This window comes from Asterias amurensis, chromosome 1 (assembly GCF_032118995.1).
Source record: "Asterias amurensis chromosome 1, ASM3211899v1".
Lineage (NCBI taxonomy): Eukaryota > Metazoa > Echinodermata > Asteroidea > Forcipulatida > Asteriidae > Asterias > Asterias amurensis.
In genome coordinates, this window is record NC_092648.1 from 15,126,368 (window position 1) to 15,198,150 (window position 71,783).

The 71,783-nt window shown below is 38.8% G+C and overlaps 4 protein-coding genes across 7 annotated transcripts in view; 1 reads left to right on the forward strand and 3 right to left on the reverse strand.

Annotated features, from left to right (window-relative positions):
• Nucleotides 1-3,039: 3,039 nt before the first annotated feature.
• Nucleotides 3,040-5,463, reverse strand: LOC139946994 (sodium/calcium exchanger regulatory protein 1-like). Its single transcript, XM_071944804.1, has one exon. The coding sequence runs from the start codon at nt 4,832-4,834 to the stop codon at nt 4,409-4,411; it is 426 nt and encodes a 141-aa protein (XP_071800905.1). The 5' UTR covers nt 4,835-5,463; the 3' UTR covers nt 3,040-4,408.
• A 1,709-nt stretch (nt 5,464-7,172) lies between these two features.
• Nucleotides 7,173-58,976, forward strand: LOC139947002 (transcription factor IIIB 90 kDa subunit-like). Of its 2 annotated transcripts, none has more exons than XM_071944815.1 (18): nt 7,173-7,292; nt 8,676-8,876; nt 9,732-9,809; nt 14,951-15,124; nt 22,437-22,468; nt 24,087-24,159; nt 31,294-31,443; nt 31,837-31,930; nt 33,873-33,999; nt 37,673-37,775; nt 43,525-44,067; nt 45,285-45,346; nt 49,059-49,140; nt 50,626-50,684; nt 51,845-51,977; nt 53,723-53,853; nt 54,336-54,540; nt 56,935-58,976. In XM_071944815.1, exons 2-18 carry the CDS (start codon nt 8,684-8,686, stop codon nt 56,979-56,981), a joined length of 2,286 nt encoding a protein of 761 aa, XP_071800916.1. In that variant the 5' UTR covers nt 7,173-7,292; nt 8,676-8,683; the 3' UTR covers nt 56,982-58,976. The 2 variants fall into 2 exon arrangements, with proteins under 2 accessions (XP_071800916.1, XP_071800924.1); XM_071944823.1 differs by having other exon boundaries at nt 54,336-54,534.
• On the reverse strand, nt 24,157-30,645 carry LOC139947016 (BTB/POZ domain-containing protein 6-B-like). 3 transcript variants are annotated; one of them, XM_071944835.1, is made up of 3 exons: nt 30,456-30,645; nt 28,732-29,358; nt 24,157-27,707 (listed from the first exon to the last, which is right to left on the reverse strand). In XM_071944835.1, exons 2-3 carry the CDS (start codon nt 29,229-29,231, stop codon nt 26,675-26,677), a joined length of 1,533 nt encoding a protein of 510 aa, XP_071800936.1. In that variant the 5' UTR covers nt 29,232-29,358; nt 30,456-30,645; the 3' UTR covers nt 24,157-26,674. The 3 variants fall into 3 exon arrangements, with proteins under 3 accessions (XP_071800936.1, XP_071800951.1, XP_071800943.1); XM_071944850.1 differs by lacking the exon at nt 30,456-30,645 and adding an exon at nt 30,360-30,445; XM_071944842.1 differs by lacking the exon at nt 30,456-30,645 and adding an exon at nt 30,196-30,345.
• A 6,609-nt stretch (nt 58,977-65,585) lies between the features above and the next one.
• Nucleotides 65,586-71,783, reverse strand: part of LOC139947045 (cap-specific mRNA (nucleoside-2'-O-)-methyltransferase 1-like) — a 26,972-nt gene continuing 20,774 nt past the window's right edge. Inside the window, exons 15-21 of the mRNA XM_071944875.1 lie at nt 71,407-71,541; nt 70,578-70,706; nt 69,945-70,036; nt 69,246-69,362; nt 68,639-68,751; nt 68,142-68,250; nt 65,586-67,802 (exon numbers count right to left, since the gene is read on the reverse strand). Of these exons, the coding sequence (XP_071800976.1) occupies nt 67,664-67,802; nt 68,142-68,250; nt 68,639-68,751; nt 69,246-69,362; nt 69,945-70,036; nt 70,578-70,706; nt 71,407-71,541 (834 nt within the window). The 3' untranslated portion in view covers nt 65,586-67,663. The remainder of the gene's footprint in view (nt 67,803-68,141; nt 68,251-68,638; nt 68,752-69,245; nt 69,363-69,944; nt 70,037-70,577; nt 70,707-71,406; nt 71,542-71,783) is intronic.

Sequence of the window (71,783 nt, forward strand, 5' to 3'; positions counted from 1 at the left end):
TCCAACTCTCAAATGTGTCTATTTTTATCTCAAACTATGGCCAATAATTACCCAGTCCGCACACATAAAATGTCTTCAGTAGTCTTTTCTAAATACATGTACGACGAGTACAGTTTCCTTAATAAGAGGGTTGCGAGTTTGAAAAGTTTTCTTGTTGTTGCTGGACGCTATTCGGTCCGAATGTTAGCACAGCCCAACGATGTGCGTTTTCTGGACTGAAATTGTCTTGGAATAGGAGACATTTCACAACACACATCTCTATGGCCCGGCCCAGAATATTGATACATTCAAAGAGAAGAACTATAAAGTATTTTAAGAACGTCCATACATATTGTAGGCAAAGTAGACAAAACACAATCTGGCTGACCGCATTTCTTAATGTTAGCCTAGTTTCTGAGCCGAAACTTCAACATGGGACAAAACTAATGTATCGTTGTAGGTTATCTAAATAGAACCTTTGAGACCCCATTCTGAGAGCGTTGCATGCATTCACCCATTGCTAGAATTAAATAGCAATTTATAATAGGCATATCAGGTTGTTAGAAAACCCAAATCTGACTCAAAACAACCTAAATGGGGGTCATTTGCTAAAGGCAAAAGTAAGAGGACTTTGTATTGAACAAATCACTGCATGTTTTATGGTTGGAGCAAAATGCACTTTTAATCACCATACATTTCTTTTCTTACCTAAAGCGTGCTACACGCTATCACAAAACTCGTAATAAAAAAGTAATACAAACAATTCCCAACATCAGCCTCTTTGGGTTTGAAATAAATTAAGTCACGACACAGGGAACAACAAAATGATAAATCTGAAGAAAGAAACAGTCATTTCAGTTGATTACACCCTTAAAATTCCCAGGTTTAGATTTGACCCATTTTGGGTCATAGTGGGCCTGACCCGTGTTAAGGGTCAGGCTGACCCGGAAACTGGTTTAAAAAAATGGAATTTAACTTGAATTTTGCGTCAGTTTGACCCATTTATTAGTAATTTTGAATACAGATTCTGGGTGAAACTGACTCTTAAATGGGTCAGGTCCCACCGGACCCTAAAACCCGGGTCAATTCTGATGCGGGAGTCTTTAGAGTGTACAGGTATTCCTGTTCATTTCACAGAATAGACTTGCCAAAGATCAGCTATGATTGACCAATCAATGAGCCTTTTGATATTCCTCTCTTTCTCTGCCCGATGAAGGAAATAGTTCAACGGTCAAATGGCATTAACAACCCCCCGTCTGAAATGTCGTTCATAACGCTGATAGAATTCGCCTTATGCAAGTGGGTGACAATATGTATTTTATCTCTGTTATAGAACACATCGATGCATACCATTTAGATTTAATATCGCATAATAGTATCGAGCATAAAGATAATGTTGATAAAAAGGATGGAGAATCGAACAGACACACTTTTTTGTAACTTGATATCTTGAAGATTAAAAGCAGGTGATATCCACTTGGTGTCTTACTTTACATCATGACTTTTACATGTCAGAATTAATCCGGATCAGGGTCACGTGGTACCTGACCCATTTGTGGGTCAGCATGACCCGTCGGAGCCGATTTTAAACCACTTTCAGGGGCAGCATTTGACCCCAAAATGGGTTAGGCTCCCCAAACTCGGAATCCGGGTCAAATTTGACCCGGGAGTTTTTAGAGTGTGTGTGAGTCAATGATATCATTTTACCCCCGCTGTAGGCCTACTTCTCTCTATTGAGTTAATCTCAATTTCAAGTTCCTTCCCAATTCTATACTGCAAAAACTTGTGTTAAATTGACACCAGGGTGTTGTAACATAGATACAAACAAAGTATCTTGTGTAAAAATAACACCAATGTAAATGGGTTGGCAGAAATAAGTGTTATTTTGGTGTCATTTTATCACCTTATGATGTAGATTTTGAATTCGTTTTTTGTATCTATAACATCTCTCAGCACAATGGTGCAAATTTAACACCCCACTTTTTGCAGTGTATGGTTCGTACAAAATGCATCACATACATTGTAAATATCACTTGAATAAATTAGCATATATTATAGTATTACAACTACACCGATTGAAGGCTTTAATTATTGAGATACATTCATAACGCTCACATTTTGCTTTGTAATACTCTGCGTTTATACACTGCAAAAACCTGGATGTTAAAATCGACACAAAGATACCCAAGAGAGAATCAAAAGCGACATGATATAGGGCGTCAAATTAACACCAATGAAATTGTGCTTGCGTGATAAATTAGTGTTATTTTAACACCCTGATGGTGTTGTGGTTCTCTTTTCGGTATGTAACAACACCTTATGGTATACATTTTAACACCCCAGTTTCTGCAGTGTGAAGTTTATTTAATATTTTTTTTAGCAGGTACATTTGATTAATGAATATTGGTTGATCTGTTTAAAAGAAGCCATATTGTGCATTTTAGAGCAAAAAAAATCTCCTTTTGGTGAGCAATCGTTTGGTTTTATAAACAAAATACACAAACCTATAATTAAGATAATTACTACGTGTTGGGATGAAGTCGACTAATTAATATTTCAATACTATACAACTTTACATAGATTCGCTTTTTATACACACATAATACACGTGTCACTATAATGTTTATACTCAATTATGAGTGTCACATGAAGAACAACACCACCATTCTATATTCTAAAATAATATACAATTTTGCATTTATTTTACTCAATGATCGTTACTTTTTAAAAGATTGAGGCATTGGAATAAAGCTTTAAAGGAACACGTTGCCTTGGATCGGACGAGTTGGTCAAAACAAAAGCGTTTGTAACCGTTTTTTATAAAATGCATATGGTTTGAAAGATGTTATAAAAGTAGAATACAATGATCCACACAAGTTTGCCTCCAAATTGCGTGGTTTTCCTTCTACTGTGCGAACTAACATGGTCGGCCATTTATGGGAGTCAAAATTTTGACCCCCATAAATGGCCGACGTGTTAGTCGACGAGGTAAAAGGAAAACCACGCAATTTCGAGGCATGTTTGTGTGGATCATTGTATTCTACTTTTACAACATCTTTCTACCCATATGCATTTTATAAAAAACGGTTACAAACGCTTTTCAAAGACCAACTCGACCGATCCAAGGCAACGTGTTCCTTTAAAAGGGAACATCGCCACAGGCCTGTTACTTAAAAAAAGAGAGAGAAAAAAAAAAAAAAAAAACATTCCCACGCATTGTTGCTTTGCGTATGTTCCGCGGCATCCAACGACAATGCAAGCCCTGTATATATAAAGCCTGCACTTTTGTACCTGGATTTGACATTGACAAAGAAATTCCCGTTCGTGCCAGTTTAATAATCCAATTTGCAGATTTGTAATTTGAGAATGTTTACCCCTTGAATGTGTGGGGGAAATACTGATCGTGGTCCACTGCTAAAACAAGGATTCAAATCGTCATATTACGGGCAATGCAAACTTTTAAAAAGCAAGCTTTGACCCAATTCCTTTTTTGTTTGGTCAGTGTTGTAAACTAAACAATATCAACCTTCAAATTTAGTCAATGGAAAATGCCAATCAGCAAAAGCAATTTTGTAATTTGTTTCAATGAACACAGAATGTTATTCATGCATGTGAAATTGACATCAGTTTGGTCAGAATAACCCCCATTTTGAATGTTGTTGTTTATATTTTTTAATTGAATCGCCGATTAAAAACTTACATTCTAGTTGACATTTCCACAGAATAGTCCCACACATTTCGTTCGGGAAAAGGGCGAGTAATTTCAATCTCTCGTTGATCATTTTCTTTGGTTATTATTATTGTTTCAGCTGTCTTTTTCACTGCTTTACAGAAACAGGTACTCGAAAAACAAAACAGAACAATTCATGAATAACTTACGAATGTCTTCGTGGTCTTTCATTTTCTTTTTCACAGCGATGGTGCCACCAAAGAAAATTCTGTTTATTATTCTCCTAATAATTATGTAATTGCTAAGCGAAGTGGAAGGAAATGCACTTGCCGAGGTACCGGTAAAATGTCGATAGCTGATGGACCGACCACACAATCCAATATCCGAGGGTGTTGAAGGTCATTGCAGGCGATGCAGTGGCCTTGGGTAGGCATCAGTCGGCAGTGCTGTAAACCTCCGCGAGCGTATAATGTGATTTATTGTGAGTCATAGCTTCTCCTACCACAATTCCCTCGTTTTTGTGTTTTTAAAAAGCTTTTTATTTTAGTGTGTCACGAAGTTAAAGCGCATTTATTTATATATATATTTTTTTATAGACAGAATAGCCCTTTTTACGGATTATATACGAATGGCGAAACTGATAACGAAAACCCTGACGCTATATAAATTTCGTTGCGAATTTTCTCATCCAGGGTGCAGCAGGTTTTTTTTTCTTCTTCGTCTCGAACATCGTTCTTTGTTCTTTCTGACCGATGATGCCTACACCTTTCGGTAGAACCTTTTACAGATGATGTCTCCCTTGGTACACGTCATGGTCATCTCCGTACCGGCATCACTGACCTCTCGAGTGACCACGTGAGGCGGGTCCCCCTTGTCCACTTCCCGTAGGACGATCTTTCCATCCTCCCAGTTGACCTGGGTCAGTTGCTTGGTCCCGTTGGGCAGCAGGTCCTCGAATTGCTGGTTCAGGGTAAACTTCTGCACGTGGAGTGTGATCACCGGTACGTTCATCTTGATCACGAAACTTCCCCCTTGCACGTCGATATCGCACGTGGGCGTCATGACTTTGGCCGCTGCCCGCATCGGCATCATCACCTCCATCTTCTTCAGGTACTCGTCGAAATTCTCGCTCTTTTCAAGTTTCCACTTTCCCGCGAATTTCAACAGCTGAGCTTCGCTCGCCATGACTTTGTTGTAGAGTTAGCCTCTGATTAGGAGTTCAAACGTGTAAATTTCTTAGGGGTGAATACTCTTTGTAGAGTAAATGTTTCTGTCCGGAAACCTTGTGCCTGATGCCTTTTCTATTTCTACCGCAAACGGAAAGGTCGTCTGGTGACCTAGTTCGGTGCACAGACCACACGCAGTTTTCCGCTAAAAGGTAACCGTTGGGTTAGACCCGGTCAAACTGTGAACGGTGTACATCAACCAAAGTGCAGATGTGCCGGAGGTTTATAATAAAGACGACGATAAACCTCAAATCGGCGAGAGTCGAATCCGTTAAAACAATGACACACGTGCTGGAAAATGCGGTCTTTTTATCCGTCCGTTGGCTGTGACGTTCAAAGAGGAGCTACCAACCGCTGGCTCGTTTCATCTAATTTGTTTCCTCCGACTGCAGAAAACCATCCGAACCTTGTCGTGGAGAAGAACATTGATGAATAAGTAATGTTTGGAGGACTATGCTCTCAGCCTCCTTCAAAACTCAGCACCCTCAAACTGCCATACCGGTCCGGCCAAGCTCTCTCTACTCCATGTCCGTAGTTGTGGCGGTGGGCGGTCATAGCACCTTGTCACGCGATGGTTGGGCATTTTAGGTCGGCTTCCAGTGTGTTATGTTTTTTTTTTTTTTTTCAGTCATTGTAAAAGTCACCACCCATGCTGAGCTCAAACACATCTCCACCAGTCATCAATCGCCTCTTGCAGTCATGCGCATTGCGCCGTTGCTAAGGGGGCGGGCACGAGTGTGGCGAGGATGACTATATTGATGATAGCGTTGAGGGTATGTTCAAGGCCGTCGGATGCGGCGGATGCTAATGTTGGGTAATGCGGTGAGTTCACAACATGCTTGAGCAAACAACGAGGCTGGCATGCTATCAGCCTACTGCTAACTACTGGTGGTGGTCGCTGATGAATCCACTGAACTCTTTGAACTGATGGTATCACTGCCTCCGCTCGTTGATGATGATGACAGCTCAAGTGGATGGGAGGGGGCGGGGATTAAAGGGGACATAAACTGCTTTTATTTTTGCTAACAGTAATAGCAGAATAAATTTGACACGATTAGAAGACGTTCTCATCCCTGTAAAGTGCATTGAAGGCGTGGCAGTGAGTGACCTGCCGTGGTAATGGACGCAGTCTCAGACCGGCCCGGCCGGCCGGGTGATGGGTGCGTGCAGAAGGTCGGACCAGCGCTAACATTATCTCAATCCAGACTTGTAAAACATGCAAAATGTATGAGCCTTTCTAAATGTGAACAAGCTCTCCGATCCTCCGTCCGAATAATTTAAACTGACACCAAACGCCCCTGAACCTTCAATACTATCAATATGGGAAACATCGATGGATTGGTATCTCCATGGGGGAAGAAATAGACTTCCTCCTTGGTATTCCTATAGGAGATCTGCTGAGAACTCGCACATAAAGGGACGAGTTCTGGCTACTTATGCTCTCAAGTCTCAAGGCCTGACGAAAAACCAGCGTATGCTCTTGAAATATGAACATCTCATGTAGGTCTGCGCTGATGGCAGTAATGATGTACAATGCTTTTTTTTTGTGGGGGGGGGGGCTAAATAAAATCCGCCATGAACAAGGTGCAAGTACGATTGTTAACGTTAAAAGCAAAGGGCCCATTTGGAAACACCTGCTCACATAAAAAGGTTACTAAGCCCCCCCCCCCCCCCCCCCCAAACGAGATAAGACGATAAATGAAAAAACTTTGGGGCCTAAATCACCAGGCAGCCAAAATACCATATCACACGTATTGCCCTTTGACATTGGCATCATGCTTAGATATAGCTTTGTCAAACAAACATTTCTGCTCTAGGTTTATAGCATGGAGGTAGAATAGCATGGAGGTAGAAGGGGCCAGTTTCATTAGCAGAAAGTACTGCTTAGCATATTTTCTTTGCTAAGCAAAAATTGATGGGGCACCAGTCAAAGCAATGTCAACTTAACGTCATTTTATATGCCTGTTTCTGTGCTTAGCCAGTTATTACGCTCACAAGATTTATGAAATTGGGCCCTCGTGTTTTTTAGTGACGTCCCGGATAGGCTTTTCAATCTTAGGCGGACTTTGCGCTCATATGCAGAAAATGTTCACTAGTTATGAAAGGTTTTCATCCGTAACATCATTTACAAACAAAAGATTGCAGCAGTACACCTTACTATACCCCTTTTCCAAATGAACTTGAAACAGCATTCCCGGTCAAACAACGAACCACCTCTGAAGAAGTGGACGAATCTACTCAGTGGAGAGCTATAGATTCACAACGAACAAACGAACGAATAAAATGTTATGGTTCAACATGGCGCAATCCAGCTGATGTATGAAAACGAAAACCTGCATGTAGAGTTTCTTCTTATTTTACTGGGAGTGCGCGCGAGTTATTGAGGTTTTTCTTACTGAAACGGAGTTGCTGTTCAGGTAACAATTAAAATGCACTTGTTTTCATTAATTTTAACGAAAGCATTGTGCTTCTATATTTTACAACAAATGAAAATGCCGGGTCTGCTGGTCAGCTGGCTGCAAAATAGTGCTTCTTGAACGACCGGCCTATTTTTTTTTTGGAGGGTTATCATTGTTTGGGAATCCATTTTTTGTTGCTTTAGTCTGTGTGTCTGTGTATTGGGCTAAAATTCTGCATCTGGTCACCACTTTATCTCCCTGACCATGCTGACTAACTTACTTAGGCCAAAAATGTCTTGTCTTCAGCACCTTTTGCCCTGCCTGCCTTCACTTTCAGCAGTTTCTTGAGTTTTGTTTTTCTGAATGCACTTTTGTGTCTGATCTACACATAACAATCAAGCACCCATGCATGCTTGGTCTAACGTACTCACTTAATTAAGGATCCTGTCGAGTAATCAATGTAAACTTGAATGCTGATGAGAGATGAACACAATTACAAATCATTCAAGAATCAAGCACTTGAGTTGGGTGAATGTGAACAAAGTGTCAAAAAACAAAAAGAAGACAACATTTTTATTTGGGTCAATGACAATGGAGTCTTAGCAACACTGCATGCTCTCTACCGTGTCACCGTGAACAAGTGGTTTGACTGCAGGACTTGCAATCACAACATTGTGGGTTTGAATCCCCAGCTAACCACTGATTTCACAACGACTAGAATAAATATTGTCTAGTTACTGAATCACAACTTTTTTATTTGTGTAAGTCTGTAATTCATAATCATAGTTGTTAAACCAATGTTTGTACGAGAGAGATTGGCTGTTGCCAGCTTGGTGTTTAAATCCCTTTGTGGGAGTTTATCAAGTTCCTTCGACAAAACAACAAACATGTGCAATACAGGGCATGTTGGAGCGTAAGCAGCAATAGTACTCCTTTCCCCCAATAAAATTGACATCTGCGGTCATACTAAACATACTAACTAGTCCCCAGCGAAAACCGTGTGGTCATGTGACCGTTTATTATGTAACAGTCGTTGATTTCCATATTGACTGAGAACGGAAGTTTCTGTTTTGTATGAAACTTTTGGAAAAGTTTTGGCATCACGCCACCACTTTTTCATTCAATACGATGAGATATTATTTTTTGTAAAAATAAGTGAAAAAGTGGTGGCGTGATTTGGAAATTAAATTCCAAAATTTTAGCTTATAATACACTTTCAGTGGTATTTCATGGTACAATATGTGCTTGACTGGTTGGTAACATTAATTGTCAAAAAAGACTCTTACAAAACTAAAATAAATCTAAAATACTTTAAAACAAAAACTAAACAATATGTAGTAGATGAATTTGTGAACTATATTTTTAAGTCTATTCATATTTCTTTTTTCATATCTTCTCCAGGTATCAAAATGTCGAAAACGAAGAGCATTGTGTGCAAAACATGTGGTGGCAGTGAAATAGACACGGACCAGGCCCGCGGGAGCGCAGTGTGTGTAAACTGTGGATCAGTTATCGAGGACAACTTCATTGTTTCAGAAGTCAACTTTGCGGAGAATAGCCTTGGAGGGACCTCTGTGGTGGGTCAATTTGTTTCCTCGGAAGGTGAGGATTTACTATAGAGATTTTTTACACTTAGATGGGTAGAGGCAGTGTTTGCGCTTAACTTTTATAGTGACTAGTCCAGCAGGACTAGTTAGCTTGTAACAACACTAGTCCAATTGGACTTCACTGGTCATTATTTCATATGAAATATGGATGCTTTTCAACACTAAACTAGACAGCGCTCTAGGAAGACAGTTTTGAACTTGTGGTAGACTTGTGAACAAGTCGTTAATGGTCTGATCACGGTGATAGTGGAGTCGTGGTGGTGGCGTACTGGTTAAGGTCTACGCGATCGTATACTGCTCTCGCCTGAACCTGCTCGCAAGACTATCCCCAGTGTCGTGGGAATGGCGGAGAGAGTCGGAACTCTACATGCACATGTATAACCGTGACAAACATTTAACGACTTGTCCACAAGTCATAGTTGTGTATGCCTTGACTGCAGTGATTGTTTATAATAAAAATTATTTGCAATAAAAAAAAAAATCTGGTTCTTCACAGATTTAATTGCATGGCCATTTTAAATACAGACTACCTGCTGTATGTAGTTAAGACAGGCCTTGAACCTAGACTTGAAGTGGCACTACAACTTTATTCTTGTAAGGGGCACTCCTATTAGGAAACTCTCGTTGGAACTTTGCAAAGGGCAACACACTGAAAGCACTGGTCACGACAGCAATTGCTGCTGTGTGCCGTGGGTTAGTTCAAGACGTGTTAAGACTACTTCAGCAAGAAATGGCATGAAAAGGAAATGTGATTTTCATCCTCTGAATCATTTGAGTGATGTTGTTCCCCCCATTTTACATTTTACTTGTATCAGACCCTTTTAACCAAAGTCTGTTTCGTTTAATAAAGGTGGGAAAAGCCATTCGCTAGGAGGTAATTTCAGACATGGATTTGGGAAGGAGTCGCGAGCCATCACACTTCAGACAGGTAAGAACCTTCAGTCAATTCACCAGAATTATATTACCCCCCCCCCCCCACTCTTGGTAACATTTACCATGTCCCAATCACGTGTATGTGATTGAGGGTGTGTTGCCCCCCCCCCCAAAAAAAAAAAACCCACAGATCCATTATGCTCCGCCCACGGCGCATGTGTGAGCAAGAGCACTTGAGCCTCTCCAATGCCATTCTGCACAACTCTGCCGCGCGTACCAAGCATACGCGCACCCATGTCGGACTTTACAGTGTCAGACTTTTGGTTGTGCAATGGGTTGTGATTGGTCCATACGGAATGGGGCGGAACTTAATTGATCGGTCTTTTCCTCTTTTACAACAACCTAGCTAAAGAAACCATGAGATTCCGCGAAAACAACACGGGGAGGCACACTATGTCATACAAATGTATTAAATCACAAGTATTGTGTATGGTGGCACAATTGTGTACCAAACTGTACGCATGTAACTTCCTGTGCACAGTTGTGCACTTACCACATGATGCATTGTTGGCTGGTGTAGTTCATAAATCAATCAAAACCACAGCGGATGATATTAAATGGTCAGACTGTAGAAGGGTTAACCCTCCTACTGTTTGACCATTTCAGCCTTCTTACATGTAGTCCAAACTTCCAAATTTGGGTCCAGAATGTCCCGTAATTTTTAAGAAAAAAACCTTGGAAGAGAGAATCCTGTTTACACTTTATGGAAGTAATCGCCAAGGTTCAATGGAAACATTTTAATGTGCGCTCCTATGATGTACATGTAGTTGGTTTATGGTGCCAGCTAATTCAAACAGTTTGATTGTTGTTTGTTGGATGAGGCCTAAGTGCCTTAGTCTATGGATGAAGTAGTCAATATTTTACTCATCCTTTATCATCTCATTCATGGCTTTCCATGATATTTAATCAAAACTTTAAATCCAACTTAACAATTCTGTTTAGTGTTAGGGATGCACTGTACAGACCTTCTAAGTAATAAGTAAAAAGTGGCAGTGTACTTGTACACTAATTCAATGGAAACCAGTCAACCCCCCCCCCCCCCCACCCCGAGAAAAGCAACCCACTACATGTACATGTACAAAGTCGCCCACAACAAAGTCACCCCCTGGCAAAGTTGCCCACTCACTTACAAAGCCGCCCCCTCTCATAGATCAATGTCTCCAAACAAATTCACCCACTGACAGAGTCGTCCCTACTTTATTCAGTAATTTATTGGGGTGATAGGAATCAAGATGGTTATAAATATGTTATTTTATTATAGGCCTACTTGTTTTTAAATTTTTAAATGATAATTGTTAAAATGTACTTTATTTGTTCAGGAAATTATATTCAAATTTCAAGCCTTTCTTTAAAAAATAAATTCTTTACTTCATAAGAGGTGTTAGGATGGTTAATTACCTTATTTTGTTTTTAAGTTGTCTTAAATTTCAACCCCACTTTTAATTTTTGTTGTTTACTTCACTTTATTCAGATGATGTGATGGTATATTTACTTGTTTAAAATTGAACTACATTGTTTATCAATTTATTAGTTGGTTTTGGTATATTCACGCTACTACATAATTTATGTGTTCAAATTTTCAGTAATTTTTGTGCACTTACAATCTGTTTGTAAAATGTACTGTTCAAGGTCCTAAATTTCAACCCTAACTTTTAGTATACAAAATCACTCACTCTTCTGAAAACATCAGGCTGCATACAACTCTGTCAGGGGAAAGGGGGAAAGGGGGAAAGATGACCGGCATTCAATTCAATATTGAGGTTGGAGACATTGTTGGTGTTCACGTACTGGTACAAATTTAATGGAAGTGAATTTGGGATATTGATGTTGAATATATTAACAGTGTAAACAATGTCAGAGGGGGGAGGGGGGGGGGTCGTCAGCATTCAAAGGGTCATTCCATTGAACTGAAACCATGCTGATAAGGTAATTATTGAGGGAACATTTTACTTGTAAAGTTTAGCTTTTTAAATATTTTATTTGTTAATTTTATTTTTATGAGGTACAGTACAGTTTGTATGTGGTTTATAAATAATGTAAAAACAGAGATGTACATGTATTGAGTATGTTGCGACAACCTGCAACTAGAGGCCATTTTCAGTCCCCAAAATGCATAGTGCACACACTATCTGATTGATGTTCAGATTTTAATTGGTTTTGTTTTGCTTGTTTTTCGTGATTATAACATTTTCAATTCTTGTCTGTTGTTTTGTTGTATTGTCACACCATTTTTGAGTAAAAGTAATTTAATTCCAATTTGCAATTTTCAATGTGTAAATTTAGGTGAGTGGCTTAACTATTTTACATATTCTTTTATATTTTTTTATTACCAATTTGCCTTCTATTTAATTTCAAATTTTAAATTTATGTAAAATTGTTGTAATTCAGCCTTTGTGCTGCGAGGACAGTTTTTTAATAAACCATTTTATCTATCTATCTATCTATCTATCTATCAGGGTGCAAGACCAGACTGCACATTTGGGTTTCAATTCATTTGGATAAAAAATGTCCAGCAACCACATCCTAAAGTCCTAAACATCGGTTTTGGGGAGTTATAATTCAATTGTTTCCTAGTTTTTTTATGACTGCAGTCAGCACTGAACAATTTTATGAGAGCACTGAACAGTTACTAGTGATTTTTTTTTCTCCATCAGTCCAGTTTACACATTCAGATGATCAAAGTGTGGATTGGGCAATTGAGGTACATGTAACAAAAATTTACTGATTCGGGGGGGGGGGATCTTCAATAGGCTATCTAGACAGAATTTAGATATTTCTGCAGAGGGTTGGTACTGGTAGCCTGGCAAGAGCTTGAGCACCCTCAGTGAGCTTTCGCATTCAAACTAATTAGTTTCTTTAAAAAATAACTACTAGGTCAATATGCATTCACATGTATACCACAAATCACTGATGCATTACAATGTATATTGACAGCCAAAGATGTGTCGTAATACAGAATGCAATGAGCACAAAACAAATGCCAGGGTTGATTTTAATTAATAAACAGTGAGAAGCTTACATAGCACACTGAATTTGCGTACACGTACAATACTGCGTACGATTCACAGTATAATATAGTTTACAGCTGGCGTCTGTCGTGCGTGTGAAATTTACACTTCCGTGAAAGTCACGTAACCCATTAAAGTCACGTACTTGGTACTTCCTCCGTCGTAATTAAATAGTTCTCCTGTCTGATAGTTCCAAGCTAGATTGAGCGATTCATGAGGTTGGACTTTGTTTAATCGTGGTTTGGGACACCCATATAAACTCAGCTGTTGAGCATCCCGTCCCCCCTGCCTCCCCTTAGGCATTACATTGATTGATCTTGGAGATTTTTTTGCGTCCACAGACCATTGCACTTGTCTTTGCCAGATTCGCCCTTTTTTTGCTCATTGATGGTCTTACAGTGTAAGTAGTTTCATAAAAAAAGGCCTGAATATTTTATTCCTGTTGTGCTCAGTTTAGTGAAATTGGTCTTTTTTAAACTGTCACCGGCATCTGATTGCTCACAATTTTATACACAACTTTGCTTTCATTACTTTGTTGCAACTTTGATGACCAATAGAGCCAAATTTTTCACAGGTTTGTGAGTGTATGTTGAGATACACCAGGTGAAAATAGTTGTCTCTGACAATTACTAAAAGTATACACTGCCTTAAATTTCAAGTGTTTACATGAAGCGCATTTTCACAAAGTGACATGTGTTTGGGAACAAATAACTCATAAAACACTGCAAGATTGAGTTGAGAACTTACAGTTCTGACAGTTCTGTACAAATGAAGAAAATCAGCTTTATTTCAATGTTATAAATTTGGAGAAAAAAAAATACCCAAAACATGTAAGCAGTCTCCGAAACAGCAGTTTGAAAAACGGTTTAGCTTCAACCACATTTTTCTTCTTAAAAACACAAAATTTTGGCTCAGGCATGTTAGGAGCACCATGCACTACTTTGAAAAAAAATAACTGGTGGCGACACGACATGCACGGTGAAAATGGACATTTTCTCAAATAAACCTGCTGGAAACACAGTTGGCATAATATGACAAGCCCCCCCCCCATGTGATCATGCACCAGAGCGTTTTTCCAATTAGTGCTTAAGGAAATGCAGAAGGCGTCGTCTGCAGTTTGGCTGTAGGGCAAAGTTTGCTGGTAAAATTAAAGTCACCCATAAGTAGGTCAGTGCATCGGTGGCTGTCAGATGGGTGCACTGTGAAGCGTTGGTAATCGACTTCTTGCATTTGGGATTATTGAATTGGAACTTAATTAGCTCATCAATAATGTTGCACTGCTCTTTTTGTTACTGTAGAAGGGAAGCTAGGCAATTAAAAAACAACACCCAAAGTGTAAACCGTGTTCAAAGCAAATTAATTACTGTTTAAAGGGAAGGTATTATACATTTTGTAATCACTTTTGAAATTACTTTGGGATAATAACTTTGTGATAGAAGCCTACAGTAGCTTTCGATTTGTACATGTATACATGTAGGCCCCCTAAAGCAAGTATTTCTAGTAACATTTCACTTCAAAGAAGTGTGTTTATATGTAAACAAAATCAGGTTTTGTCCCCCCAAAAAATTTAAGTTGAGAAGTGTTACTGTTAGTAACGTTTCTCAGATTGTGTATGGACTCAAAATTTGTTTGCCCTACATGTACATGTACAATGTACATAGAGTATGCACCCCAGTTTTGCAAGAACTACACACTTAACATTTGTTTTGTGCATGGTGAAAACCCTGCAGAGGTCTAAATAATAAATCGTACTGTTATCTTTACCTGTAATGTTACGTAGGGCTTTGTGTAGTAAAAGTTTGGTGAAGCATCATTTGAGTCTAATAATTGGTCAAGGGATAAACTGTACGGATTTCAGAATAATTCTTCTTAGAATGCAGCTTTATTCTTACTCAAAGATTTACCTTTGTACGTGTACAAATTATAAAATAATGTGTAGGGAACAGGTTTTTCTTCAATCTGTGTATACAATTTACCTTCCCGTATTACTGTTATTTCAAAATCACATTGTTTTTCAGTGCCAGCATTATTTCATACATTCATATATCAAAATCCTAGAGCTGCATTAATTCAGTAAGAATTAGTTAATTCAATTTGGTCTATTTAATTTTTTTTGTACACTTTACAGGAAAGGGCAAAATCAATGGCTTAGGTGCCCAGTTGCAATTGAACCAGCACTGTCTAGACACGGCCTATAATTTCTTTAAGATGGCCGTCTCCAAGAAGCTCACAAGAGGGCGAAAGACCAGCCACATCGTAGCCGCCTGTCTGTACCTGGTGTGTAGGACTGAAGGTACTCCCCGTATCCTTTGAAATTTATCCCCATCGCTAACATTGTATGTCACAATTATAGAGGAAACTTTAAAAAAGACTTGAAGATGGTCTGAATCATAAATATTTTACCCCAAAGGAATTTATTACCGGTAAAGTAGGTTTGAAACTTTTCTAATATATCCCTCAGAATTTGAGTGTTTAACGTGTATGAAACAAAGTGTTACTCATAAAGCATTTAAAGGGAAGGTAATCACTCTTAAAATGAATGGCAATGAAAACCTTTAGTCAGAAGCCTACATGTACAGCAGCTTTCGATATAAAAAAACATTTTGAGAAACATTTCACTTCGAAGTACATGTAAATGTGGTTATAAATGTAAAAGATTTATAACAGTTTTTATGCACCCAAAATTTAAATCTGAGAAGCGTTACCGACGCTTCTCAGATTGTGTATTCCAATTAGGAGTTATTCTTCTTGCGTGGACATGGCTTTTTTACCAAAGGCCAATAATGTCTTAAACTCCTGGGAGCAGGTCATCAAAGAGTCAGGAATTCTTTATTTAGCGTTCTTGTTCTAGTTAAGAAGAAACTGTCACTTCCACATACTGGGTTTGCATTAGTCTCGTTACAATGACTATTACATGGTCACGGTAAAGTACTTATTTTTAACAAGCTGTAAATGTCAATTTTCAAGTCATACACAATGTACATACATGTACATTGTGGATAAGCCTGGGTGGATAGGCCTGGGCGACTAGTGAAATTTACTACTCGACTAGTCGTGCCTCAATTATATAGTCGCCACTCTGACACTAGTCGCCCAGGCTTAATGGTGGTCTACATGTAGGTCCTGCTGTTCAAAACCTTAGTTTTACCATGGTTCTCAACCCCACCCCACCCCCCCCCCCATTTTTTGCTGCTAATTCGTTCACTTTTAATAATCTTTAGGCCCAGTTAGTATAGAAGAGTTTTATTGTACACATCAGTGTTTTTTATAATGGCTAATTGATTTGTGCATTTCTTTTAATCTCATTTCTTGGGGTCAGGGGTGGGGCAAGTGTTCAGAGCGGGGATGGGGGTGGTTGGTTTGGGAGGCTCCGCCCAGTTATGGCACTGACAGGACTCGGTTTAGATCTAGAATGTTGTGGACAATGCAAGGCTGCGCCAGGACTTTAAAGTTTAAGCAGTCTTTTCTTGGAAGGGGTATTTAACAAAATCAGACAAAAACAAACTTTGTGAGGATGTGTGCGTGTCATGGTGAGTGAGATCTCAAGGCCAGTTTGTATTGTGTCTGAAGTTCAAAGACCTGAACACAATAACAGCGAGACACAGTAACCCTGCTCGGATGTTTGAAGGTTATTCACCTCTGCAAGTACAGTTGCTGAGTTTTGGGGTTGGTTTTTCCCCAACTGCATTTAACTGCATTTAACTGCATTTAAAAAAAAAAATGTGTATGGATTCTAGGGCCAAGAGCTGCCACTATTAGAAATACTAACTCATAGCTTATGTTTGTTGGATTATACATGTAGCTTATTGTTCATTGTTTATACATTGACTTGGGGTTCTTCGCCTTTCAGGTTTTCGCACTAACAATCCTGGAAATTCATCTTTGAGAGGGCAAGGCCATTTCCTTTTTTGAGATGGCTGGGGCGATTTTCATTTTTCGAGTTTTTCAAAAATCTTAAATTGTGTTGGAAACTTTTGAAGGGGCACAAAGGCCAAGACCAGGTTAGCAGACTACATGTATGCCATAGCCTACTGCACTAAGCCCCTTTTGAGGTTGCCACCCTCTTCTCTTCTGACATTATTCAACATACAGTTAAACTAAATAAGTTTAATTGATCGACAGACTGTCCCCTCCAAATTGACCCTTCCATGACATACAAAGACGCCCCTTCATGTCTGACAGGGCCATTACAATTAAGGTCAAGTCATCACCATTGAATATCCATCAGAAATCTGATCATCTAGCCCCTCTATTATTATCACATTCACATAACATGTAAATTGATTTTCACTACAGATATAGGCCAGTACCTACTGGAGTCACAAATCCCATTTTAGTCTGACACACGAACTGAACCAGTTCGCTGGTCTGCTCTGTGGCTTGCAAAATATTGTCCTTTCAATTCAATTAAAATAAAAAAAGGAAAAGCCTCAATGCCCGAGGGGTTCCACGTACTTCGGAAGTCCAGTCTATGGATGTCCACTTTGCTGTTATTTACTTTGGTTGCAATCAGTTAAACCCTTTGGTGTTATTTGCATAATGTGGTGGCTTAGCCATTGAAGTTAGCTTGAACCCTGTGTAAATTTGCCTCCAGCAAAAAAAAAAAAGAAAAAAGGTAAAAGACCACAGACACAGCTCAGAATTAATGTGGTTTATTTATGCAGAAAAGCAAAAGTACTTGATTAATTTCTTGCGGTTTTGTGGTCCAAATTGGCAAATATTCTCATCAAACAATCCAGTGCACCTAAAGTTACCCCAAAGGAGCAGTAGTCGAATGCGATTGGTTTTGCAGTCTCGCAGTCTTGTCCATTGGTGTCAGTGATAATCAGAGAAACCAAAGTACAAATACAATATTTTTTCCCTCGTTTTTGCCCAGATGTGATGAAGTTGTGGTTGTGACGCTGTCTGGCATTCACTCTCACGTTAATTCCATGCCCTTAAGGAAGGATTAATGTTTGCGTGACTGTTCTAATCGGCCCTTAATGCTGCCCAGGCTCTACTTAATGTATTTTTTTTTTCCTGCAGAGCCTTATTTCAAGGGCCCAGATTTGTTTCTTTCTGTTAAGCAGAAAAAAAACACTGCTCAGGCAATTTCTTTGCTGAGCAAAGAATAGGGACCAGTGGCAACAATGTTAATTTTGTGAAATGTTGGCTGGTAACCTGTTTTAACTAAGCCAGGCTATTCTGTGTTTAGCAAGATATTATGCTTGCAGGCTACATTGGGTCGTGATCATAACATTACATTGTAGGTAGTAAGCACAAACATTATTTGCTAAGCAAGAACAGATAAAAAAGCATAACAGAGCTGGGTGCCAATCAGATTAAATTTCCAGATCACATAATTTGCTTTAAACAAAGGATTATGTGAGCTGATTAATTTAGATGGGCCCTTTTTGTGGAGACTAAAAATACATCAGATCCCATCACAGCAGAGATACAGCAGAGATACTCTGGTACAAATTGAATAACAGAAATGAAAGATTCATATTGTAGCATTGACCGTGGGTTGCATTGTACACAGTTTAATGACACAATTGAATGTACAATTAACTGCCTTTTCTGTCCGTTTCTTTGGCATTTTATTCACACACAGCAAGTCATAAAATTATACGAAACAGAAACCCTTAGCCAGAGAGCGCCCTCTCCGTCAAGCAGACACGATCGGCTTGTCTGGGCCAAAAGCGTTGCTCCGAAGGGGAGTCGATCGATCGGCACCGCCGCTACAATATGTACATAAAACACCCATGAGATTTATCCTGATTTTTCTTCAACTCAGAGTTTTTAGTACCTCAAAAAAAACCACACACTTGCAGCCTGGCGGACAAATATTATCAACATAACACTTATCTGGGTCAGCCGGGTACCAGACTTGTTTCAACTGGAGTCAACCTCTCATTGTGTTACATTTATGAAGCTTGGAATAGGTTGTTGCCATGACGGAAGAGAAGACGTGATGAGATCACTGGATTAAGTAAACCACCTGCCGAGGTGTAAATCCAGCGGATCATTCCCAGATTATCCTAATGAATATCAGGATCTCTGCAGATTGATTCCAGTTGGATGAGCAATCATTTCATAATGTTATTTTACTGATGACAAATTCAATCTGAAGACCTCTAGGGGAGGGGAGGGGGCGGGGACAAAAAAGTGGTAGAGAATATCTGGAGTGGGTGGGTCTTTGGGATGCTGCTGCTCCTGATCCCTTTGGTTCAGACCCAGCATGCCCAGAAGGAAGTTTGTTGCACTTCATTCGGGTTATCGCTGAGGAAATAGGTATTCTAAAAATTAAACCCCTGTAAAGATGGTAAATCTACCCCAATGATCTATAGGCTCTCAGGCCTCAACCTTTGACTTATTTTCCAGTCATTGGTCATTTGCATACATGTAAACTGAAGGAAAGAGAATTTGAAAAAAACAGTTTTGAATTTTTTTTTAAGAGACTGTTATTTATTAGGCTGTCATCCACATCTGAGGCATCCTCCACAGAAAACATCCCCTGTCACTTACATGTACACTGCAAAACGAAAGAAGGAAAAAAAGCATGATAAGCCGCCCTCCCCCTCCTGCCTGGGGCCAAAACATTTAACAAAAGAGCACAAGTTCACTCACATCTCGGTGAAGCAACTTTGCATGTTTTTCCCATCAGACTTTTTCCCAAGAGGCCCTGTTTTTCTTGGAACAGCTTTTTTTTTACGATGTTTTTCTTCTCCCAATTACAAATGTGAGAACGTGCCTGCCTCAGCATGAACTCAACCCACCCTTGGATGTTTGTATCTTGTGGCACGTCCAGGGAGTGATGTTGAGTAACGCATGAGTAGCCAAGCTCAGAGTCTGTAATATGCAGGCTCATGAAACGCTGAGACTCATTCAAGCAACTTATTACAACATTGACTTGTTTGGATTAATTTTAAGGGGTTTTGCTCAACTTTGAGACTATAAATGTTCTCAGATTTACCAGTCCTGGAATTTCATCTTCGAGAGGGCAAGCCCATTTCCATTTTGGAAAAGGCACTTCAATTAGAAATTCTTATTTACATGTAATGTCTATGGGAAACTTTTGAAGGGGCACCATGGTAAAGACCAGGGCAACGGAGGCCCTCCATGACATTCCAGGCCTGATTTACACATAAATTACCAGACCTTGTGCTTAAAAGCTTTTGTAAACAGTGCATTCTACTCGGCCCTAGGTATTTTTTTTTCATCAAAAATTTCAAACCCGTTTTGTCAAAACTTTACCTGTCTGTATTCTTGGTAGCGAATCATAACCGGTTTATTGGTCCAATGAAATTACATGCGATCACTAAAATTAAAACATTTTCCAGACCTGATAAGGAAGAAATGAGCAATTTAAACAAGTATTAGATGGACAGTTGTTAGTAGTCCACAGGCAGAATGAGAGGGGTGTTTACTGGCCTGTAGCAGTTTTTACTATTGCTAGGCTTGTGTTACAAGGGACAGCTCTGAGAACTTACATCTTTTTAGCACCCTCTGAATGCTTATTTTGACATTTGATTTGCTTGTCAGCTAGTTTTCCTGACAATGTTATCCGCAGGGCTTTTGTTCCAAACAGGAAAATAGATGAATGAAAATCCTTGCCATTTCCCTCGATTTACACCCACGTAACATGCAAGGCTGGGGAATCTCGATGATCAGCTTTTATTTCCACAATTACAATGTTACTAGTGCCAGGAGCATTGCCAAAAGTTGTTATCAAAATGTAACAGTATGCATTTTCTTGTGCTCTATTTTTAAAAAAGTTCATTTGGTTTAGGGCCTTATAAGTGCAAAAACATTAAATAGTATTTACGTTATGCGCAAATTTGAAAGTGTCAAAATGTTATATCTGGTGTATAAAAATAACTCAGATTAAAACCAATATGCGCCGAGATACAGTGGTTTCTGGTTAAAGCATTTTCCTGCATTTTCTATGCTGTTGCACTATCGAGACACATGTACATGTACATTGTTTTTGCACTGATGTGGAAATTCCATAATGTCAAATGCAAATTATGCAATCCTAGATGTAGTAAAACTTCATTTAATGTTCTTAAGTGACTCTTGCTTCATTTACATAAGCTGAACTTAGGTGTTTTTCTTTAAAGACCAAATTGTATATATTTAAAGAGCGTAAGAATATCAGTAAGATGAGCAGGGTTCTGCCAATGCACTAGCTAGCTTGATACGCGTATTTTCCTTGCCTATATGCAATTTTCAGTCAAAGCGCAAAATGTTTTTCACGAAAAAACATCAAGACAAAACCTAACTGGTAGAATTCTCCAGATTGCGCAGGTTAGGGCTTTTAAAACCGAGAAAACATTCCAAAGACCTTGTTTCGGCAAAACCTCAACGAGTTTGGGTCCAGAATGCCCAAATTTGGGTCCAGAATGCCTAAAGGTTTAAAATAAATAATAGTTTTGAAAAAACTCTTTCAAAGGGATCCTGAGGAGTGTAAAGGTTCATGGTGTAACGGTTTATGAATCCATTGACATGTGTACGTTCATCGGCAAGTTCATCCAACATAATTATTTATTGATCCAACATAATTCATTTATTGATGTCATAACCAATTAATAATTTGCCGTTAAAAGACACCGACATGCCCAACAAAATAATAATAACACATAAATAGAATGAGACCAAAAAACCCCAGATGCAGCTCTTTATTGGCATCAGTTATCACCACAGCTCTCTCCTGCCTCAAGACATCTTAGAAAAGAAGATGAACTTGAGTGTTGGACAAAATGAAGAGCATCTTGATTGATTAGCCATGGAGTGCGAGTCGATGGTAATTAAAGTCAACTCATTCAAACATGGGCTCAGGAGAAGTATCAGATCCATCATCACTTATCAAATCATAGACATTGAGGATTTTATAAGATTTTTTTTGTTTTTTTTTCGGTGGTAATTCTGGGAAAGTGCTACTTAGTGTTGCGTAGTGACATATAATTCTGCTGTAAAGTCGATAGGCAATCAGGCCTGTATGCTTTGTTTTTGAAAGGGCAAGAGCACCGTGGCATCTTCTCCTTGGTAAAGGGCACCCTATCTTGTAGTAAATTGTTAATTTCTACTGGAGCATTTCAAGGGCATGAAGGCATTGACCAGGGGGCATGGAGGCAATCACCTTCGTAGCCTCCGAGAAGTATCAGGTCTGAGCAATGGGTTGATGAACATAAATGTAGTTAGTCATGAGGCGTCTTGATTGTTTTTGTGTTTGTTGTTCGATATATTATTGTACCCTGAGATTTTAGTGACACATAACGTTGTATGACAAGCGATACTGAGTCACTGTGTATGTTTTGTGACATTTCTTAGTTATTCCCCTTCTTAGAATTGTGATGACTGTTGGGGATTTTTTCTTGAATAGGATAAAGACATGCAATAACCTCTTTTTCTACTAATTTTTTCTTTCAATACGATTTGTATGCCTCTCCGGTGAAGCCAAAGGGGCAAAGTAATTGCCTTGGTTTTGGGGGTTTTTTTTTCAGTGAGGTTTGAGGAATGGATGAGGGAACAAAAGAGAGCAGAGGGGCTGGCGCATCAATAGAAGAAGTAACTATGTCAAAGATAAATAATAATTGAAAAAAATGAGTTCCTTAACTATGTCATTTATTCAGATATGCTTCTAGATCTCAGCGATTTACTTCAGGTAAGATTTTCAATAAGATTTGTTAAATATTGTAAAAAAACTTCCTTTTTTTGTTTTAAAAGAACCATTTGGAACCATTGTCATCTGTTGGAATATGTTCAAAAACTTGTTTGGTCTTTTGGCAAAAAAAAACCCAACTTTAAGCACCTTAAAGCAGCAGCTCAATGAAATTTAGCCCAGGTCTGTATTCTTACAAATAGATTATTTATTTTTTTGTAAAGCTGCATACTTCTTTGTGGTAATTCACCCAAAAAGGTCTCCTCAGTACATGAACTTTACGCAGACCTTTACATGTCAGTGCACTTGAGGGTATGATTTTGTTCTGTCCCCGGCATAAGACGCCAGACTGGCACCGCTCATATACTTGCTGATTATATATATTTTGGGGAAAACTCAACCACAATCCATACACCCGTGCATGTGACCAAAGCATGACCATGAGTCATAGCAAAAGACATCCATAGTACAGAATTTTCAAGAAAAAAAATGAAGAATGAGGAAAAGAAGAAAAAAAGGAAGAAGAAAAATTACAAACAGTCTTGGAGACAGAACAACTCGCACATGAACACATTTGAATGAGTCAGCGAGTAAAGAAAATTTGGACAGCAAATTATTAATAAGAATTGTCTTCTGTTATTCTCAGAAAAAGGCCAGATTCACGTTTTTTTTTTTTTTTGAATCCTGGAAATGCAACTGCCTGTATAAAAACGCTGAATCATGTCATTGCGTCAAAGCTACATGAACATACACTTAACCCTTGTCTTAAAGAGCATTGTTATACAGAGGTTCTGTTTATCTGTTCTGAAGTCACAAGTTTCATTTCTGCTTTGTGTGTTTCTTTTATTTGTTGTTCTCTTATAATACCGTTCCTGTTTATAAAGAGGTTATTGGGCTAGTCCCCCAGGGATCTTGTTTTAATGAGAGTCAACTGTACATGCCCAAAGGTATCATAGAAATCATTACTTTTGTTAAAGGATAGTGAAAAGTCCAAAGTTTAGCCTAATCTTTACCCAAAGCACTAACAAATCTAAAGCAGACATTGAAGTTTATTCCATCAAAGGGGTCTAGGTTTTGTTCAGAAAGATTTCAGAAAGATTTGAAGGGGCACCAAGGTGAACACGAGGGCAGTAAAGGCCATATGGAAGCATCTGTTAAAAACCTGTTGATTGTCGTCTCATCAGGCTTGATGCTTTGTTTTCAAAAGGGCAAGGGCATCAATGTGTTTTCTCCTTGGTCAAAGGCATCTCTATGAGAAAATTTGAAATTTCAAGGGCATCAAGGCAATGACCTGGGGCAATCCATGGAGGTTCTTCCTCCATGGGCAATCAAAGCAATTGCCTCTGATGTTTCTAATTCTAACCGTCCCCATACCTTCAAAATCCAACCGCATATCTTGTTTGATTTTTCTTGATTGATGGCTGCTCTGGATAGTAAACTAACCATTCTTTACATTTGGGCCCGACATAAATCCATCAGTGTCCATCAGTTTGGGTGTTGAGCTTACCCAAATGGAGTTGGGTTTTGGTAGAATGAGGAAGGAAGTAAAATTACGTTGCAAGGACATGTGGGATAATAAAGTCTTTTCTAAATTAAATGCCTCTACATCTATCTTTGACAGGTTAATGTTTATGTTCTTGGGAAAACCTACCTAAAGCTGTCACAAGAACTACACATAAATGTCCCAGCTATAGGTGAGTTTGTGCTAATTGACAATTTATTGGAAGTAATTCATGCTCAAAATGTAATACAAATTAGAAGAAATTTCATTTGAAAGTGTTAGAAATGTTTGGTTGTGGTAAATGTAAAAGAAATTCCTTTCATATTTACTGAATGAAACCGTTAACTTAGACCAGTGGAATTGCTTACAAACTTGGGGTCGATTTCACAAAGAACTTACAAGTAGGACTACATGTAGTCTTGACTTGGGACTAGTCCTAGGAGCTTTTAAAAACTTAAGGCCTGTCCTAACTCGAGATAAGACTAGTCCTAACTCTTTGTGAAATCTGCCCCAGTATGAGCAAGTTCAATCTCGGACCATAGGCAGTGGCACATATCATAATAATAATAATAATAGTGGCAATTTATAATGCGCCATGTCTGTCTAAAAGACACTCCTGGCGCAGGAGAGATGCCGAAGCCAGATAGCGAAGAATATAGTCAAGCACACAAATAAGTTTTCAAATGGGTTTTGAAGCTGGAATATGTAGTGAGTTGTCGGAGTTTAGGGGGGAGTTCGTTCCATAGTGATGGGCCAGAGTGTGAGAAAGAGCGGGCTCCCCATGAATGGCGTGTTCGTGGAATGTTTAGAAGTTTGCTGGACGATGATCTGAGGTGCCTGGGTGGAGCATGAAGATGTAGCAGGTTCTGGATGTATGTTGGTGCTGTGCCCTGGAGAGACTGATACACAAGAAGGAGAATTTTGAAGTGGATGCGCTTTGGAACATTGCATGAACATTCCTGTTAAGATTTAAATACTGAAAGGTATGGCAGTTATACAGCATTTATACTACTTGCAGTCGTATTTCAGCATCTTGAAAACTAAAGCTGCCCTGCTTAAAGGCACTGGACACTACTGGGCCCAATTTCATGGCTCTGCTTAGCGTAAGCACAGAATCGGCGCTTACGGAAGCAGGGAATTCTGTGCTTACGGCAAGCGTATTTCACGGGTTAGCGACGAATTTTGGCTTCTGCGCGTGCGTACTCCGCTTTACTATGCATTCTACGCTTACAAGGCTAGCGCAGAAATTCGGCGCTTGCACATAAGCGAGGAATCGTGATCGTAAGCACAGAATTCGGCAGTAAGCAGAGCCATGAAATTGGGCCCAGGTAATTAATCAAAATATTTGTAAGCGCAAAAACTTGCTTGGTAACAAGCAATGGAGGGCTGTTGATTGTATAAAACAATGTGAGCAACGGCACCCTCTGAAGTTACATGTACATGTACATAGTTTTTGAAAAGATGTTATTTCTCGCTAAAATATTTGAATTTAATAAGAGACCACAGCTGAGGTCTCGAATTCAAGGCATCTAAAAGCACACAACTTGTGCGACGAGGGTGTTTTTTCTTCCATTATTCTCTCGCAACTTTGAAGACCAATTGAGTCAAAATTTTCACAGGTTTCAAAGTGAGATAACTGGTCTTTGACAATTACCAATAGTGTCCAGTGTCTTTAAAATTGATCATAATTTATTATGAATCATTTGCAAAAGTTAGTTAAAGTCACTTACTGAACATAATAATAAGCCTCATGCATGCAACTGTTTAAAACAACATTCACATTTCTTATGCTCTCTACAAATAAGCAAATGTTTTTTTTTTAAATGAGCAGTGTTCTTCATGGATTAAGAAGTAGTTCTAGAGTTTTACATGTACTGTAGTATGCGCAAAATGTAAATTAGATCTCAACATAAAATGTACAGTGTGTGCCTGCATTCAAGACTTCTCTTAAACACTGTACATGTACAATGTACTGGCTGGGCTTTTGGTAGAATTGGTTCATTTACACTAGCGGATACTTGCTTCTCTACATTTGTACATCTTGTGAACTTGTGTACAAAATACAATTGTGGCTGTCTAAGCAGCATAAATAATGTACAGTGTAGGTCCTCGTGTATTACGCCGCGTACACAGTGCAGTGTAAAAAACTACCCTGTCCTTTAAGAGAAGAGAAACTACATGTTGAACCTCTACAAAATAATCAGTGTGTTTTGAACTGTAAAACTTTCAACACATTCTATGATAAAATATTTTTTGGATTTCACTGTTCTCTTGCAAACCTCTAATTTTCTCATTGTAGTTCACAGAGTGACATTTATGAGATGGCTGTTATCCCATCATCTAAGAACAAAACAGATCAAATTTGAGATTTTCCTGTGCGCTAAGTCAATACAAACCCAGCAGCAGGGTACTACAAAAAGTAAACATAACTGAGATTTGAATCCGCATAGTGAAGTGCATTGACTGTTTATCACAAAAATACATCTATTGAGACAGCTTGTTAACAGTGTGCGAGTAGTATGCAGTTACTAAGATACACAATAATTTAGTCTATTCTATGTACTGTTCAGTGCTCAGTACACTGTATATAACTACAATGTACGATGATCCTACAATATACAGTACTTAGCGAGCCACTACTGTAAGACACTGAGATTCAGGTTCTTCAGGTTATTAATATTCATTATTCATAGGTCAGTCCTCATTAATTATGCATAGAAGATAAGCTCTGGGATTTGACCTCCCTGAACGCCAGTTCCATTGGTGCTCTCCGGTGAGCACTGGAACTGGAATGTCACGTTGTGGTCAGTGACTTCAGTCAGTCCTTCCTGACCAAAGTAGCTCAGCTCCGAACCGCAGAGTATAACACTGGCCGTGTAGTATGCATGGGGCTCCACTTGCACCGGGTTGGGGAACATCACCGGGAAGGTACAGCTTGAGCCGTCGGAAAAGAATTTCGTCTGTGCCTCTCCGAGAACCTTGCCGCTTCGCTTCAGCTCGATTTTGACGCCGTAGTCTGCTGCTCCAGAGCTGGAGCCGTAAAGTCCAAAACCGGCGATGAAGATGCGCTTGTCCACGGAAAATTGTATGCTGTCGCATCTGCCTCTGTAGCGCCATTGATTACTACGGTAGGCAGAGGACTGGAACCGATGGACCTTGCAGGTTTGCAGGCCTTTTCTCGGCAGGCAAACGAATTGCAGTTTGGGTTTATTCTTGGCCATGTAGTAGAGGAACACATTGGTGGTTTCCATGAGAGTTAGAAGACCCGACTGTGCAGCGTCGTTAGCGAACTCAGTCACCGGCACAGTGGGGATGCGCACCAGGTACAGCGCCTTGCCAAGTACTTTACGCTTGTTCTCCGGGTTGGGGTGCATCCCCTTACGGTTACACTCAGCATCTGCCCAGCGCAAGACCGCCTGGAAGAGCACAATCTCCTTGACGTTGAGTGTCTCTCGCATCAGGATGCTCTCCAGCGTCTTGAAGTCGACGTCCAAGAAGCTGTCCGACGAGAGGGCCACCTCAGCCTGAGCATCAATGACTTCCCAGCATCGCTGCATCAGGTCAGGCTCCTCAAATAGATGGCTCTGGCTCAGGAGTACGCAAGCGTTCCTCGCACTCAGGCTTCGTTCCAGGAAGCTGACACAGGCCTGGGCCAGGTGAGGCACGATGTACTTCTTGGCTGCGTAGAGTGTGGTTAGCACATTGTCAGGTGTGAGGTCAACTTCGTCGCAGTACAAGTATCTGGAAGAAACAATAACATGAAAGATGGTTTATAATTAAAGTAGAGTATATAAGGAAACCTGACATCCATGTACCAGGCCTTGAATTTTGTTCTTGAAGGGGCATAATAGCAATTTTCTACTGAAGTTTTTACAGGCTTCGAAATAACCTGGGGGTGCTCTAGGCTTTTGCGGTTGTGCCCTTTGCAAAGTTCCAATAGGAATTTATATTTGCCTTGATAGAGTGCCCCTTTTAAAAGCAAAGTTCAAATCCTGTTTTTACAATAGGGTTATACATTGTACCATGTAAAGTAAACTTCATTTTCCTGGTTCCCCTTGAATTTAAGTTTTAAATTTGCACCTTTTTTAGACGAACCAACCTTGTAGACAATTTTGGCACCTTTAAGTTTTTTTTATTCTTTTGTATGTTTATAATTATGATCTCTTATTTGTTTAAATATTATATATCTTGGAAGAGTTCCAGCTACAAGTTATCAAGACTGTGAGTCATTTGAAATGATCAACAAGATGCCATACATGTACTTGCTTTATTCTTTTTCTCCTCCTTGTTTTCCCGGCAGTAATTAAGTGGAGTACATTTTGTGGTTGAATGAGTCATGTAATGTGGGGGTAAAATAAAAAAATAAAAATTGCCTTGGGAAAGAAGGTTCCTTGTGGTTAAATAAAAAAATCCTGATTCATTGATGTATGAAATTTCTAAAAAACTTTTGAGAAAAAATTGCTGTCGCCGAAGGGTGTGTACTAATGTTTTGTTTGAAACTCTGTGAACAGTAATTAGTCACGATTTTCATTTTGGAAATCATTATACAGGGCCCAATTTTTATAAAGCTCTTTTGAAGCAGAAAATTCTACTTAGCAAATTTTTTTGGCTAAAGTGAGAAATGAGTGGGGTGCCAGTCACATCAATGGTAACTGTAAGGTATTCTGGCTGGTAACCTGATTTTGCTTAGCAAGATTTTGTTGTGCTTTACAGGCCTTATGAAATTGGGCCCTGGTTGTAAAACCTCCCAAAATGGTTGGCTTACTTGAGCAATGTAAGGAAGGCCTGTGGTTCCACATCAGGAATGTTAATTTCCGATTGGTTCTCAGCAAGATCGCTATAGAACATGGCAAAGAACACCGAACTCCCCGAGGCAAGGATATACTTGTGTGCCGGCACTCGCTGGGCAGTGTTCTTGGGTCCGACCAGAAACTTAATGTCACTCATGAGATCATTGTTGAACATGTAGGCGTTGCGTTCCCGTACCGTCGCCCCTTTGGTCTGCCAGTTCTGCCCTAGCGGGCGTCGCGGCGTGATCAGCATGGGACTCTCTGGCTGCACTATATCCTGGATGGGCGTTCGGGCGTCGGAGGAGGGGATCTCGATCGGCAGAGTGGTCTGTGAAATGCCCTGGGCATTGTTGGGACTCTTGGAGGCTGAATGTTGCTTCGGCATGCTGTTCGGAGGGCGGTTGTCCACTTCAAGATTTTCCCCACCGCCGCTCAGATTCTGAATGTTTGGCTCACCCAGATTCAGTGCCTCCATCTTGGGTTATTACATCAAGTTGACTGACTGTGCTGGATTGATGAGACTGGTCGTTCACACCCTTCAGCAGACCTTTCAGTCTTCAAGATTACATGGAAACTGGCCAATTTGTTACTGTATGTGGATCCTACATGTAAATAAAGGAACAAATACAAAAAAGAACAAGTTAAATATTAACATTGATAAAAACAGACACAGACATGATGTTGGCTTAAAACCTACAGTGTAGGCTATACGCAATTTCCCATTTTATAACAAATCAATCCATGAATGCGGGTGTATGTATTATTGTCAGTAACATTGATAGTCAGATAGTGTAACAACAAGCAGATTTATGTAGTCCTTGTCATTGTTGTACGGACACATTTTTTATAAACACATCATGTAGCCTCAAAAACGAATGAGTCGTTTATATACATGTCCTTTCTACTAACTTGTACCCTAGTTCAAAGCAAGATGGTCTGAGTAACTTGGAGGAACTTTAAATAACAAATACTGTATGATCAAGGGCGAGTACATCTTGAAAGTGTTCAAGTTACTCAGACATGGAGATGTTCGTTCCTCCTTCGTCCACAGACGCACACAGCCTAGACTCAAACATATACAATTAATATCACACTATACAAGTACGTACAGTATGTACATGTACATGTTCATGTCTGGTCAGGGATAAGAATGGCTTTGTAATATTTTTATTCATGTGGACAAACAAGAATCTATTCAATAAAGTTGTTATATTTCATTTTTAATCGTTTCAACATAATGTCATTTATAAGCATTTATAAGTCACTCATGCATAAATGCAATACCAATAATAATATTGTACATTTGACACCGACCAATTCCAGGCACCTTGAAGAACAAATGCAAGGCTTTTGACTAATTAAGCACACTCAACAATGAGGAAGGATATATAGTGCATTATTGAAACCATACAGGAAGGAAATTACCTAACAAACCTCACCTTTTATTCAACCAGCTGACCTATTCTGAGTGATAGAATTAAACTGCAGTCCCTCATATTCATAATATAAAAATGTCAAACTTTTGGCATTGCTACACTTACTTATACTACACATTCACTGATTCAGTTTCAATACACAAATGACCCTAAGTAACAGCATTTACCTGCAAGAATGCACACTGCAATGTCATTTGTATATTTTCCACACTCATTACTTGTAAATAAAGTATTGATACAAAATAAACAAAAGGTTTGCTTACTTATGATATGATTCTTCCTGATCCTAAACTCACTTCCTGTTTCCACTGCTGTTTTCAGCCATTGGTTTCCCACAATGCCCTGTCCAAGAGAAATTTAAGGACAGTCCATTATTGTGAAAGGGGTGCTCCATTATAGGCACAGTGTCAGATGAGGAGACTGTGTCTATGTGGTGTGCATGTTCTCTATGCGTAATTGTGCATAAAGGGTAGCAGGATTGGACAGGGAAATTGTTAGCATTTTAGTGTAGGCCTACATGTTTAGTAGTTCACATTAAATGTTTGGCTATAAATTTGTAAACAATTATTAAATGTTTGAATGTAATTTTCATATTGTTTATCTTGTATACCCTGCATGTGATTTGGCTTTTAGGCAAGACCGTAGCCTGAGTTGTGTGTACATTCTTTCACACACCCCCCCTTTTTTTTTTACGAATAAAGAATGGTTTTATATTATACAGATTCTGAGTTCTAAACATTTATAGTTTTGATTTGTTTTCAATCACAAATGAAAGGACTTAAAATTTTGGGGGCTACCGGGTGATGAAAAACATGTATAAATTCATAAAAAATTACAAAAAAGACTGTGTACATTTTTTTAAATTGTTGTGTGGCAGTGGAATAACTCATTATCCTTCAGGCCTGAAATTTTATTTTTGAAAGTGCAAGGCCGATTTCATTTTGCAAAGGGCACTTCCATTGGAAAATCTTACAAAGTCAATGGGAAACGTTTGAAGGGGCATTAAGGCAAAGACCATGGGCAACAGTGGTTGTGGCCTGCTCATAATTCCAAGCCTTTGTCATGTAGCACTTTTTCAAAGTTTCTTCTGTTTTTTTCCAGATCCCTGTTTATACATCCACCGGTTTGCTCACAAGTTAGAGTTAACAGAAAAGGTACATGAAGTTTCCATGACAGCGTTACGGCTTGTTGGAAGGATGAAGCGTGACTGGATGCACTTGGGACGAAGGCCCTCGGGGCTCTGTGGCGCAGGTTTGTCTTATTATGTTTGGTTCCCAGACTTCTTTAAACTTCCCACACTGTGTAACAGTTAAGCCACATCATACAGTTTCTTAAAGATGCTTTTAAAGTAGGTTTTGCGTAACAAAACCCAGCAAAATGACTTCTGCACTTGTTAATATTTTCCTAACCGTTGACACAGTCAACAGTTTTCTTTCAATGTTTACACACAGACATTGTCATACGAATAAACATATAAAAGAAATTCAAACAATTAATTTAAAAACAGTCTATAGTTGAGTTTAAAATGCTGATTCATGTTTTTAATTTTGTGAACATGTGTTTTCTAAATTTATTTTATTCACTCAGTCATGATACAAAAAAACTTAAATTTTGTTAATTAGAAATTAATATTTGTCTTTGCAGCATTATTGGTGGCAGCTCGTTTACACAATTTCAACAGAACACAGAAGGACATTATTCGAGTAGTCAAAGTCTGTGATGCTACTCTTAGAAAAAGGTAAGAAAATGTCCACTAAATATCAACTGTTTTGATAAATAGAAATATGTTTATTCTGAAAGGAAATAGTACCTGAATCCGCTCTTATATTAAATAATGAAAAAAAAAAAAAACAGTTCAGATACCGCTGGACGTTTGGTGTGTAGTGTACTAGGAACACCTTATTAGTACTAATTTTTTATAATGGTTTCTTAATTGTCAAATAGATGGTTTATGATCTGGCAACATCTTTGAAATTCACCAGTCTCTTTCTCTGAAAAATTGGGCTTTTAAATTGTTTACTTATAATGAATTTACACGTAAATGACAGTCAAAAAGGGAGTCTAAATATTCAAGTGAACCCTCTGGCTTACACTTTGCCCTGCCCCCACCTCTACAATGTAACCCTTTATTCATAAGTTTATCCTCCCCGTAATTATTTTCTGTCCATGAATGAGTGTTTTTTTTTAGTGTCATTTGAATTGAGTCATAAATTAAAGGATTGCAATTACTCAGTGAATACGACTTCTTATTATCATCACCACTTTCTGTGAAACAATTTCATGACTGAATCAATTATCTGCTGATCCATCAAATGTCCAAACACCTTTTGAAAGTACAATGTACAAACAGCGGCATGCTTTGAAGAGATGTTTGACAATTGTTGACAATTCATCCTCGGCGTAGTACGAAGAACAAATTGAGTTGTGTGGGATTTTAAGAGCTTCTTAGTTAATCATGATAACAAACCGTTAAATGAATACAAAGCCATGGAACGACACCATATCAAATGCAAGGATGACCTCAAATTGGTTAGGGCCAATTAAGTTTGAAAGATCATTGTACTTTTTAGTCTTCAAAAAAGAAAGAACTAATACCACAGTAATAACTCTGTGTGTGATGGGAAGGGGGGGGGTCGTGAGTATTTTATTTATAGTTTTTGTTGAGGGGAGGGTAGGGGTGGAAATACATAAAATGCATTATTCACAAAGCATGAATCATTTATGGCCATTGGCAAACTATGACTGGCTGGGGTAGTGGAAATGGACACGTTGGAGCTGTATTGTAAGGGTAGACAATTGGCTCCTTAGATCATCATATCGTATTTTAGCCATCTTTGTCACGTTCCCTGTATGCAACAGTTATTAATACTGAATGTTCATTTGTAAAATTACATGTACAATGTAAAGGAACCCAACTATATTTTGTCTTTGAGCCTCATTGTGATTACATTGATGAAATGGAAGTAAAAACAAAGATTGTGTTTCGCAACCAGGCGGTAAATTGCTACTAATAATAGTGGCATTTATGTTGTGTTTTAGAAATAAATCGTTGAGTCTGTTTAAGGGCTGGCCACTTTCCCTAATTAAAGATGACCACATACCCCAATGAACAGTGTACAAATACAAATAATAGTACACAGTTCTTATATGGCACTTTAATTCTCAAAGCGTAATTATTTTTTCTATAAGGTTTTCGGAGCTACATGTATGTATGAATATCAAAGATGTTTTGAGTGGATGTATAATATCTGATAACCACTGACACAGTTACTATGAGATGTACTTTAAATGTAATCTAGTTAAGTACAGTAAACCAATTAATGCGAACAGTTCATGTGTATTTATGGTAAATAGTGCAAACTTCTTAAAACAAATTATTAGACAAAACCTTTAAAAACAGTTTAAAGTGACGATTCAAACAGATAACAAAAAGTGTATAAAACAATAGACCCCTTGAAAAGCGCAAAAATGCTTCTGGGCGCTAAGGTCATGCCTCCTTTGACCTCAGTGAGGGCGCTTTTTTGGCCTCAGTCATATGCAATGAGTCTATTGAAAACACATTGGGCGACCATACATGTATGTTCAAAATTGTCAATCCATAACAGATTCAGAAACTGGCTCCAAACTGAAGGAATGTTTTATGGGTTTCTTTAACTTTTTCGTTCTTCTTTCTCTTCCAGACTGACTGAATTTGAAGAGACTCCATCAGGCCAGCTGACTATTGATGAATTCAATAAGATCGATCTGGAGGAAGAGCAAGACCCGCCGTCTTTCACTAAGGGTCGTAGGAGGGCCAAGCTTGCTCAGGTAGGTGGACTTAAAGGGCAGGATGAGGGGAGGGGAGGGTGGCGTGGGTTGGGGGGGCGTTGTGTCGTCAGAAAGAAAAACCTCTGACATTAACTCAAGTACAAGTCATTGTGCACCACATCGCACAAGGGGTCAATACATACTTGTTATGTTAAACTTTCACGTTCTTGCTGCTTGTTGTTGTTGTACTTGTTGTTGTGGGTATTAAGCTGCTGCTGTGTTATTTCCCAGCACTCCTTGGATGGGGCTTGAAAGAAGGTCAACTTGGTACAGTGGACAGTTCAGGACTTCCAATTACAAGGTTGTAGCTTCAAATCCCCTTAGCTAACCGCTGATTTTACAATGACTAGAATAAATATTGTCGCCTAGTTATTGAATCACTACTTCTTGATTTGTGCAATTCATAATCATAGACGTTAAACTAATGTTTTTATGAGAGAGATTAGCAGTTGCCAGCTTGGCGTATATGGGAGCTTGGGGGAGTTTGCCGAGTTCCCTTGACTGGAAAGTCAACCTAAGAAACTCCATTCTAGAATGACATTCCTAAAAATGCTTTAATAGTCAATAAGTCTCAGGATTGATGTGGAATGTGGCAGTGATATTCCAGTCTACCATTTTCGACATCAGGATGTCTAGACCTTATTCCCGCCCCTTCCGAACTGCTTCTTCTGTTTTCCTTAAATGAAATGTGAATTTGCTTGCCGTGAACAATTACTTAAATGCCAGACATTTGAAAGCATTCCCAAAACGATCGAATCAATCATTGTCTTTATATTCACACAGAGTCTAAATTGCCTGGGTGGGGGCGGGGGAGAGGGGGGGGGGGAGAAGCTATGAAGGGAAAGGATTAACTAAATTGTTGGTTGAGTGATAATCAATCCAGTCAATCCGTGAAAGAAATTCAAGCATGAATTTAAGTGCAGTCCGCCGGGCCGTCCTAATAATTTTACTTCTTTTCATTAAAACAAACCACACCACGGTTGGTGGGGGGGGGGGGCGTACATGTAAGTTAGATACATATCCCCTCACAAAATAAATAAACAGTGATAGGAATTAGGCTTGGTATAACGATGCTGGAACATTCTTCAGGTATCTGTCAAAGCGTGTGAGTCACTTTGGACGGATTATTCGGGCTATGCGGCTTTGTGTCCCCGGCACATTAAGCGTCTGGCGATGGAGCTGTTGGGAATTTGTAAATTAGCGGCGAGAAATGCGAGTTGAATCATGCCCGAAATGTCAAATTGAGGTTGGGTTACCAATCGGTGAGGATGAATTGACGGAGTCTGCTCGCTGATGTAATGGACTTCCTGTCAACAGAGCAGAATGGCTGTCTAAACATACACACATACAAACCCTAACTGCTTTGTGTTGCAGTCAATCTGTGGACAACACAACATTGTAGAAAACACTTTGTGGGCATGTGTAAGTCTACATAGTGTTTCAAGTCCCTACATTATGTGGACCTCTTTTGTTCTAAGGTCCTTCTGTACATATATCATGTTGGGTGAAAACACACAGACACTGTATTGCAGTCACTCTGTGGACATTCCATTGTTCTGTACACTTAAGGAAAATCCCATAATCCAACACTGTCAAAAACACTGTGTGGACGAATGTAAGTCCACATAGTGTTTCAAGTCCCTACATTATGTGTTCTCAGGTCCACACTTCATATATAATATGTACACTTAAAACCTTACTAAAAGGAGAAATAAAAAGAAACATACAAAATCTGAATCGGAAATGGTGGCCTAGAAATTCCTACCACCCCTCCTTCTACCATGACTCTTCCTAGCTGTCTGGTGCACCATCAGGCGTGCTTTATAACACTGTGGCCAACTCATGGGGGATTGGTTTAGAGTATCCGGATACAACACCCACATGATTCAACAGAGAAGTCTAGTGAACATTAATTTCCATTGCGCCAGATCAGATTTCTGTGGCAGGCACATTTTTATATATATTTTTTTTTTGCATCAGGTTTTGTGTTATGAAGTTGGGGGACCATAAATATTTTATCGTGCATGGGACCGGATATAATGACGCTGCTGCACCAGTGTTCAGCTAGTGTGATTGATGGAGTTATATTTCTTTTGCCAGGGCCAAATACCAGCAGATACCAGCATAACCAGACCATGGCAAATGAGCTGTAAATTATTGCAAATTGAAGTCAAACATGAATCCGGATAGATGTCTCTCCGTAGATTTCTGTTTCAAATGTGTACAGTTTTTTTCTGTGCAAAAAGTTAAACCTAACGCAAACTGTGATGCATAGGTAGGCTATTATATTTTTTTCTTCACTTGGACCGGGGCTTGAAGTGGGTTGTAAATTTGTATCCTTTACATAGTTCTTAACATGCGCACATTACCAAGAACGATAGATTTACCTTGTGAGTCTGCTGCCACCTAGAGTCCCAAAAGTCCCCCTTTCTTGAATGTTAGGAATAAAAGGATTAAGAGCAATGACATTTATTATTAAATTCTTTTTTATTTGGAGTGGGATGTTCCATTTGGTGGTAGTACCGTATAACCTTGTGACATCACTTGTTTACAAAAGAGACTTGGTACTTCCTGCTGGCACAATTTTAATGGGAGAAAAAGAAGAAGCAATATCTCACATTTTTGTGAAGATTGCATTGTACTCCTCTTATCTGTTTTGGATAAGAAAGGGATTAGATCTTAGAATTTGTTGACCTTTTATGTATTGAGTTTCGTATAAATGGCCAGTGCCTGCCAAGAAATGCGCTGGAATGTACACCTGGTAATTTTGTTTGTCAAACAAGGTGCAATAGACCTTCATCACGGTGCAGCCATCTTGAATTTCTCCAATTGATAACAATATTACCAAACCGAGGCTGGAAGAACTAAATAGTCTGGTTCCTATTTTCAAAATGATTATTAGCATTCATTATTTTTATCCGATATAAGGAACATGACCAAGATAGAGGCAGCATGATAAAGGTCTATCTAAATGTTGAGGTTGCTCAGCAGAACTTATGTTTCCTTATTCGTTCATACAACCTGGGCCCAATTTCATGGCTCTGCCTACCAAAAAGCAAAGAATCGGCGCTTACGGAAGCAGGGAATTCTGTGCTTACGGCAAGCGCATTTCACAAGTAGCGGTGAATTTTGGCTTCTGCACATGCGAACTCGACGTTTTTGGGCATTGTACGCTTACAAGGTCGTGATCGTAAGCCAAGAGTTTAGCAGTAAGCAGAGCTATGAAATTGGGCCCTGTACAACCAGTGTGTAGTCAGGGGTCAAATTTGGATGAAAAATCCACAAGCCTGTGAGGCTTGTAGCTCAACAATTTTGCTGGACCAAAATTCTTTTTACAAGACAGGAATGAAAATGAGAACAAAAGCACCAAAAAGAAGATTGATCTCACTGACATTGTCTTGTGTGAAATATATATGTTTATCAGACTAAAATGTCATCTAATTTTATTTTTGTAAAATAAATTTAATCAGTGAGGTATTATTATTCAATTGTATAAGACGAGAACACCCGACTTGTCCTTTCTTGAGTTTACTGGCCCGACACCTATAATCACTGGCCTCTGGCCCGCAGTCCGGTGTAAATTTCATCAAGCCCCTGGTATTTACGCTACATTATTTTGTTTTTTTAGGCCTACATGTGAATTCATGACTTGTTTTATGTCGTTCCTTTGTAGCTGACCGAGATGAGTAAACAGCAATTCCAAGAGCTCTCCGGAGAAATCAGCTCAATGCAGGAGGAGATAGAAAGAGCCTTAATGAAGAAATGTTCAGGTGATGGTAAGTGAACTTCAGGATGTCATCTGTTTGAAACTCATGCCAAGTTTTTTGTAATCTGGGCCAAATTTCATGAATTAATGTAAGCCCCAAAACTTGCTTTGCATAATGCTTTTGCTTAGCAAAAATAGATTACCAGCCACAACACTGTGTACTGTATACATTGCTGTGACTAGTACCCCACTTAATTCTTGCTGAGCAAAGATATTTGCTCAGCAGAATTATAGGATAGCAGCTTTATATTACCAGCTTGAATAGTACCATACAGCATGCACAGTTAAAAATGTTGTGACTGGTACCCTGATAATTTCTTGGTTAGCCAAGAAATTTTCTGCACAACAGCCTTATGAAATTTGGCCCAGGTAGGCAGCTTCTCAGTGAGATCAGCCTATCTTTGTATCTATTGTGTCATAGAAAACATCTATTGTGTAGGAGGCAGTTTCCTGTTTTTGTTTTCTTGCAAGTCTGTACTTGCGATTGTGAGGTTCAGTTTCATTCCTTATCAGGTTCTTATCATGACTTGAATTTCAGAAAAAATCTTACCTAGAATGCCAGTTTTGTAGCTCAATTGTTATCACACAAGAAATATTTGTTAAAATGCCCAACACATTGTTCTGTATTTGCTGCACCTTTTTAGCAGAGGTTTGGAGTTCTAAAAGTAGAAAAAATACAGGACTACAGGTGTTGTTTGTTTGTGAGGTTACTTGGTTGCAATTTTAGAAAAAGCTGTTAAACAAAAAGTATTGCCTAGCCTGTTAGCAAATTTGTGTTTCCTGCTGTTGCAAGTCTGTTCTTGCGGATGTTAAGTTCAGTTTCATTCCTTATCGTGACTTGAATTTCAAAATAATCTTCTCTAGATCACAGATCTTGTAGCTCAGAATTTTTATCACACTAGAAAGATTTGTTTACACGCCGAACACATTTTTCTGTATTTGCTGTTCTTTTAGCGGAGGTTTGGACTTCCTAAAAGTAGGCCTGCAGGTCTTGTTAAGTTATGAGGTTACCTGGGTACAATACAGCTTCGCAATGTTTTGGTGCCCCTTGAGTTGGCCTTGGTGCTCCTTTCAAAAGTTTCAGTCTTTCCAATGGAATTACACTTTGCAAAATGCAAACGGCCTTGCCTCTCAAAGATAAAATGTGAGGCCTGTACTGTATAAAAACAAGAGCTCTTATTGTAAGGGTGAAAAAATCAAAGGTGTTGTTCAGCTTTCAGTACTTGTATTAGATAAAAAACTCTCTGTTCACGCAGACTGAAAAAGATCACCACATTTTCCGGGGCACAGTTCTTCATTCATTGAGGTTCCCACATGACATTCCCTGATAGGGAAAATTAACGTGGCCTGAAGGAAAACTCATGCGGTCGGTTTTTTTTCTTTTTCCAATAACATTTTGATAGATACTCCAGGGTATTCATGGTGAAAGAGAGCACGGAATAAAAAAAATATATCCAGACGAGTCACCAATGTAAATCAGACTGAGGTTTAATTTGTTTTTCAAATTTGCTCGCAAAAGGCAGGAATTACCGGCATGCAAGTAGTTTAACCAGCCTTGTGCTTCAGCGCTTTTGAAAACAAATATTTTGTTGATGTCAAATTTGTCTAGAAGTCTTACGTTGTTTGTGTCAAGTGGAAAAATAGTTGGAACTTTCAAATGAAAAAGACAGAATCTGGAATTACGTTATCCGTTGCCAAAATAACTCTGGTTATGTCTTTAGCTTACTGGCATGAAACTATGCTGGGTATTTAGGATTTGGTTATCAATCATGGTGACCTAGTAGTCTTGACACAAGGCTGTATTAGGACCATTAAAAGCTATTTCAGCAGGTGTGGCCTGGTCTGTGAGATTCCAGAGTGGTGTCGTGAGACTAATAAAAACTACCAGTGAGCGCTCCTCACTGGTTCCTATACAGAGAAACTACTGCATCTCCTTGCAGGTTTTTGAAATAAAGAATTCTTTCCGGTCAGGACGCTACAAAAATAACCTGGGAAACATTTCATAGAAATAAGTGCTCACATTTTTGGCATACTTTCTTATACAGGTGTTAAAACTTTCCACATTAAAGCCATTGCCATTGGACACTTTCAGTAAACAGTATTGTCCAAGGCCCACACTTCGTGTACCACAACTTATATATAAAATAACAAACCTGTGAAAGTTAAGGTTTAATCGGTCATCGGAGTCGGGAGAAAATAACTGGAAAAAAAAAAAACACCCTTGTTTCCCCACGTTTCGCTGTGTCATGACATGTCTTTAAAATAAATCCGTAATTCTCGCTATCGAGAATTGATATTGTTGTAATGTTTTCTCAAAAAGTAAAGCATTTCATGGAACAATATTTCAAGAGAACTCTTTCACCATTATCTTCTGTAAACCCTGTAAATTATTTGTAAATCTGTGAACTTTCATTTTTTTTTTCTGTACCGAAAGTGTACATGGCTTTAAAGGGTATGCACAGCTTTGGTAAGATTGAAAATGTATACTTTCATAGACTAGCACTTAACTTGCATGGTATAAAGATGATCATGGTGGAAAACTTCCTTTGAAAAACATGTATTTGTGCTTGAAATGATACAGGTTTGGGATTTGAATAAAACAATAAGTTTTGTTCCCATGAGTCTAAAACCCAATGTGAAAGCCTGCAACTGGATTTTTTGTATTCTTCTCTTGTAACTCGGATGACTGATGAGCTGAAACTTTCACTGGCTTGTTATTTCATGTACATTTAATTGTACATTGAGTCACACAAATCTTGGATACTGATGGTTTTGGCAAATATACACATGTACTTCATTAATTTGAATTGATTGAGAAAAATGTAGGTCGAGTACTAAAATACTTTACACCTACCCGCTTGTGTTCATGCATACATTTGTTTATAGTTACCTTTGCTCATTTCAACAACATGCAAGTGGTGCATAAATCACTCCAGATTTCAACATCGGATTTGACTTTCCAATCTGCCATGTCTAGTCCCAAGTGTGCACAATGTTGAATAAGAAATTTGAAATTTGTGACCGTCCAACATATTTATTGTTTATCATCTGTGAGGAACTTAAAGGTATTATACAGACTTGAAGGATAAAAACATCTATTTATAAATACCACAGACAGTTTTGCTATTCCTATTGGTGGAGAGCGCGTCATGTGGGGGTGTTTAAACGGTTGATAATGACAAGCTGGAGCTCTGTTTATAATCGGTTGTTTTCGGATACTAGGCGCTAGTCTTGGTGTAAGACGTTTCTCGATGCAGGCGCTGTCGGTGAGTTGGCCGCGCTGTGTGTGAAAGGAAAACGAGAAACATCTTGCACCAAGACTAGGCGCACACATGGATCCGAAAACTGTCGCCTCTGTCATAACAATGCAGCAACACACGGACGTACATTTAGCACCGATTTACCACAAATTTTTACATGTTTGTTATTTCATCTACGTATGTGGTTGATCACACGAAACATAAACCCTGTCCCATACATATTGATTTGAACTCTGTGTTTTAAACAAGACTCAGTGGACCCCTCAGCCCTCAGAGGAATAAAAAAATCCCTTTTTAGGATCGCTATATATCTTTTTTACAACTTTCAGTTTTTTACGAGCCTCCTCAAAGTGGTTTCATTCCAATATCTTCTTCCTGGAGGAGACGAGCAGACTTCTCCTACTTCATGTTCCGATAACCCAAATGTTGCCTGTGTGTGTTAGACGTTCAGTCAGTGTTAGTGTTAGTGAACTCTGTAGGGTTCAGTAAAAAGCGTGCCAGCATTTCTCAGGTATCATTCAACTCCTAACTAGGCTTTGTAAAAACAAAACAAGCATGCTCCGGTTCCAGATGAACAAGACCTAATGAAGACTTATTAGGATTGTATTATTGGAGTAGCATACCGGACCCCAGGGCCGCAAGAAATGTTTTACCCTCGGCTGAAAGCTCATAAATCTATCCGGACAGCTAAGAGCTACTGCAGCCCCTGGCAGGCTGTCATTTTCTCTTCATTTCATTTTGGTTCTTTCTTTCGAGAATAAATGGTTTTCTAAAGGCAGATGTTATGCAGCTTTTTTTTATTTTATAATATAAGTGTTGAGTGGTTATAAGTTTATTTAAAAATAAATTGGTTTTCTTTAAAATGATCCTTTGTGGTGAAGCTCAGCACAAAATGATGGATTGTCATCTTATGGGGTCGTTCTCATTTGAAGTCTGGGTGAGGTGAAGTATTTGATGTTGCTCTTGGTAATGGATGGTACACATGTAGCTTAGTGCTCTCTTGAAGACGGTCAAATTATTACTCTCCCCCTCCCACTAATCCCCCTTTTTCAAATACCTTTGTCCTGTTATAACGCTGCTTTAGCAGAAACTCTTGCTTAAAATGTTTCCACTATATAACAAGGAGGAGGCTCGGTCAATTTCATCAAATAACTTTTCCTAGCTCTATGGTTCAATGGATGAAACAGTATACTACTTGAACAGAAAAGATTGGTAGATAAAAACAGACCAACTTGAATGAGTATCCAGAAAGTGATCCTCTAGGGGAACAGGGAGATAGCAGGCAAGGGCTGCAGAATTGATTGTCATTTGTGATAAAATCCTATTAAATTCCTACTCTTTACTCTACTCTACTCTTCCTACTTTTTTTTTTTTTTTTTGGGGGGGGGCATTTTTATTTTTATATCAATACATTTTTTTCAGGGGTGGCCGTGGGAATTTACCAGACAATCAACCGTTTTTTTTTTTTAAGGTTAATGTTTGTATCTTGGAAGTGCAGGTTCTCGAACTGTAGAGAAAGAACATATTTTCCCACAAGGTTAATCTACTCTTACCTTGCTCTATGACCTACTCATTCAACGTCCCTTCCGCCGAATCGCTCAAGTTTTCTTTCATAGTCAACTTGGACCTTGAGTTTCCTTGTGCAATGTCAACAAACTGGTACTAACCTTTATGTCATACTTGATCTGCAGGTAATATGTATTAGGGTCTAATGACAAAACAAGTGTCAACAAATATTAGATAAGAACCCACCTGGCCGCTTTGTTTGGGTTTAGTTTGGAGGGCCCTTTAGGGGTAGTGTATTGTTTGTTTTTTTCTTTGTGTTTTCTGTTGCCAACGGGAAATCGGGTTGTTTTGATATATACAGTTGTATCATTGAATGTTAAACAAACAAAACAAAACTTGTGTGTTGTTGAGTTCAAAAGTGTTGAACGATGAATGAACCCTGTTGTTTGTGTTGAAATGGTCTGTGACTTGCTTTTGTCTATTGACAGTGGTGGATACATGTATGTGTACCTGCTGCCCAGATACAATAAATATTGTTATTTTGCTGTCAGAAAATCAGTGAAATTGGGGATGAGAAATTTCAGACTTTTTATAGTAACCCTTCTGAAAAAGAGGTCAAGTCCCCCTGCTGTTTTTTCTCTGTGTAAAAAGGGTCTGTACATGTTTGGTAATGACTCTAAAAATAAATGGAATAAAAACTTACTTAGTGTATATTGAGCTAAACTATTGCTTCAATTTCTTCTTGTGTTTAAGTGTTACTGCTACAACCTGTAGGCCTACTGTCTACATTGCCTTTGTTAATTTTTATCAAATGCATAATTGTGTAAGCGAGTAAATGAGTACTCTAACCGAGTATGCGATTAGTGTATAAATAGTTCAGAATAATGAATTTGAATTTATATTTTTTTAGGAGAAGAGATACTCGACTGGGGAATCAAGCCGAAATTGAATCCTGAAATATTTTGAATATCTCTGATCTCCTTGCCCCCGTAGATGAAAGCACAACCTCATCATTTACAGATTACGACGAAGCCAGTGAAGCCTTCGACGAGATCTCATGCGGAGACCTTAATGAATTCGATAGAGACCACACTCCCAGCCCCGCCACAAGCAATCATCCAGACAAGTACCAGGAACAATCTCCAGCCAAATCCTCAACATCATCATCAGCATCATCGCCGGCCGGGGCTACTGATGCTCCGGCTGGAAAGACTGAACCTGGCCGAGAATTGGGTCACAGCGAGCCAGCCACTCAATGCCCCTCCGATCTGGATCAATTGAAAGGAGAAGCCAGGTCAGACGACGTGCCCGCCGGAGGGCAGAGTGACCCCGCTCTGGCTGAGACCGCCCCCACCTCCTCCTCCTCCTTCTCCTCCGCCTCCAAGGAGGGAGTCAAGGAGGGTGTCCTAGATTCCCTGCTGATGCCCCCACCCTGGGGTGATGAAGGGGACCTGGCCAAGGGTCTGCCACCCTCAGCCTTGTCCCTAGGCCTGACAGAAACCATTGAGGAATGTATGAAACAGCCAGAAGCCAAAGGTGAGACTTTTGAAATTAAATGAATTTCAGAATTTTATTTGATATGGGAATAAACTGGTCTCCTAATCAGAGTGATAGTTATTGGCAGTCTCATAATGTTTTGTAGTTACATCTAACCGTAAAGAAAGGCATTCAAATTCACTGTGCATTTGTATGAAAATATTTCTATTATATAAAACGTTAAGACCATTGAGTTATTGTTTCATACCAGAAATTATGCAGCATTCTTCTGCTCAGCATTAGTTTCAATGTGTCTTTGCTACTATTGGCAAACATGAAGTTTAGAGTCAGTGTCTGAAAGTTATTTCAATCATATGCAAGCCTAGAGATTCAGGTTTTTTGAGGCAATTATGACAAGTATAGCGTTTCTTGACCCAAGCCAGGGATACCTGTAGGGTGGCTAAGTGATCCCAGGAGCTCTATTAGAACCCAGCCATGTTCAGGCATTTTCTTACTTTAAAACCTCTTATTTTGCTTTCAACGTTATGTCAACACATTGACCATACTACATGTTTGTATACCTCAAGGGCTAGCAGTGGGATTTGACAATAGCTGTTATACGGTGTTGTTCTACTGGGGGTTGATTTAACTCACTCAAGCTGTCCTTTCCTTTGAGGCTAAGTCGTTTTATTTATTTAAACTTCTACAGTATGTCCCAGAAGCGGACAAATCGGATGTGGATTTTCTCAGTTTGGGAATCCATAAATTTGCATGGTTGGTCTTTTGTGTTTAAATGTTCATTGACAGCTAATAAGTTGACGCTTCACCCCGCAGCCAATTTTTTCAAGTTGTGAAACTCAAGAAATTGCTTAGCACAGACAAATTATATCTTTGTTTGGGGATGTGTATCTCTGTGCGGGGGTGCGAATCTTTTGTTCAGCGTCGTATTTTTTTTTCTTCGGGGGGTGTAATTTGTAGCTTTGTTTTTCGGGGTGTATATCTTTGTTCAGGGGCGTAGAGTATAAACAATTTTTGGGTGCGTGCATCTGTTTTCAGGGCAGTATATTTTTTATTGGGGGGGGGGGGGGGGAGACGGGGGGTTGTATCTATGTACGGGGTGGTGTGTCCTTGCTCAGTATATAAACTTTTGTCCAATTTCCAGCAACTTTACTCAATGGCTTTTTAGAAATCTTTATAACTGCTTTGTGTTTTGTTGTTTTTGTTGCTTCAAGATTTGTTTGTTTGTTTACTCCTTTATGTTTTTCCCCCTCATCCAGATTTGGAAGAAGAATCTGGTGAGCTTGATCTGACTGGTATTGATGACAGGGAAATAGAAATGGTTCGTTTCATGTTTTTTTCATATCAAATTAAATTCACAGTATAATTAGTTTTTTACCCTTACACTGATGTGCATTAAGCACTGTGTACTTAGTACTTTCCCCGAGTTCTGTGAAAACAAATCCACAAGAAAGTCACTCAAGTGCGATTCGCGATTCAAACCCATAACCTTTTCATTGTTAGAGCAAATGTCTTACAAGGTGTATGTTACAACATTCGGTGCTGAATGGGAGCATGTACCCCTCCCCCTCCTATTGTGTCTTCATTGTATTCTGGAATTCTATGAATTGTTTTAGAAGATTACTGTCTTTACAGGAGGGGAAGAGTGTGTTAGGAAATGAGATTATTATTAATATTTAAACAAAACAAAAATGGGGGGGGAGGGACCTCCCTGCCTCACATATTGAGCGAGGTATCTAACAAGGTTTAGGCAAGCTTTGGTTACCTTTTTAAGAGACAGCAAAGTCAGGACTAGTTTTGATTAATTTGTATGGTACAAGGAGTAAAGAGCTGTAGCATCCTCAATACACAGCATCTGTGAGACAGTGAGAGATACACTCCTTCATCGTCTAATAAGATCCCTGAGACATACACACGCTAGACCACAGAGGAACTGCAAACAAGCAGCTTACTTAACGACTACGTTGAGTGAAAACAAAGATTGGTTTTCAATCATCAATTAGGCTCACATTAAAAAATATATAAAAATTGGGGGGGGGGAGTTTGAGCATCAGTCTAAAACAAACAGTGAAAAAAAAAAAGGATCAAAGCAAAAAGAAAAGTGTCTTTACTTGCATTAATTGTCTCTCTGAGCTTAAAAACAAGTTTCTTTACAAACTCATGTCCTGAAAACTACATGCCCTGCATCTTTCACCTTTGTCAAAATAAAAATTTTGGCTTTGACAAAGAAAATTTTACTTGAGCGTGATTTCAACCAATGACTTCGAGTTTAACTTGCCGGCGCTCTACCAATTGAGCTTTTTATCCCTGCTGGCTGTCAAAAGCTAGTCACAAGCCACACATTTTACTGAAATCCCCAATTGACTCCAACACATACTTCTAAACCCCAACTCCCACCACATCCTATTTCATTCTGACTAAACTGTACTTTTACTGCACCCCCCCCCACCACAGACAACCAACCATAAAATTACTCCACTTTCTTTAGTCCAACCCCATCAAACTCCTCCGATATGAAAGAGCATCCCTTGACCCATTTGCATACCATCTTAGTAATCGTACATCACCTCTCCAGCCTTGCTTGATTGTGACAGTATGAGGGCAGCGGTGAATCTTCACGCTCACAGTCTCATGTTTAACATCATGAGTTATTTGTCTAGTATGCCATCATCCTGTTAAAAAACCAAGCCTGTCTCGCCTGATGTGTCAGATTGATGATGGGGGAGGGGGAGATGGACGAAACAAACTTTAGTAGGAGACTTGCTGGGACGATAGTTGGCAGCAAACTTACGGGGTAAAGCCATTGTTCTCAGAGGTATGCGTGTTCAGAACTACATAACCAATGGAAATTTACCCGGTAAGTCTGCTGCCACCTAGCGTTGGAAAGTCTCCCATTGGTTAAAGTGGTTGTTTATTTTCACAGACTAAAAGCTTTTAGTAAAAAGAGATTACTTTTTCAAGACCTTTACTGTGGGGCGGCCATCTCCGCCCTCTTTTATAAATTAACATAGGCCCTGGCAATATACGCACCTCCAAACAATGCCCGTCTACCATTTCCGCTTTTCTTGTAGCCAATTTCTGTGTGTACATTTTGACCCCCAAATTGACTCCGAAGGGTCTATAACCAAACCAAAGCTGTGAGGGTGAAAAAGTCTGGTGCCTTTAAAATTGTGTTTTTGTACAAAGAAAATGCAACACTTTCACACAAATAAATGGCTCTTTAATGATTTATTGTATAAGAAATGTATGGCCCTTTTTATGAAAAAAAATATATATATATATTATACATTCTTGCAGATCTAAGAAATCTTATAATTAAGATAAACATACTTATTTGGCTCCCGGAATCCTGAAGCTCATACTCGTGTTTACTCCCAAAACTATTTACATTCCATTAACAAAAAGAGTGTCCAGACAAACATTTCTAAAGACAAAACCCATCTGTAAGAAACAAGGATGGATGCCCAAGCACGATTATTGAGGACAGATTACTGGTGTACTGTTGCGTCTGTGTTTACGTTATGCTTCCAGTGTTCCTCAACATGCTACCATTTAGTTATAGAAACAAATTGTTCCAGGACATACAATTTCCTTTACTACACCACCATTCTTAATTCAGCCTGTCTGCCAATGTATGCAGATGTCCTTTAAATAGTCGGCCTGGCAGATGTGAATGTTTTTTAATTTGTTTATTAAGAAGAAATAATAAGCATCTTAAAGGAGGAGAGACATGACCATTTCCAGGCTTAAAGGCAGTGGACACTATTGGTAATTACTCAAAATAATTATTATGATAAAACCTTAATTGGTAACCAGTAATGGGGAGAGGTTGGTAGTATAAAACATTGTGAGAAACAGCTCCCTCTGAAGTGACATAGTTTTCCAGAAAAATTTTCACGAATTCGATTTCGAGACCTCGAGTTTAGAATTTGAGGTCTCGAAATCAAGCATCCGAAAGCACACAACTTCGTGTGACAAGGGTGTTTTTTTCTTTCATAGTTATCTCGCAACTCCGACGACCAATCAAGCTCAAATTTTCACAGGTTTGTTATTTTATGCATATGTTGAGATACATCAAGTGAGAAGACTAGATTTTGACAACTACCAACAGTGTTCAGTGTCTTTAGTTCAAGTGTAAAAAGGTCAGCAAAATTTTCCTGGGGATTTCCTTTAAATTGCTTTGAGTGTGAAAAAGGGATTGTATGGGATAAAAAGGGGTTTGAATAGACATTTGAGATTTGGATGAAAGAAAAAAATATGACACTTTACCAGCTCTAAAAGTAATATTTTCCAGAAAGATACCCAACCAAAAATAAAGAGCCCTGATGCATGAACTACAGAAATCTCATAATGCAAAATGAATAGAAATAAGATTCAAATTTTCATATATTTAAAAGAAGGGTCACAACTACATGTACTTTCAAATCAATTTGAATAAGGTGGCCAAGTATACCTGGGAAATAAAAATTATTCACAGGTTTATTTTGCCGGGGGCGTTTTCTCTACGATGTTAGTTAAGTGAAAGTCAGCCCAATCACAGTAATTACTGGAGGTTTCCACACATTAAACATCTATAGAGACATGCTGGAGGCACGAGCACGATTGATAATAATTGTCAAAGACTAGTATTCTTGTTTGTTGTATCTCAACATTCATGCATGCATAGAAAAACAACCCTGGGCGAAAATGGTCGTTGAAGTTGTAAGAAAAAAAGTTAGAAAAAAAAACACCCTTGCAGCACAAATTTGGGTGCTTTCAGATGCCTGAAGCCTTTCTTAGATGAGAGGCAATTAATTTTAGTGAGAGGCAATTACCTCCGTTCTCAAAAATTAAGTAACTTCAGAAGGGGTCCCGGTTGCTTATTACCAAGTAAGTTTTTATGCAAACATATATTTTGAGTAATTACCAAACGTGTCCAGTGCCTTTAAAGAGAGTTGCAAATGAGGGGCAGGGTTGCATGGAGACATACGAAAGGGGGATGTTTCTCTAAGACACATGACCCAATAATGTGTATTTACGTTGTCTGCTCACAGTTTATACTAAGCCCCCAGGAAGTTGCCATCAAGACGGCCATCTGGACCAAAGAGAATGCCGAATACATCAAGATCATGAAAGGTAAAACTTGCATGTAGCAAATTTAAATGAGTAGTATCACATTTCCCTAGTACTTGTAGAGACGTTTTTATATTGGCGGTGTTTTTGATGTTGGGCTAGATTGCTTTTAGATGATAAGTGGTGGGTTGTGGCGGGATGGCGTGGGCTCGGAATATCATTGGTAGTGATTGGGTAATTGCAAAGTTTGTATTTGAAATCAAGAGATGGCACCGATGTTGGTAACGTTAGCAAAACTGCTGCAAGTAGTACCTGCCATAAATAAAGACAATGTACAGCTTTGGTGGTATTGACAAACCTGCTGCAACTGGTACCCTTATTAGACCTGCCATGAACAAAGATAAGGTACAGCTTTGATCATGTTGGCGTAAACTACTGCCATTGATCTGATTGCTTTTTCTATTTTTTTTTTGCTTTTTTAAAATAAATAATCAAGACAAGGGATTCAGAAATGTTGATGAAACTCTGTTTCCTGTGGTGGGATGCGTGTTCTGTATGTGATCTCTTTGATTGAATTTTGAATCTCCTAAATATAATTTTACTTTATACACAACTTAAATATGAGAGTTGGTTAACAATATCAGCTTAAGATTTGGTTTTGAGTTAAGGACATTGATTCGATATCCTGATTCCAAAACATGTCAGTACTATGGTGCTTGTCCAGTGCAGCATTATACCTCTTAAACTAGTTCCAGTTCAGCACAGTAGCTCTGCTTAATGCTCAGATTATTCAGTGACATTTAAACATTGTTGACTCAAATGTTAGAATGAGCCTGGGGGATAAACAGCCCGCAGGGATAAAAACAAAAACAAATTAAGCCTGTAATTTGCCCCCATCTCGCCGAGTTTAACCTTCTCCGTGTTATCCCATCGGTCATTTCTACTGCTACATTCATGGTTCCATTGAGTGCTCAGTGAGTAGACCGGGGTATTTGTTTTGAATAAGTGTACCGCCACACTGTTTGCTTTTATGGTTAGTAAAAAGAAAGTAGGTGGGGGGAAGTACTAATGCAATCAGACATTTTCAATCTGAAGCGTTTATTGCATTTGGATTGTGGAAAATGAAGCCAGAGTATGCATCAGAAGAACTTATTGAATGATAAATGTCATGGGTTAGTCTGGCTCTGTAAGAAGCGAGTCTACAATGGTATTTCAAAGAAATATTGATTTTTTCCCAAGTCCAAAGTTTTTTTTTTTTTACATACATGTAAGTGGAATGTGGGTGTTCGGAGGGGGAAGGCGTGGGTGGTGTAAAGTACTTGGAGGAAACTGGGCACCCATGAGTGCCCATAATATGTTGGTGGTACTTTGTAGTTAAATCTGCTTGATTGTAAAAGGCAACAGTCGGCAAGTTGTGTCTGGTAATGTCTGGATATAAATGAAGATATAGAAACAGTGATTTGTGAAATGCCAGTTAGCTGCAAAGCTTTAATGTTGTTATGTTAACTCTTTTCATTAAATGTTTTCAATTTAAATTCTTTCTTGTAGAAAGAGAGGAAAAAGAAGCCTTAGAGAAAGAGCAAGGGATAACCAAAGAACCCAAGAAGGTAAATAATGTTATGAAACATTTGTGGAGGATGGAGTCTGCATCAAGATTTCATTTTTGCAATTATTGGTGCATGAGGTTGGTTAACAATACTTTACATTTCTGCGATCAATCTGAGACTTTTGAATGCTAGTTAACAGCAGACTTTCCAAGGTAAACTTTCATTGTTTACGTCATTCTTCTGAGCATGCTCATATTTCCAAGAAGATTGGATTTACCATGTAAGTCTTCTGCCACCTAGAGTCCCCAAAAGTCTCCCAGTGATAGTCAGGCTGTTGTCTGATAACTGCACTTGACTTTCATATGTACATGTACGTAGATGGTATAAGACCAGTTACAGATGGTATAATGCTGCAATATATTCATGACTTGTGTATTCACTGTCACTTCTCACAAATGAGAATTGTTCCTTTTGTCTATTTGGCTCACAATTGAATGTACTTCTTGAAGTTTGTTCTTGCCTTGTTCACTCTGTCTTAATGTTTGTTTTAATTGTTCTATTGACTGTATATTAAATATAAAATTGTGAAGTGCTGTAAAATTCTTTATTTGTACATTAACTTTCATACATGTATCTTACATAAAGGTACTTATCTATTTGAGTTTATTGTGTTACTTTGTCATCGGACATTTGCTGCAGTGTTGCCTAAGTCATGGCCGATCACTTCCCTGCCCGAACCCCTTCGAAAGAATAAACTTCTGTGACTGGTATCCTGCTATTATTTGTGAAGCTGACACATTTTCACCAAAACTGATGTCTCGTTTGTATTACATGTAATTTAATGAGTGTCCTCTACATGTCGATCATGCATTATATATTCAGTTCAAACTAATACTTGTTTTGTTACTGTTGCTTTTTATTCTACTTTGAGAAATGTTTGATTCATATTGCAAGTACTGCTTTTATATTAATTGTTTTTTTCTCTTTCTCATACACCGCACTGTAAAGGGGGCCTACTCAATAGTATACTTTCCCAAGTCCTTTGTAAAAACTCCACAGATATATCACGCGGGTGGGATTCAAACCAACAAGCTAAGTTGTCATTCCACAGAAGATGCCTTACCACGAGACCACTGAGCTCGCGCGGTAGCTAGAGACATTTGTTAATCCAATATTCTTATCAGCGGGTACGGTAAATTATTTATTGTTGTTCATTGAAGAGGAAGAAACATGTCCGGAAGCCACAAATCCAGGCCAGCACCGCTGGAGAAGCCATCGAGAAACTCCTCATAGAGAAGAAGATATCCAGCAAAATCAATTACGAAGTTCTGAGGGATCTAAATAGAACATCAGGTGAGTAACTCCACCATCCCGAGGCCAAGGCTATGGTGTGAAGTAACTTCCCACACTTCTAAGACTAACGCCTTATTTCTGACAGGTCTGATCAAATCTACATGTGTTGACCTTGTTTATCAAAATGTGAATTGTACTTAATTTCATTACAAAGTAGTTCAGCATCCTTTAAGATGTTACATTAAGATCGAAGGTCCTGTGTACTTATGGATTAGGAGGTGCATAGAGAGGGAACTGGAGCACATCATGGAAGAGTATAATACTGATTTTGTTAATTTTGTTGTACACTGACTTCCATAACACTTACAGTACATCACACCTAGGTGTGATGTAGCTACCCACACTTCTAAAATTAATGCCTTATTTCTCACATTGGCTCAGCTTTGCGACCGTTTTGATCAAATCTACATGTGTTGACCTTGTTTATCAAAATGTGAAGTTTAACCATAGAGCTATATATTGACTAGAGCGTTAACACCCTGTTATACACGCACTAAGGTTTTGAAGCGGTGTGGGCGCATCCATGTTTATGTACAAACAAATAAAAAAGTTTGGAATTTTGTTCGGCAAATGTACGGCTATTTGCATGATAGTGCGTTTGTTCTTTTCTTTGTGTCATCGAACAAAAAAATGCTGCAAATGTGAACGCACAATCTGCTGATGAGTGTACGAAACTGCAAGGGTCATGAGGCGCGTATACTTTTTTTTAGTACATCATTCAAGTCGAACTTACGGTTTACGTTATCAATTTAATTAGCCTAGGTGTGAAATAATGGCCGCCTAAACTTTTTGCTGTTAAATACGCAAATGCTTAACTAAATTAATCTGGGCCCAATTTCATAAAGCTGTAACCAAGTTGTTAAAGTTACTATTTTAGTATTATAGAAATCAACTGTCCTATGAGGAAAAACATAGTCATTGTACCTGTTTTTCTTCCTATGGTATTTAAGGAAATGCCTCAACCATCTTAGGAGAAAAAACACACAGTTACTATGTCTTTTGTATTCCAAGGATGGTTAAGGAAATGCCTCAACCTTCCTAGGAGAAAATAAAACACTTACTATATATTTTTATTCCTAGGATGGTTAAGGAAATGCCTCAACCATCCTAGGAGGAAAAAAACATTGTTGCTATGTATTTTTTTATTCCTAGGATAGTTAAGGAAATGTCTCAACCATCCTAGAAGGAAAAACACAGTTACTTTGTCTTTTTTTTAATTATATGACAGTAAAGGAAATGCCTCAATTATCCTAGACAAAAAGACATGGAGTACATGTTTTTAAAATCCTAGCTTAGTTCAGGAAAACCTCAAGCTTAGGAGGATTATTGGATGCACCTTTTTGTTTACATTCAGGACAGAATATCTGAGGGAGAAACACAATGGTGAACATTTCTTTTTTTTTGAGAAAATATTCACGTAATATTTCTCTAAATAAATGTTTATATTCTGCTTGTGTTTCTGTGTATCTTACTGTTAGGAAACATTCATAGATCAATAATAGTGCACAGGGGCTAATTTTATAAAAGCAGAAAATACTGTGGACAAATTTCTTTACTAAGCACAATTTGCGTAAGGCACCAGTCACAACATTGTTAACTGAATGTAATTTTGGCTGGTAGCCTATTTCTGTTACAAGCAATACTTTTCTGTGCTAAGCAAGTTTGTGTATTTTCAGGCTTTATGATTCCCTAAATTGTACCATCCACTCATTACAAACCACTGTCTTGTCTTTTTCACCCCTCAGTCCAGCAACCAGCCACTCCGACCACGCCCACAGTCCTGGACAGTCCCATCAAGAATGTACTGCCGCTGAGACCGGTAGTATCTGCCAACAAGAGAGTCAGACCACTTCTGGGTGCCTCGGCCAAGAGCAAGGTAAAACTTACAGCTTTTCATCACCAATTGATGAGAACCCCTTGATATCAGCCGGGTAGTGTTGTGGTTCATTCATTGGAACAACTCTTTTGGTTTCTTAAATGATTTGAGCTTGAACAAAGACAAACTACTAGAGTGGGATTTGAACCAATGACCTCCAGATAAACATGCCAGCGCTCTACCAACTGAGGTACATGTATCTAGTCATATGTTGGCGATCTCCATATTTTTTCAACATCTCTTTGTTCAGGGTTCCAGTCAGAAGTAAAAAGTTAATTGCTGTGTAGCCAGGGATCACACCTGAGTTGATGATACAACCTGGGAAGCGGCAGCCAGGGATGGTCTTCAGAGGATACAACTTTATTTCAGAGGGGAAACAATTCTTTGCTCAACCCAAAGCATAACAAAAAATTACAAGTCGTTTTCCATTATGGTTTATTTATTGATATCTTTTGTTTCCTGTTAAACTTTCATTGACTTAGATGCCAGCAATCAAGCACATCAAGCTCGATTTAGGAGTCCAACCGGAGAGCCTCGCCCCATCCAACATAGTGGTAGAATCCGGTCCAGTGGAATATGCTTCAGCCATGGGGACACCTGATTGCATAGAAGGTGTGGGAGGGGAATACTATGAGGAAGAATCTACTCTGCAAAGTGCTGCACAGCTCATGGGACGAGGAGGTACATGTAAGCCAAGTTACCGAAGAAAAAAAAAATGAAAAAAACATTTTCTTTCGCCTTTTTTGTACTAACTGTACTCTTTTTTTGAAGTTCTTTTCAAAATGTCCACAGGCACTGATGCACTAGAGGTATTGAGCCAGCCCGTTACCTTGTGTGGGATCATGCTTTTTACGCACATGCTCCGTGCCTTTGGAACTGTATCCCTAATCAAATTCGTTTCGCAGAGACCCTTGACATTTTCAAGAAACATCTCAAAACTTTTCTTTTCAATGATTGATTGCTTTGTCGAACTGTTTTCCCATTATTAATAGTGCCATTATTTTTTGCTCATTGTTTAGTTTCTTTTACAGCGCTGTGGTATCCTGTGTAAGAGCGCCCTGTCTATAGATGCCTAATAGTTTTTATTATTATTATTGTTACCTTGCACATTCTAGAGCAGGTGTCTTCACTACGAGACCATGGAGTTAATAACCCTCAGCGCAGGGAGCTTCATTTACATGTACAGTTATGTATACAGTGCATTATACATTCATTGTGTATCTTTTTTGATGATTTGGATCTTGAAGGAATTTACATTGGTTGCTATTAGGAGAAATCCTCTGCCTAAACTTGCTGACAAATGAGGCAAGAGGCAAAGAAACCTGTAGATTTGAATGAATTTATTGTTTTGTGCTTACATCAATATCATTGTTTTTATTGTTGTGTCGATGGTCAATATTGGATGAAAGAGAAATGATATCTTGCATCCTATAACTAAGAATTCTGTAATAACTGATATTTTATTGTGTAATAACTGTTGCCAAATGACAGATAATAACAAACTTGTAGTCTTATTGTGTTAATCACCATTTATTTGTTGCTTTTGTTCAATACTTTGATAAAAAGCAAATACAATGTGTCTTCATAGAATTTGGCCTGTGTCCACACCATATCTACTTTGCTCTGTGTAATTTTCCTGGTATAAAATGTTTTGTTTTCTTGTTTTTTCAAAATATTTTGCCTCTGTGGTTTTCATTTGTTTTGTTGTACACTTTGCAACCGCTGGGAATATGCTGTTATTATTATTATTATTGCTATAAATATCTTATAATGTGTCTTATTTATGATTGACTTCATGACAAAATAACCAGCCATGAAAAACCACTGTGTACCCTTGGATTTCATCATTCAAGCACATTTGGATCTCCATCACTTTGATTTATGCCATTGCAGCTCTCTCTTTTATTCAGTTTCCTGAAGCTGCAGACAATGAAATACTGCCTCCTTTTATTAAACTGGATCACAGTGCTCTACTTCGAACGACCCCGGCCATCCAGTGCCAAGAGTTCCCCTCTTTCTCTCTCCCTCTCTCATCCCCTGTCTCCTCTTTTAGCGTCCCACCATGACGTATCTACCACAGACAATATTAATGAATCTTCTCTCCTCGTCAATGCTCACCTAGTGTCTCACTGTCCGACAGGTGTATCAGTTCCATTAGGGTTTGGGAAACACATACTCCCTGAGGGGGAGTACAAGACAGGATGCGAGTGGCTCAACATCACTTCTTATTACTAGAGAAGAGGATGGGGGCGGGGTCGCCGGAGGAGGGTGGGAAAGCATCTTGTATGTGGAGGGAATCGTGTGTCTTTTGAATTGTTTAATGAGAAAGGATACTTGTTTTTAGAGTCTTATGTTCTTATTGATTGTCTGGGAGTAGGGGTAATAGAGATGAGAAACAGGATGTACAGTATTGTTAATGTTGTAACAAAATATATTTTGAGGTACATGCATTGAATAGGTCTCATATTTCAAAAACTGAGCTCTACATATCTTGCATGACAAAATATGAGTGCTTTGATATGTCCTTAGATGTGTAATACAGGGCTATATAAAAACCTATTATTTTGTTATTATTTTTATTGTTGTTTATAGATGTATATACACGTATATATAGCTTTTTCTTTCATTAAAACGGTAACGTGCAATAAGGAATATTAGATGGGAATAAGAGTCAAAGGGGTCATGTTTTCATGATGTATTATATTGGCAAGGTAGTGTTTATTTGGTTTCAATCATAGTGGATAATTGTTAGAATATTTTTGTAGTCAGGCTTACGTCATATCCGAAATGATCAAACAGCACCAGGAATGTCAATTATGAAAACACGTTAAAGATTAATAACCACTGGAAATACACCGGAGATGGATGCACTCCCGTATGTATCAGATCCTCCAGCGGATTAATATCAACACTATGTCATCTTAAAACTTGCCTCTGTGGGATTCCCATACCCCGGGTTTCGGAATGTTTGATGTAGTCACGGCACGCTGCCGCTGATTACCGTTCGGATTATTAGCACCCCGAGTGTTTATTAATGTAACTCTCTGATGATGAAGAACCCGCTTTTTATTTATCTCACAGGTATTGATGACTTCCATGACTCGTATGACGTGGATGATTTGGAATAACGGCCAGCGAGACATCCATTCCAATAATGGCTTGTTGCACAGCCGCCGAAGTTAGACCAGGCGCTGACATTGTGATGAATCATCATCCATCGGAGTCCATCCATCGTAACGCTGGGCCAGCCGTCGTCATCTTGAGGCCTGGTGCGATGAAGAAGAAACCCCACCTTATTTTATTGAGTAAACATAAGGCATCTTGTATTTACTCCCTTAATAATAAAGGACATTTGTAGAGCATGGATACCCACCAAGTTTCATCCTATAAACCATCTCAGCTCTTTGGGGAGTAGGCAGGTCGTGCTGCAGTATGTAGCACACATGGCCAACACATGGTTGTTTCGGTTGATTGCCTGTTATTTCTAACTGAGCAAAATTCTTCTGTGCTGAGCAGAATCATATTTGGTAGATTGCCTGTTTTTCTTTGTGAAGACAGCTTTTTCTGTGTTGAGCCAAAAGTGTGCAGATGTAAACCATTCTCATAATACTGCCAATTTTGCCATGTCAATATTTTGCGTCCTTTAAAGGCTCAATGGTTGTACGTGCGTGCTAATAGAGTTTACATCGCGTATGCGTAGGTATTGATTGCCTTACACTTAAATTTGCACGCTAGTGTGCCAATACACTTGTGGCTATGAGCACCAAACAAGCCTTTTTAAAAACGGCCTAAAACATTCACCTGTTTACCAATAGGATTTTGCCAAAACTAACTAGGATAATTTTGAATTTAATTCATACATTCTACTTTTCTGAAACTAATAGCCAGAGTTTGTTTTGCTTTCTTTTTTCCACTCCCCCCCCCTCCTTTAACCTATTTTCCTGAAGCGGCTGAGGAGAAATAATGTATGCAACGTTATCCATTTACCTTATAAATAATAATAGGAATTCATCATTACACATTGTATCAAACTGCTTTGACTATTAACCCTGTTCATTGGGCACTCCATAAAACATCTCAACACCTTTGGAGAGTGCAACACCGGCAACCAAGTTGCAGACAAATTGCAGACATATTGCAGAGATGAGATTGTAAAGACTTTTGGCTGAATTCAGACTTTTTATGTCGGCCTGGTGAAGAAAATCAGACAATATTTTTTTCCACAAATAAAGAAATCCTGCTCATTGGTTAACTTCTCTAGTGCTTTGGATACTGTTTCCAAGGGTTACCAAACGGTAGAAATGACATCATTTCAACATACCTTTGAATTTGTATCAAATTTTCAGACTTTTTTGTTAGTAATGACTCTCGTCCCTGATATTGCTAATCATTCACATCAACCATCTCTAGCCCCGCAGTAACCCCTCCTTGGTAAATGAGAGTCATTCATGTCAAATGAACAAGTTCATGTCCTATTCATTTTCTCAGGAGGGAAGGTAGCAGACAAATTCAAAAATATAACATTTACTTTTCTTGTTGAAGAGTTGTTTTGCCGATCGATTTGTTTTGGTATATCTTTCCAGAAAAGCCTAACCAAGCTGCAACTTTATGTTTAGTTAGGATATTCGATGACCCCAGGAAAAACAATTTCTGCATTTTATATACATTTTCCCCTTGCATGATGTCGTTGACCACAACCCGAATCCCCCACTATATCCTGTGTTAATTATTTTGTCATTTTGTCTTTGTTTGTATTATTGTATTATATTATTTATTTCTTCATGTTTTTTGGGGGGCAGGGGGTTTTCTAGTTAATATTATCTCTGGCACTAAGCCAAGTGCCATGAATCCGTTATCATGTCTGGCACACCTGTATGTCTGAACACAGTCTCTAAAAGTGTCACACCAATTATCTTTCCAATTCTAAAAACCTGATCGAATGTGATATGAGTTATATGATCCAGACAGGATGTATAAGGAATCGACTGTCGGCTAGACAGATCCGACCACTAAATCAACCAATCTACCCTAGAAAGCGCCACTATCACTGAAGAGAAACTGTACCAGCTCAAAAGAAATTAAGAATAAATCTACTCAGAGAGGGAGCCCGGGGGGGGGGGGGGGGGGGGTTGTGCTCCCAAAGTTAAAGGCACTGGACACTATTGGTAATTACTTAAAATAATTTCCTTGCATCAAAACTTACTTGGTAACAAGCAATGAAAAGCTGTTGAGTGTATAAAACATTGCAAGAAACGGATCCCTCTGAAGCAGCGTAGTTTTTGAAAAAAGTAATTTCAAACTCAAATTAATATTAATTTTTAAAATACTTCAGGCCTGAAGCCTTTTATTATTAAGCATCTGAATCACACAATTTGTGCAACAAGGGTGTTTTTCCCCATTATTTTCTTGCAACTTCGATGACCAATTGAGTAAAATTTTCACAGATTTGTTATTTTATGCACATTTTTGGTTATACCAAGTGAGAATACTGGTCTTTGACAAAAACCAAACATGTCCAGTGCCTTTAAGGGGTTGGTAGAGGGGGGGGGGAGGGGGAAATTTAAAAGAAACCAAATAAAGAGAGGGATGAGTCACCGTGTATACACACTGGCCCAGTGGCCTAATTTTGAGGAAACCGGGGTTGCTCGCTGAGTGAATATAGATTGCATCACATGAGATAATCCCCCCCTCCCTACCACCAGTGAATCAGCCTCATGTATGTTAGCACTAGTTCATTAGTATACATTACAATGGGTTACATTGCGAGCTTGTCATCTCCATTCTAAACATGAAGTCCCTCGGCACGATGATGACAGGGGAGATTTTTTGTCATTTTTTTCTTTTTCTTGCCTGGGCAGTCCCAGAGAAGAGGGGGTGAAAGACCGGGCATCGCTTGCTCTTAGTGAAGGGGGGGGGGGTGGGGGAGTGAGACACAGAGAGGATGAGATATGGGTTAATGAATGTAAGAGTTGAGGGGTAATGTTGGACAGACATTGTGCACTAGATATGAACGGTTACTGAACCCTTTTACTTGATGTAACCCTATATCTTGTTGAAGAGTAAAGTTTGTGAGGAAGTGATAGGTATATATTTCCTCGGCCGACAATTTTGTAATTATGTTTTGTTTTTTTTATTGCCTTGCGCAGTGCTATAGAAGAACTCCAAACTTATCACCACATTTTCCATGTAGGGCATTTTTTTCACAATTGCTGAATATCATTACTTTTGTTTGACTTCACTAGGAAAAAACAGGTACATTAAAATCAGGTTTAAAAAAAAAATGTTTGATATAATTTTTGCAAAGAGGACATGAAGGAGTAGGAAGATGACCGTTAGTATTGCATTTGAATTGAGACAAGTTGTAAGAGGCAGGGAAGCAGTTTACAGGTAGACAATTCTAAAGTAAAGTCTGGTTCATAGTTCCTCTGATGCTTCATGCAAAGGGAATTTGACATCACAGCTGGGAAGGTTTAGCATGAGTTTGTAGCTACAAAACTGAAAACACATCACAAAAACTTCCCCTTTTCTCAATTTCTGAATTTCATTGCTTTTGTTTGACTCCACCAGGGAAAACAGGTTAAATAAATAGTCAGTTTTTGTTTAAAGGTTTTTAATGGAAATTGCCAATCACAAGGCCTTTATAAACAATGAAACAGGGCAACTCTTGTGAATTGTTCATGAGAATTTGTGACGTCAAATTCGCTTTGCACTCACGTTCGCAGGAAGTATGAATCTGGCCTTAGGCAGTCCGTGTGAAGATGCTTGATAAGCACCACTGGGTTTTCTATTTTAAACTACAGAAAAGTTGCTCAGGATTATTTCTATTAAAATCATGAAAAGTGTGATTGATTTTTAATTCTGAAAATGTAGACCTTCCCTGATAGTTTTGTTTCTTTTGCTGAAAGTTACGGCTGTTTTTCTTAAAGACTCTGGACACTGTCGGTAATTACTTAAAATAACTGTTGGCATAAAAACTGACTAGGTAACGAGTTATGTGGAGCTGTTGATAGTAACATTCCGTCTGAAGTAATGTAGTTTTTGAGAGAAAGAATTTTTTTCCACGAAATTGATTTTAAGAAAATTTTGGAGTAAGATTTTGAGGTCTCGAAATCAAGGATCTGAAAGCACACAACTTCGTGTAACAAGGGTGTTTTTTCTTTCATTATTATCTCGGATCTTTGACAACCAATTGAGTTCAAATTGTCACAGGTTTGTTATTTTATGCATATGTTGAGATACAGCAAGTAAGAAGACTGGTCTTTGACAATTACCAACAGTGGACACTGTTGGTAATTGGTAAAAAGGGAAAGCATGCATCAACTATTATGAGAAAAACATCCTGTGATATTTCAGGAAATGCCTCAAACATCTTAGGAGAAAAAAACACAGATACTAAGTCTTTTTTTATTCAAAGATGGTTAAGGAAATGGCTTAACCATCCAAGGAAAAACACACACTAACTATGCATTTTTTATACCTAGGATGGTTAAGGAAATGCCTCAACCATCCTAGGAGGAAAAACACAGTTACTTTGTATTTTATTAAACTATGACGGTAAAGGAAATTCCTCAATTTTCCGAGAAAAAAGACTTGGGTGTTTTTTTCCTTTCATTATTATCTCACAACTTTGACTTGAGTTCAATTACCAAACGTGTCCAGTGTCTTGGTTCAACCTTACGCTTTGTTGGGAAGAATTTATTTATCAATTTTGTCACAAAATTTTCAGATTAGTTCTTTTCCTAGAAGTGGATATGACTTTTTCTATCAAGCAGGTGACCACCTGACTTGTTAGTGAACTGTTTTGTAAATGTATTCCATCTATTTAAAAGGTGTAAATATTTGTTGATAAAGTGTAAAATAGCATTTAACATTATGAATAAAAAGTGTGTTTTATAAAAACATTGCATTACTGAGATCTCAACAAATTGTTTTTGCTTTTCATTTAATACTGGGGTATTGGCTAACATTTTCCTTACGTTGGTGTTGGGATCTAATCCTATGCCAGTTGGAATGCCAGAGCTCTCCACTTACTGTGGGTATCTGATGGAAATATTTCTTTGGAGGATTGGTATTGGCATTCACTCTCGTATCAGGATTGGAACAAAGTATTTTATGATTATAAATCCTTTTGATGTTGGACCCTGATTGTGTACATAATCTAAATGATTATGAAAAATCAATAAATGGCAGTAAACAAATACTCCGAAATATAAACTAGACTGTATTCTCGAATGTCTGTCTTCATGTTGGAAATCATCCTTCCATTTATTGTATTTATACGTCAAGATTTCAATGGGTATAATTTCTTGCATCTTTTTCGAAAATTATTTACAATAAGTTTTGTACATACACAAGCAGTACTTATATCATGTGTAGAAAAGTTAGCGAAGACCGCAGTCAAATGTTTTCCCTTTAATTCCCAAACCCAATGCAAAGTGCATTTTTAATCTAAATGTGAAATACTCATTTCCTATGTGCAAGGTGAAGATGTTTTATTTTGTGCATGGACTTCAGAAAAGCTACAATGGTCCATTAGTTATCCCAACCGATATTATCAAAATGCCACCATCTTGATTTTCCCCCCATACAGCACTTGTGATCGAACTGAGGCTGGAAGCCCAAAATAGTCATTTACTACCCTCCCGTTTTCATATCAGTGTAATAAATGTGGATTGGTAGTCAGACCAGCGTGGACAAAACAGCAAAATGGTTTTGAACCAGAGGCCAATCTTTAATAAGCCAAAGTTTTTTATACAAAACTTTCAAGTTACTGTGCCCTACAGGTTTAGTTTTTAATACACACTTCATTTGGTTTGTGTTCATGCAGTGTTTACTATAACAGAATACTACAATGCTCTAATCTAGCCCTATGAGAATCAAGTGACTTATGGCTACAGTGTTGAAGAGTGGGTCTTTCTGATGTTCCGGCCATAGCCGGCCCATAGTCACTGGCGAAGCCATTTATTTCCAAATGTGATCTATTGCCCAGATATTTCAGGGTTTAACTTGTACTTAACTTTCGCTTTCAACCTTGACAGATATTTACTTGTAAATTAAAGGAACAATTTGATTTGTATCAGATTATCATATACATGAATGTAAACTGAAAGTAAAATACAGCAAAGCTACTCTAGTGTAGTAGATCCAGACCTGGTACATCCCTGTGTACAATTACAGGCCAATACTTCATTCTTGTGAGCGAACTGTGCATTTTCTGGAACATTTTTAAGGGCCACCATCTAAGGGCAATGGCCTAGGTCAATCTATACCTGGGCATAATTTCAAAAAGCTTGTAGAATTTCACTGCATTTACTTATTTTGTTTTTATTTGATTAACCACAGGGGATGGGGAGGGAGAAGCAGTCTCATTTTTCTTCCAAAAATTCTTGGAGATGTTAGAGCTTACACAATTAATTTTTCAACTCATCAACAGGGAAACTGAAACTGTGACACATGTGGGCTTCTTACCATCAAGCCAATTTATTGGCATAACAATATTATAAACAATCACAACGTAGTGTCGGATTCCTCCCATTAGAATCTGACAGAATTATGGCAAGTTTGGAATTTATTGCAGCATCTGTAAGTCCTCTGAAATGTTTGACCCAGAAGGTTCAGAGAGGCAATTCATACTGGTTTCAAGCAACAATGTGCTACAGCACCTTGTAAACCATTACAGTGCAACAAATACCTAAAGAAATAGGTGATAGGTCTCATACTTCAAACACAGCTCCACATTATACATATGTAGGAAAATACTGACAGCTCATAGGGACCTCATGATGATATGGGCTATATGAGAATGGTTTATTCTTATTATTCGTCATCTAGACTTTGGTCCTTTTGAGTGATGTAGAGAGAGGCGAGTCTTGTTATTTCACTCTTTCACCCACGGGGTGCAATTCAGCTGTTTTATCGGTGACAAATTTGGTGCATCACAAGCACCCACCTCTGATCCATTTGTGACCTAAACTATAAAGGCCAAAGCTGGCAAGAGGTATGCCTGTTAACAACCCTTTAGGGAGGATGTCGCAGGCGACTTGAACCGAAATGCCTGTAGTGGGCCGCAACGGACGCAAGATGCGACCTACTTCCACTCGACCAAAAGGGTCATGTCCTGAAATGGTGCTTTCCAGTGTTTCTCATGTTGACATTGTACTTGTTTACAGGCCTGAAGCTTGGATTTCAAGGGATGGGCACCTCACTGAGGAAGTCGTAAATTTCTATTGGAACATTTCAGTGGCCACAAAGGCAATGAGCAGGGATGAAGTACTAGGCCTGTGCTTATATAAATTTCTAGCTTTTCAAAAACTTGCTTTTTCTAATTTTCCCAGTCATTTTTCCGGGAATAACTCTTTCAAAAATATTGACAGCATTAGCCGTGTCTGGGGTATTAGTAATTTTAATGATTATACATAAATTAATACAATGGTTTGTACCAACGCACTTGTTTGCAAAGCTCATGGGTTGTACATTGTGCGTACACAGTTAGCTAGTTTAGGGGTAGAGAGTGGCGGAGTCCAATAAATAAAACCAAAAGCCCCCAAAAAAGATTAATCAGAAAATTAACACTGCTGTGAAGATTTCCAAACACATTAACGATCTTATATATTGACTTTTGTCTTGAACAAAAAGTAAACTTTCCATAGCATTACACGCAATGATACAAACAATTTGTATGTTTTTAACTGCAAGATGTTGGCCCTTTTTTATTTTGTTTGTAAACATGACTTTAAAACATGCATAGTGCTCATCAAATCAACTTTGTCATAGGCGAGTGATCTCGTGCACCAAGTTCAGGTGTCTTCTGTGTGAGGATTTCGATCCTGGTAATGACACTTATGCCCTTGAGAAATACACCTAACCTTAATTACTTAATCCTTCCGATGGGGTGTAAAGCGTAGGTTCAGTGTGTTGTGTAATAAGTAACCATTTTTCTGTAAAAGAAAAGGGCTTTAACCTTGTGTTTCTGGCATGGTTGGCAAATTAGCAGCAACTTGCGCCACATCACCGTGTAAAACCCTGACAAGGTGCTATATAAATGGGTCTCATAATTCAAACATAACTCTCTGCATACCTGTCGTAAAAAATAATGAGAACTTTAAGTCACCCATCGAATGTGAAAAAGATATATAAAAACAGAGTATTATTCGAAATATGAAGACAATCTCCTATACAAAGCTGAAAAACATGATTTATGTGAATAAGTATGACTCACATCCAGGACAAAAAGAAAAAAAACCTCTAATTGGTTTTCCCAGAAATGAAAAATTCAGTAGGAATTACATGTATACCGATATATTTCTATACCTTGAAATTTACCGACTGTGATTAAACCCTTAAGCTGAATAAAGTCTCTTACTTCATCCAGACTTGAGAGCGAAAAGGTTACACATGAGTGAAATACATGTTTGGGACATCTGCCCACCGGCAGACAAAAGAACAAAAGCAAAGAGGCAATCAAGGAATGGGAAATAACAGCTATGGAGACAAATCCTCTGGAAGTACTTGGATAGATTCTTGATAGATCATGGAGGTATCATGTTCAACCTGGCCATAGTGAGTGATTGGAGCACACTCTCTATACAGCTGTTGCACTCTGTTCTATTGTGCATGCTTCGACACTTTGCTCAAATGAGTCCATGGGTGACTGCTCTATATTCCAACCCCCCCCCCCCAGTTAGTTCCGACACCCCTATGTTCCGACCCCCCTCCCCCCCCCCCAATCCCAGTTTGTTTCGACAACCCTATGTTCAGGAACAGGGTATGTGTAGGGTTAGGAAAATACACTAGGGTTGTCGGGACATGACCATAGGGGTGTAGTGTAACTATAACTACATTTACCAGGAAGCATAATTTTGCTCTGCTGAGCTAATTTTGTGCGCTTATAAGTGGGACTATGAAATTAGGCCCTTATTCAAAATGTATTTAAGAAAAATGATTACTGAATGCATGCTTTACTTACGAACACAATAACTTAAAAATTGTGAGAGTCCATTGTTATGTACATGTACCAGGGGTCATTATAATTAGATGTTTCAAGAAGACTAGAGGATTGGAATGAATGTACACTTTTCCACACACACAAAATATTGACACAGGCCGATACAAGATCTTTTTTTACAGTTCGATTCCGATTTCTTGATGTTAATTATTTCAGACAATATCTGGATTTCTTCTCAACAAGACTGTGTAAAACTAAAGAAAAAGAAAGATTATTACACAGTAGTCAGGTGCATAATCATCCATAACGTATATTCTACTTTCGGCCATAATGGCACACTGTGTATATAAAAAAAACAAGACATAACAAAATCTACAGAGTTGACTTCCCAAATACTTGCTACCCTTAAAAGGACAAAATATGAATCGTCTCTACGTATCTAGAGGGACTTACACTACAAATGATGAAATACTGCTTGATTGCAAAATATACAGTATGCAGTGTGCAGCATAAAACATTCTATTTCACAGAAATAACAGTATTGAGCTTGGTATTTTGCAAATAAAAATCCCCTTCCAAAGATTGGATATTCAATAACATGATAACTATCAGTGAATGAACTTATGGGTTCAATCTCATAACGTTGTTTATCAGAAAACTCTGCTAAGCAAACTTCTGGCTAAGCAAGAAATGGCTGGGATACCAGTCGCAGCGATGGTAACTTTATGGTACTTTGGCTGGTAAGTTGTTTGTGCAAGTTTTTATGCCATGTTGGTTAATCTAGCACCCATTATTGGCTTTTGTTACTTCTGTGGTAGCAATTACTCACAAATAGTTGTGGTGCACAATAATTACAGAGCTTCTTTTTAAACACTGCAGCCATCTTTGTTTGGTTCCCAGTATGCCATATCGTGTCACTGCAAGGATAATGAATACATCAATGGGGGGCCAGACTATATAACCCAGGCTGTTTCATTATGGGTGAAGGTATTGAACTCCACAGTGCGACCACAGTTTAGTATTTAACTCTTTAGCAGTCCACCATTATTTTTTTGGAAGCCATGAATTGTCCCCATCCATTTTGTCGTTGCAGGAAACCAAGTAAGGTTTTGTTAGGATTTACAACAAAAAACAATAATTCACCCTGATTTAAATATAAGATAAAAAATGGGCTCCCAGCAGAGCTCGCTAACAGCACTTTTTCTACTGGAAAGAAAATGATATTCACAGCTTCTTGGATAACGTGAGGCCTCCCTACTGACTGGTCTCCCTACTGCTCTTAGAGGGGGGGAGGGGGTGGTGTCTGGGGATCAGGCCCAGTACATTTTCCTTTAAGGGAGTTTGACTTGGTGTACCATGTGTCTGTCTTTGCCATTTGCTGGAATCCAACACCAGAAAGTGGCAGGTGGGATGCAGGCCCGATACTTCACGGAGGCACTGAAGGCGATTGCCTCCACGCCCCCTGGTCATTGCCTTGGTGCCCTAGAAATGCTCCAGTAGATATTTACAATTTCCTCATACAGTGCCCTTTACCAAGGAGGAAAATGCCTTGGTGCCCTTGCCCCATCAAAAACGAAGCATACGTGCCTGGGATGGCTGGGTCTTATTCTGGTTTCAACTGGCTCAGCCAGTGATTTAATTTTGGAAAGTTTCTCGCGGTGGGTGTCTGAATCTCCTTGAGCCAAACACCAAGGAGGTTAGAGTGAGTTGAGAGTTGGGGGCAGAGGGGGGAGTTGGATTAAACTGCCTCTCATAGAGGTCCAGTAAGTAACCCTTGGGAAGTCTCTCTTGGTCGTAATGGCATCTGACTCTTTGAGATCTGAAGCACTTTGGCTCGGTAGAGGTTGGGGGGGGGGGTGGGTTGTCTCATTCTGGTTTCCGCTGCCTGTTGACGAGGTCCAATAAATCATCTTTTGAGAGTTTCTCTTGATTGTATACCGTCTGACTCTCGTGAATTTGAACTCCTTCTTCCCACACCCACATCAGTCTGTTCAAGTGACAAGCTCTAAAGTAACACATACAAAGAAAAAAATCATATTAGAACTACAGTTGCAGTTACAAGTTGTGTTGTAAGTTTGTTTCAGGGCGTTATTGAAGTGATGCATTAATCCAAGAATGTTGACCGAGGTTTTTACCACTTGATGTGTGACTATTTAAATTGCATTTGCCGAGGTGCCCTGTGCTTTTGATGTGGTACTCTCTGCAAGGTTCCAGTAACAACTTTCATTTTCCCAATCGGAGAAGTGCATGAAGGAAAACAACCGATAAACTTGAGACGGACTTAGTATTGAGAACAACCACGTTGTTTACATGATGGGCAAGACATCAGGAAGAGTGCACATACCTGAATGATGAGATTGAGTCTGGTGGGCAGTCAAACCTAGACTCTCTTGTGTTGGCGTTGTAGAAATACTTCCTCTGATTCGTCCTACTCCAATGCATTGTCCATGGCTCTGATGAGAGAATAACACCAACGTCATTTACGTATGTTTTTCTATGACTGTCTACATGTACATATGCTGTTGAGGTTTGGTGGTCGATTTGTAACATTGTTCTTTAAATGTTATTGGCATTTGTCTAGGAAGTGTACAAGATAGCAGTACTTTATCACACACTGTAGGGCCCCCACAAGGGTATGGAACTGTAAATGTTTACTTGACTCGAATTGTTGCCACAAGACCAGAATTGTCATGAGAAAAAGCATTCTATACAGTTCAACATTGTTTTGTGTAAAATGTTTTTATTTGAACAAGCATTTATCTCATTTTTCTTACGGGTCAGTATATTAAAAGTGGACCTTCAATTCAGCAGTGGTTTATATTAATATCCATTTCAGCTTACCGTTGATAGTTTTAATGAGATACACCCCTGCGGGAATGAAGTGTCTGTCTGCGTTGTTTCTGAAGCACAATCGTTGCTGCCGTCCGGAACCCTTTATTTGCTTAAACTCAAGTCTGGAGTGCAGAAAACAAAATCAAGAAGTAGACAGGAAATTGTTGGATTGGTTTCAAGATGGCTAACTGACTAACGAAGGAACATGCAATCTTATAGTGATAATAGTTCTAAGGAGTTGTATAAGGGAGATTGTTAAGGTTACAGAAAAATTATAACATCGCGTACTGTTTCTGGTTACTGTTTCTGGCATTCTGGTCAGTGAATGCTATGGTTCCCTAAAATAATTAATACATTTTCAAGTAGGAAATCATCCCTAGTTTGCAGGAATTGTGTACAGATGTTAAGTGATGGTCATTTTGTTTGTTAAGATGATCTTCCAGTCAAGGGAACTTGGTAAACTCCCACAAGGGGACATAAACACCAAGCTGGCAACGGATAATCTTCCTCATATAAACAATGGTTTACATCTGTGATTATGAATTGCACAAATCAGAGGTTGTGATTCAGAAACTCGGCGATGAAATCAGCGGCCATTGATCTTTTTTTTTCTCACCTGTCGAAGATCTTATTAATCTCCTCAAACCGGTAGACTTCCTTGACCCTCAATGGTGTCTGGCTAGCCTTGGTGGGCTTGTGGATAGCCTTGACAAACAACTCGGCCTTGATGATTCTGAGGAAAGGGGATCAGAAAAGATTTATGATGACACCAACTGTGCTGTGGTTTGATTACTGTTGTTGAACTTTCAGCCATCATCATCAGGATATGTTGAAGAGGGCAAGGCCATTTTCAATTTGGAAAGGGAACTTCCATTTGAGAATCTTAAGGTCTGTGGGAAACTTCTAAAGGGGCACCAGAGCCAAGACCAGGGGCAACGAAGGCCATGGCATGCTTGGCCTCCTTGTAATTCCAGGCTTGGGCAAGATTTTTTTTAAACTTGCCAAAGGTAGTTTCAACGGAAAGTCTATGGGAAACGTTTGAAGAGGCACCAAGACCAGAGCAACGGATGCCTCCATGCAATGCCAGGGCTAATGTTGACTGTTATTGGCGAGGGGCAACAACCTGTGTAGAGCATCAGGATCACTGGACACCTATTAATGTCATCATCATGAAGCAACTGCTTTGCAGGGGACCACAAGCTTTTTTCAAGCTGCTCTGTCTTGAGCCCATTAGGTAATCATGGCTGGGGTCGGCCTTTTCTTGTAAGTCTCTGAGCAGACTTTGGATCATGCAGTAGTAGATGAGTAATCTTACCTCTCAGTGAAATGGAGATGTCTTACATCCTCTCCTCCAAGCCACATTGCATCCAGCATGTGTAGAGCATAAGACTTTCTCTGTCCAGAGCCCTGCATGTATACAAAGAAACCGCTGTTTCTCAAGGGTGCAAAGACATTCTAAAGCAACTTACTAAACAAAAAGATTGTCAGCATCACCTTGAAAATGTTGTTAGCATCTAAACTTTTGAAGGTTACAATCTATGTTGGGTCTTACAACCTGAAGGACTACAACGACAAGGGCTTCTTGGAAACTTATTTTGAATCTTCCCTTGATGGGGGAGAATGCGTTTGCTACCCCGCCATCATTCAGGATGAGTTGGAAAGGTTCGCTCCATGAAGGAAGGAAAGTTAACAACTTAAAACCATGGAAGCTCTGAATGCCAGAGGCTGATCAGAATAAATCTGAAGTGTTTCAGACCCAAACTTTGATCTGTTATAACCAACTCCAGATCAGGGTAATTGATGTTGCATCACAGAGACCCTTGGATTGAACATCTATGCACACTTAATAAATAAAATCAAGTATGGGTATGAAAGGGATTGAAATCCTGGTAATATATAGCATTGGAAGCCAGCCCAAAGACTACTTGAACCTTGAACTTTGACCCACCTCGCCTCTCAGTTCCTCTACCAGCTCGGCTTCAAACAGCGTATCTCCAGGTAGTCTCAGGTTACACCTTTTGTCAAACTTGGTCCATTTAGTGGCAGGCCTTCCATTCCACTGGAATACATGTGATCGCTGTTAAAAGAAAAAGAAAAAAAAGAAAAAACATGACTAGAATTCTGTTTTTCATTATCGATGCATCAGTCAGAAAAAAGTGTTTGCTATCAAGAATCATCAAGAGCATTGGGCATGACTTTGTCAGGAAAGCAAATAACTCACCAGGCAGCAACTTTCATCATTGAAATGTATTGTCTTATAGACGAATACACAGCAAGGTACATGTAGAATGATAGAATATTTAAAAAAGAGGGTGCTGGACAACTGGCGACCATCATCATTTGGCCAGCTCCACAGTTTCACTCTGTTTCATCGGTTTTGTTTTGCTATGTTTGGTGTGTTTGTTGAGCTATTGTATCCTTTCATGCTGTGTGGAAGTCAACTACATGTTAGGTAATGAACATGGTTGTATTCGCAATTTTGTTTACTTCCCGTTTTATTGTCGTGTCGCCCTAGTTTATACTTTAACAAAATTGTTTATTCTTACGGAGCAGCCCAATCTTTTGTAATCGCTTACCTAAGGTTTAATACAATTTTTAATTTGAATTGAATTTGAACATACTGAGATAGGTTTTGTCTTCCAACCGTAATTACTTCCAGCTGTTTCTCAGGGTGTGTAAAGCAATTGTAAGCCAGTGAAAATATTTTGCATAATATTAATTTTTTAGATACAACTGTTGTGATCCCATTAGAGGTTGAGTCATTGAATTAGACTGACCCCTATCCCAATGACGAAGATTCTCTCCCCACTGGACACCATACAGCGGTAGTCAAATATACTGCGGATATTTCTACATAGACTCTCTCTGTCTAGTATCATTGGAGTGTGCTGGAAGTAGTCGTTGCTCTCATCCTGTTCAGAAAAAAAATTTTAAAAAAAATGTTGAGTACACACTTTGCAGTGGATGTTTTTTAACCTGTCTCAACGTGTTCTTCATGAAATTTCTTAAACACATCTAACAACTTGAAGTTTTCAGTTCATAATGCAACTGGAAAATATGAGATTTGAGGCATTGCGTGGTGAGGTATTGATGTAGATTTCAATTTTGTTTGCGATGACACCATGTGTATATTTTTGGAGTAGATTTTCAGAAA

Coding starts and splice junctions, on each gene's coding strand:
- LOC139947016 (XM_071944835.1), bottom strand. CDS start 29,231: ATGGAGGCACTGAATCTGGGTGAGCCAAACATTCAGAATCTGAGCGGC. Junction 27,708..28,731: donor GCCTTCCTTACATTGCTCAA/GTAAGCCAACCA, acceptor TGTTTCTTCCAG/ATACTTGTACTGCGACGAAG.
- LOC139946994 (XM_071944804.1), bottom strand. CDS start 4,834: ATGGCGAGCGAAGCTCAGCTGTTGAAATTCGCGGGAAAGTGGAAACTT.
- LOC139947002 (XM_071944815.1), top strand. CDS start 8,684: ATGTCGAAAACGAAGAGCATTGTGTGCAAAACATGTGGTGGCAGTGAA. Junction 8,877..9,731: donor TCAATTTGTTTCCTCGGAAG/GTGAGGATTTAC, acceptor CGTTTAATAAAG/GTGGGAAAAGCCATTCGCTA. Junction 44,068..45,284: donor GAAACAGCCAGAAGCCAAAG/GTGAGACTTTTG, acceptor CCCCTCATCCAG/ATTTGGAAGAAGAATCTGGT.